General features: G+C 36.4%; 1 protein-coding gene across 2 annotated transcripts; it reads right to left on the reverse strand.

Moving 5' to 3' along the window:
* Positions 1–33,291: 33,291 nt before the first annotated feature.
* Positions 33,292–34,896, reverse strand: LOC143574594 (F-box protein At1g61340-like). 2 transcript variants are annotated; one of them, XM_077059182.1, is made up of 4 exons: positions 34,761–34,896; positions 34,472–34,679; positions 33,823–33,897; positions 33,292–33,721 (listed from the first exon to the last, which is right to left on the reverse strand). In XM_077059182.1, exons 2-4 carry the CDS (start codon positions 34,670–34,672, stop codon positions 33,518–33,520), a joined length of 480 nt encoding a protein of 159 aa, XP_076915297.1. In that variant the 5' UTR covers positions 34,673–34,679; positions 34,761–34,896; the 3' UTR covers positions 33,292–33,517. The 2 variants fall into 2 exon arrangements, with proteins under 2 accessions (XP_076915297.1, XP_076915298.1); XM_077059183.1 differs by lacking the exon at positions 34,761–34,896 and having other exon boundaries at positions 34,472–34,707.
* Between the last annotated feature and the right edge of the window lie 37,193 nt (positions 34,897–72,089).

The following is a 72,089-nucleotide window of genomic DNA, read 5'->3' on the forward strand; positions in this document are numbered from 1 at the left end:
ATTGATACAAAATCAAAGTATTTGGGTAAATGTATATTCATACTAGATGAGGATGAGATACCAACCACCAAACATAAAATAAACAATTTAGCACATAGCGCATTATCATAGAGCATGCAATAGTCACACATAACATATATTGAATTGTGTTTTGAATAGATGTGGGAATAAAAATGAGTAATTTAAATAGGGTATACATGTCACCCCCAAAATATAAAAGATGAAAAAGGTGGATATGTAAACTCACTTGAAATTTATAGGTGCCGTTAACAAGTCAACGAATTTAGCGAGTTGGTCGGTCACGCGGTGAATTCCAGCAGGTTGTCCTAAGTTAAAAGTATAAATGAAGTAAATATCAAATCGAAGGAAACAAACTAGGCATGATAGAATGAGTTTATAAAGGATTGGGATCGATAATGTGTTGAATATATTTTATATTAACTTATAAAGTTGCATTGGAAACACAATAACTTTTTTTATACTTTTACAAGTTTCTTTTAAAATAAATAAATGAAATAAAGATCCAAGTTTTATATGTATCTATTTATATATTAAAACATGCATTTAATAAGCGAAAACTCGTCTTGAAATATTTCGAGTAAGAAGTATTCTTTTATATATATCTTATTTTAAAAAATATATATTAAGCTTTTAAATCGAGAAAATATAGATTTAAATATACATATATATAATATATACATGTACGAAAATGTTAATCGATGATTTATTTTGGAGGTTTAACGGGGTTTGGTTTGTTAACTGAGTGAGAAATGGTATTGATTCACAAAATATTATTAAAGGAATAAAGTTTTAAAACAAAATAAGTTAAATAATATAAAAATAATAAAACCGGGCCTGGGGGACTCAAACCCGCGCCCTAGGCCGGTTCATCGTCTTAACGCAAACACACTGGCCATCCAGGCTAGTGTTTAATCTGATTAAGGGATTGCAAACTATAAAACATATACATAATTTCCAATCATCCCCAAAATCCTCATAAACCCTGGAAAGAACAATAAACAATCGATGGTCTTATACCCTATGTTAATCAAAATTGACAGAGGGGTTTTCAAGGGAGCATGAAAACGAACCAAAAACATGTTTCAATTACCAATTTGGATGTCGGATTAAGGGAGAACGGGATCGAGGGTTCGTGGCTTCCACTTGAACTCGATTTGGGTTTGGACGGGTTTTTATGTTGAAATTGAGTTAGGTTTTAATGTCGTGATGTTGTAAGGTGTCTGTGGTCAAGTTTAATTGAATTATAAATGAGTATTTATAGTGAAATAAGGTTATTTTAGGTGCGGTTTGTTAAGTTTTCAAAACGCGTTGATTTGTTGTCAATTAGTTCTCATTTTCCACAATTAGAGTGTCGGTGGAACGTGCTAATCATCAAAGATTGATTTGGTGAAATCAATTTCGTGATTTAGGCCGAGAATTGAGGGCCAAGAAGGAGGGAGCCGTCGGTGGTGATAGGAGGTAATTAGAAGAAGATGGTTTGTTTGATAGTTTTGCAAAATAGTCCTTACACTTAGGTGGTGGGTGTAAAAGTGGGTAAAATTTAGCTAAGGGGTGGATTTTGCATGTATCTCATATTTGTTATCAATAAACAAAATATATATAAACTTAAACGAAGGTGGGAATTAGTAACGAGCGTTCAAATAATAAATGAGGTAAAATAAAGAAAAAAGGTAAAATAAAATAAACGGGTCGGGTTTCGGATTTGAAAAGTAACGAATGTTACATTCAACTAGGAAGAGGATTAGGAAGAAGGATCATCACACTCACACCCATCACATTCTCATTTTCATCCTTAGATCTTCTAGATCACAAGTAATGTTTATGACTTGATTTCTAGGGTTAAATATGCTAGAATAGATGTTCTTGAGTCGATATTGAGCTTGAAAGTTTGAAATTAGGGATATTGGTGTTTGTGTGTATTTGAGCCGTATGTATGTATGTGTGTGTAAGAGGAAGGATTAAACCCACTTACACATGCATACATTCATCTTGAAGTTCATACATTGATTGCTAAGATTGATTAGAAGCATTGCTGGAATACTTGATAGTTAGGTATAATCATGGATGAAATTGTTGTAAGAGTTTGATGTTAGGATGAATTTTGATTAGTTATTGATCATTAGGATTGATGATATTAACATGAATCATTGAATTGTTAGTATTAAAGATGAATATGGCAAGAACTTGTTCATAGTTGAAATTTGGGGATTTTTGAATTTCTTGGATTAATTGATGATTCTGGTGGATTAATGAAAAATGAAAGTGATATGGATTAATGTTATTTAATATTGAATAGGGTATATGCTAGTAAATTCATAAAACCATTAGTTAATACTTGAAGATTGTTGAAATTGTTAGATTGCCAATTAAGGAAACTTTGTTGAATGAAAAGTTGAATTCTTGATTTGGATATGAATACTTAGCATATATGTGTTTGTTATATAATGAATTACATACTTGAACTAATATAGGGTGCGTAGTTAAAGTATAGATTGGTTTAGCATATTGATCATATTATCACATACTTACTTGAAATAGAAACTTTGTAGCTTGATTAATCAAAACTTGAATAGAACATTAGGGTGCATGAAACTATGTCAAACTAGTTGAATGAAAAAAATCCTATATTCATACTTAATCAAGATTGAAAGATTGAATTAAATATAATTATCAAAAATTAAAAGTTACTATAATAGGAAACTTTGTTAAACAAACACTTACAAAATTCATAAGAATGTTGAAATGCATGAGCTAATGATTTGATGATTTGAATGACTTGATGACTTGATCTTAATAACTTGATGATATGGAATGAATTGATAATGATAGAAATAAACACAAACTTGATAATTGATTCTTGAAAGGACTTACATGACTACACACATGTTAGAACCTTCCAAATAGGAGTAAAAAATATAGTTGTAAAGTGTTACTTTGGCTTGCTGTGGAAATCATAATAATAAGTTGAAATATGGATATTTAAGTTTATTATAATGTTTGTTCTTATAAGAAATGATAAGCTTGATAAGTGATATTATTAATAAACCTAAATATTGAATTAGAAGCTTGAAATTGATTTAAATGTGTTATATGAAACTATGTGATCAAAACTAGAATTAAGGATAAGTTAGGTGTGATAATGAGTATATTTAGTTCATAGGATAATTTGTGTGGATTTACTTTGCTTATTTTATTTGTCGCTAACTTTAATGGTCGAAAAGTCGGCTTTTAAACGTGAACCGGCACGACAATTAGGGACTGTTTTAGAATAGCCCCTGAAGTTGTTAAATACTCATATATAACATAATTTAATGTATAAGAAGAGGACAAGATAACAAAACTTAGTCCTAAACGGTTTGTGCCGCGAAAACCGACACGAAAACGTTAAAAAATGGCTATTTTAAGAAAATATTAACAAAAATGAAAATAAAATATTTTTGTAAAGTAACTTCTAAAACTTGACTAATATATATGTAACAATTATTTTTCAAGAATTAAAAGTTATATTTTGTACGAAAAGTCGAATGGTTCGTTTTTAAACGCGAAACCGACAAAACCGAAAAGATTCATGAAAAATAATAACTTAATATTTTCTTAAAACCATAAAACTTTCCAGCAACTAAAACTTTAATATTTATTATATTTATATATTTTATTTGTTTATTAATTTATTTAGTTATTAAAACAATTGTTAACGAAACCCAAACCACACTTACTTCTTAACTTGTTTAGATAGGAAATTACTTGTTTATATGCTTGTGTGGTCATTATACTAGGACTAATAAATAAAATATTTTTACAAACTAAAACTCAAACCAAATTTTATTAACAAAACGTTTACTAATATAGGAAACACGATTTTTGGAACGAAAAGCTTCAACCGTGAGTTTCTCTATTGACCCCTCGTTTTCGAAATGTTTTTATTATGTTTTGGGGGAAAAGGATATTCTTTCTACTGGTTTTCGTTGAAATTTTTATAAAGAATTTATTTTACAAACTGTCTAAAAAGTGCGATGAGTCAGTAATTGTAACATCCTAAATATTATAATGTTAAATTATAATATTAAATAAAGATTTCGTTAAGTTATCGTGCGTTAAATAAATATTTTAATATTAAATAAAGAAAGTTACGTTTAGTGATTTCGCGTTAATAATTAATTAATATCAAGTAAAGAAATGATCATGGACTTAGATTAATTAATGTGGGTAAAAAGGGGGATGGGCTTAGAGTCCATGGGCTTTAAGGGGATATAAATACCCCCTTAAACCATTTCAAAACACTAACTCTTATTCCATCATTTCCATAATCTCTACACACACTCCAAACACACACACCTTCCTTATTATACATAAATGGCCAAGAGAGAAAGAAAGGGATCCAAGGCCAAATCAAGCTAACTATTACTAGATCTTCTATATACAAGTTAGATCCAAGGTTAAGATTCATAAACAAGCTAGCCGAAACCAAACGAACCCATAAAGGTATGTTCTTGTTCTTAAAGTTTATGTTTTAATAAACGATTATTCTTGAAACTTGAATCTAGAGTAGACGGCCTTAAACGAACGTTAAAGTTGAAAACTTGACATTGTTAATGAAAGAAACGAACCCAAAATGGAAACGACTCGTTAAAAAGGAACCCTAAAAATCAAGTCTTGAACGTTTAAGGTTTAACGATCCAAAATTTAGGATTTTCTGAGTCAAGCCTTACCCGAAAATGGTCACGAAAGCGCTTAAGGGGAAAGATTGATTCGTGTTAAAGGTTAGATAATAATAATAATAATAATAATAATAATAATAATAATAATAATAATATATACGGGTGGTGGGTAAAACCCAACCTGTAACCCGTGGAGCGTCCAAAACCCACCGGTCCAAACCCAAATACAGCAGCAGGTCATCGTCTTCCTTACAGCCAAACAAATCTCCATCGATTACAATCCGAATTCGATTACTCTATGTTCGATTACATTAGTGGTAGCATACATATGACTCGATTACAATTGTAATCGATTCATAGATGAAATCGATTACAAATGTTTATATCGATTACATTGAAATTCGATTACAAATAAAATCGATTACATTAAAATCGCATACAAATCTGACACAAACTAAACTCGCATACATCACAATCGATTACAATTGGATCTAGTTACGAACGGCTCGAATACAAGAATCGATTACACTGAGTTCGTTCATTACCATTCCAACAGTTGAGACTCGATTACAAGTAAAATTCGATTACAATAACCCTAAGTCGATTACATTAGAATTCGCATACAATTGCTTCAAGATCGATTACATTGTAATCGATTAGACCCTAAATCACAAACAGGGATATCGATTACATGAAGGTTCAATCATTTCGAATTCGTTTACCTTATACCCCCAATCACCATGCCTTACTCATACATGTATACGAATGTAACAATGGAGACTGATTTACAAGTATAAACTGCGTACAGATGATAAACCAGTTGCTATGGGTTTGAAAACAATGGCCCAGTTTGTGAGCCCTAAGCCCACATTCGCTGAACTTTGTTGTTGGGCTTGGTCCATGCTTTAACAAACCATAAGAATGATTTCGTGAATCCCGTTAGCTAGGCCCGGCAAATTCGACGAATCAACATGACTTAGTTAGCCACGGTTAACACCTTTAATCAAGCCTAATAGTTGAACCCGAGTGTATAAACAGATACATGTAAAGGCATAATCGCTTACATGTACATATAAGGTTATACGTGGAATCCACGTGCATTAGATAACCCGTGTGTCTTATACATACACACACATACGTCTAGATATGAATATACATATAAACACACGACAGTTTACGAGGAGGGACGTAAACTCGATAAAGAAAAGAATATTAAAATAATATTTAAAAGAATCCAAAAAAGTCGTATATTAATGATAAAATGTTTAAAGAAAGATAAAATAATAGTAATTAAATAATGGGAAACCTTATGCCTTAGGGTTTAACAAATAAAATAAACCAAGTATAAAGTAATCTAACACTATATCGTTAGACTAACCCAGACGTAGCCACTTTTCTAGCTAAAGTACAATAGAACGAGTATTGATGCATGTATCCTATATACAGTTAGCAGAGCGCAATTAAAGAAGAGAATTACGATAACCGGAGAAAGAAACAGGATCCAGGTGAGTTTCTAGCCCCATTTCTGTGTTATGTTTTCGGGGCTGTGTGCATACTCGATGTGATTGTTAATACATTTATCCTAAGTGATAAATGTATGCCTTATGTGATTATGTGAAAGGTAGAAATGATTGCTTGTCGGTACGTGAACGATCTCCATATATTGCACGTACTGTCAAGTTATAATGCTATATATGAGATATAAATGTTACGTATGTATGTTATGTATGTAAGAGGTAGAAAGGTAGAAGAGGGACTGGACCCTAATAATATCCAAGGCAGAAAAGGGACCGAGCCCTTTAATAATCTCGAGGCAGAAATGGGACCGGACCCTGATAACTTCCGAGGCAGAAAAGGGACTGGACCCTAATAATATCTGAGGCAGAAAAAGGGACCGGACTCTTATAATATCCGAGGCAGAATAGAATAAAGTAAAGTTGAATTTAAATTATGAAAGTAAGAATGAAAGTATGTAAGTACGTATGTAATGTATGTTATGTGATTAACTAGAACTCACTCAGCGTAGCTGACTTTTAGTATGCACGCAGGTGAGTAGGATGAGGCAGCTCGCTTGAGGGGGACACATGGCATTGAATAAGAGGCTGGCATCGAAAGACTCAAGACGTGTTATGTTTTAATTATTTAGTTTTTGGAAGATAAGTTTGTTTAAGACAAGTTTTGGATTGTTATGAAATGTTTTATGAAAGTTTTTATATTCCGCGAATGTTTTTATTAACTCTGATGAATAGAACTATGTGAATGAGTAAATTCAACGTCCAAATGTGAGGTACCGGTAACGGGGCCTTACAGCAATTTGTTAAAATAAATGTTAACCGAATTAATAAGGGCATAGAAATATTGGTAGATCTATCGGGGTGACGCCCCCCTCTTTTTCTAATCGCGTTAGGTTAAAAATGGGAATATTTTGAGTATGGTAGGTATCGAGTTATCAATTTTGATATTCATACACTTGTTGTATTCTTTGCTCGTTTACAACAGTACGATTTGTTTAAAAGATAAAATGCTATGTTTTAAAGATATAACTACCATGTTAAAAGAACGGTAAGGAAAGTTTACTACCATTGCTTATGGCAATGGATTACAAAAATAATGGTCGTTGAACCATTGAATGGTGAGAATTTATATGTACTCGTTTATTATATTTCTTGATAAATTGTTATAATATTGTTTACTACGATTTTTGAGTTGACTTGAATTGAAAGTTCGATTGCCATACTTTCATTATAATATATATATATGTGTGTGTGTGAATATATATATATATATATATATTATTTACAATAAAGAGAACTCACCAACATTCGTGTTGACGTTTATTTTAATATGCTTTTAAGGTAAGTGATGGCTTCGAGGGGACATGAAAAGAGAGCTTTGGACGTGTGTTCGAATAATGTAGGAACCAGGATTTTAATAAACCGTGCAATAGCACGTGTAAAACTCTGATCATTTAATAAATATTTTATTAAATAAAAGTTAAACTTTTATTATTAAATATTTTTGCCCTATTTTATTGGCTATCGACATGTGTCACGACCCGAACGACTTAAGTTAAAGTCTTCCGCTGTCTTAATTAAGATTTTCGGGATGTGACAAAAGTTGGTATCAGAGCCAATTGTTATAGAGAATTAGAAAATTTAAGATTTTCTAAACTATAACCGTATATTCAAGCAACGTTCTTTTCCCGTCTCGCGAAGCTAGAAGGTAAAAATATATTATTAAGTATTTATTACTAACTTGGTTTTAAATGCTTTTCAAATGGTGCCACCACATGTTATAGTGACAGATTCAAAGACTAGTGATGACGGGGGACCAGCATCCCCGATTGTATTCTAGCACGTGGTCGCTTTAGGTCATCCTGGTTCGAGCTCAAGGGCTACACCCCTTAGGGTGTACTCTCGAAAACGAACCCGAGCTGACTATGAAACGAACAACTCTACCGTGACCCCACCCTTGAAAAGCATTTTTAGAAGTTTTTGGTAGGTTGTAAGTCCTTGCAACTTTTTGCTAGAGATTTGCTTTGAGTTACAATTATATCACACTAATCTATTGTGTAACCAATATCACCAACGATTAACGCTACAACTTTAGAAGTTTTTGGTAGGTTGTAAGTCCTTGCATTTTTTTGCCTTGTTCCAATAATGCACAACTTTAAATCCATACGAGGATTGCTTTTAAACAATCTCTTACCATACGGCATATTTGAGCCAAAGGATTTTGAGAATCCAACATTGTCTTCAACTAATTCATTATTTCTTTATCTAACATTTCCAAACTTGAATCTAAGTCGTTGTGTAAGAAAATAGTTATGTGTTAAAAATAATTTAATTAAATTACTTATAATTTAGATTGTTCATAAAAATATTAAAAATAATAGATGATTTTTTAAAGATCCACCTTGAGTCGTGACAATTATAATATGTAATAAGTATATTCAGTTATTTCATATAATAATTTTTATTTATGACTTTTTTTAATAAGTTTTTGATATATTTATGCACTACTAATTCTAAGTGGCAAATAAAAATTTGGTGTGATTTATTTTAAAGATAAACATTCATACCGATATTATTATGATACATTTTGTGTGTATAAAGATAATATTTAGAAAAAAAAATGTTGTCACAGATTTAAAATATAAATTTACAAAGACTAAGATTTGGTTGTAAAAAAACAAATTATCTTAAAAATAAAAAAGAGAAATGTTCAACACGGGTTAGTAAATCAAATAACCGTTTGCCACACAAGTGAAAAATATATAATATGTCATATATATGTATATGTTTTACATTATAATGAATTGTAAAAAGTTGTATTTTAAAAAAATATATAATTCTATATGAATTATAAGGTATTTATAAGAGTAAAATTACAAGCTCAATCATCTTTATTACTTAAACCATGAACCAAAAAAATGCATTAAGAAAAACATGCAAAATCTATTTAATTCATATGTTACATGCCCAAAAACTTTGTAACATTAAGAAAAATGTTCGAAAATATATGCTTTAATATGTTATAGGTTAGTGACCCATGTACTGCACGGGAGAAAATTATATAAAAGAAAAAGGTCAATTATAAATATATGTTAATATATTGTAAATTTAGTATTTATATGAACGAATAATTTTATAGAAATGTTATGTTTTTGAAATGTATCCAACAATGGAATGCGTAGAAAGTCATGCCTAATAATTATAATAGTATGAAACTATTTCATTTACTGAATTAGTCATTAAATTTTCTTTGAGAATGATCAAATAAGAATGTAAGCACTGCTATGATCATTAAACTCTTCTTGTCTTATCCTATCACATTGTAAGACCCCGGTCCCGGTGCCCTACTTTAGTGTTGGATTTACTCATAAACACGGTTTTAAATATTAGAGTGAATTAAATTTTTTTCACGGAATATAATAAGTCAACCATATATTACATAACATTTTAAATCTTGTCTTAACATCATTCAAATTTTGTCTTTTAAAATAAAACATAGTCATATATGACAACTTAACATTCTTCTCAAGATGCAAAAATCTTCAGTCCAATGTCATGTGTCTTCATTCAAGCGAGCTGCCTCATCCTATTCACCTGCGTGTATACTAAAAGTCAGCTACGCTGAGTGAGTTCTAGTTGATCAGGCAACATACAATACATTCACATACTTATGCATACATATCTGAATATATATTATATACTTAACCTGCTTACCTTTTTTCTTACGTATATAAATATATACCTTCTTCCTTTCTTTCTTTCGTACTTTTTTATTTATTCATACTTTACATACTTATACGTTTTAAAGAGCATTTAGCCCTATAACCTTCGCAGATATTATTAGGGTTGTTCCTTACATTCACAGATATTATTAGGGTCTGTCCCCTGCATTCGCAGATATTATTAGGGTATATTCCCTTCTTAACCATACAACCATTCCTACATTTCTTCATATATATATATATTTATATGTACTTTCATACATACTCTTAACATTTCTATATCATTCATATAGGTTTATCATTCATAAATCATTCACATATCATACACTTACCATTCAAGGTAAGTCTATTAACTAATCATATTGAGTATGCACACAGCCCCGAAAACATAACAAGGAAATAGGGCTAGAAACTCACCTGGATCCTGTTTCTTTATGAGTTTATAGTAATACTCGTCCTTAGCTGTGCACGACTAACTGTATAATAATTACAAGTATAAATTAACCATTTCTAACTATATCATACATCTAAGTTATTGTAACCTCTAGCTACGGGGGTCCGGGGGCAGCGCCCCTGGCAGTGGGGTCTAGGGGGCGGCGGCCCCTAGCAAGGTCCAAGGGACAGAGCCCCTGGTTGGGGTCGAATGAATCCTTTACTAAAAAGTTCATTAGAAAATTCTAATCGAATGAATCCTAATCAAATCGAATGAACCTTAATCAAATCGAATATGATCATGTAATCGAATCTAACGGACTCCTCAATCGAATCAAATGGTTCAGCTTCTATTCGAATGGGCCCTTCATTCGAATCAAACCCTCTATTCAAATGAACCATTCTTTCGAATCAAACCTCTCATTCGAATGGACCCTCCATTCGAATCGAACCTTCTATTCGAATGAACCATCAGTTCGAATCAAACCTCTCATTCGATTGGACCCTCCATTCGAATCGAACCTTCTATGCGAATGAACCATCAGTTCGAATCAAACCTCTCATTCAAATGGACCCTCCATTCGAATCGAACCTCAATTCGAATGAACCTTTTGTTCGATTCAAACCTCTAATTTGAATGGACCCTCCATTCGAATCGAAACTTCTATTCTAATGAACCATCAGTTCGAATCAAACCTCTCATTCGAATCGAACCTCTATTCGAATGAACCTTTTGTTCGATTCAAACCCCTCATTCGAATGGACCCTCTATTCGAATCAGATGGTATCTGAACCTTTTCCTTCTTTCTTTCCTTTCTTTTTTTCTATTCTAATGCTTTCCATTCGAATACTCTTCATTTGAATACGTCCACTGTAGCGTATTAATATCATTATTACTACATATGATAACATCCATTCTCAAATTTCCATATTATATCATTTTTTAAACGCTTTCATTTCTATCCTTGACCAAGATCTAGCTTACTTAACAATAGAGTTTAAACCTTTATTGTTTTCCACCCGTTTAAGCTAGATCTAGGGCTATTACATGAACCGTACATACTAATGAGTCCATTAAGTCCACTTTTATCATCAAGTTTACATTTTTATGGTATAAAAGTATCGATTTGCCTTAGTACCCAGTCTTAGGGCAAACAGTTCTTAAAAGCTACACCTTTATACATAAAACGTACTCTTGACGTATTTTAAGCTACGGGTTAGCTTCGCATGTAGCTATGGACTTGTTTCTTGCTTGATAATCAAAGGCCTAGTAGGATCTAAGCTTGGTTGGATCTTGGACCTCGGCCATGATACTAGGGAGTGTATGTATGTTCTTTTGAGTGTGTGGGGAGGTTAGATGATAAGAATGAGGGATTTTAGGGTTTTAGGGAGGAATAAGGGGTTTATATACCCTTAAGCCCATTAGCCTAAGGCCCATCACCATCCTTATTCCATTTTTCATTAATCAAGCTCACACTCTATTATTTTATTCAACTTAATTAAATATTAACACACTTTTAAATAAACACAATCCTTCTTATTTATTAATGTCAAAAGCAGGATAATAGCTGGAAATAATTTAAAGAAAGTTAATTGAAAGTTTATAAATCCACTAGGTGATACTGTTACCATAAAAGGAAAAACTCAACCACAAAGTAAAAATGAGATGCGGCGGGGGAAGGAAAAGGCTTTCGGAGATCGAGATTTTCTTTATTTTTCATCGAAAACGAAGAAGGCCGAATCGGGGGAAGGCCTTCCCACCACGCGAAGTTCAAACCTCGCCGGAGAGGAATTGAAAACCGGGAAAAAAGCCCTTCGCAATCGAAGGTGAAAGCGGGAAAAAGACGACGAAAGCCTTTTTTTCTTTGAATTTTCTTGACCTATAGCCCTCTCTTCTCTCTCTTTGTCCACGCGAAGATTCCCCTTGGTCATGTAATAGAAGAAAAATGGGAAGACCTCCCAGTTGGACCCAGACTGCGATGGTAGTGAATTTGGCCTCAGCTCCCACAAATGCAGGCTCCCAAAGCGTTGGGTGCTGCCTTAGTTCGCTAGCTTCGTTGTATGGAATGACCGGACTGACTTCAGGGAAGTTTTTGTGGTAAAAGGAAAAGAGTTGGGTTCTCTACCGAAGCCGTTGTTGGGCTTTCCTTTTCACCAGGGAAACTCCCACGAGCTTTCCAGTCAAGCCAGCCCATAAAAAAATGTTAGACCGGCTGACACAACCGAATTGGTTGAGGAAAAGGAAAGCCCAGCGATCAAGCACTCCCGCCCCCAAAAGCGGAGACCGAAGAACCGCCAGGTTGTCGAGACACGTCTGAAGAGGAGGCCGGCGGCCTCTAAGTTTACCACCCTTTTGTTGTTTGGGAGTTTTCTCGACCTTTCTTTATTTAGTGTACCTGCTTGAGCCGGATGAGGGGAAATTTTCACGTAGGGGAAGAATCGACGAGGAATCTAGACTAGAGAGGAATCTAGAACATCAAATCGTGAATGAAAAAGAAAAAGCGTGAGGAGAATGATCAACTTAATTAGAAATAAAAAATATATATGTATGTCAAAGTTTGAGAAATCTTAAAATGACTTAATAATTTGATTAATTTTAATTTGTCTGAAAGTATTAAAATCATGTAACAATAACATTATATAAGATGTTTATGAACATATTAAAAGACAATTATTCAAATATTGATATTGATATGTAATTAAGGAAAACATTATTATTAGTCAAATCAATTATTAAATGTTTGCCATAATCATATTAATTATACATCCATATACCAATAAATAACTATATAATTATGGTAATACTTTGAATAATTGGCTCAAAGTTTAAAAACTGCAATATAACGTGTTGGCCATCCTAAAAAATAACTACAATACAATAAAAATCTATAAGACCTAAAAACAAAATAAAAATAATAACGCGATAGTAGCCCGGTCACAAACTCCACAGATTGACTCAAGTCACAAATCTTCAGCTTGAGAAATCTTTACGAAATAATTTAGACACAGTTACTATATTTAAAATCAAATCAGTTGTTTAGAATACTTCCATAAATTATGTAAAGGTTTTTTATTTTTGAAACAATAAAATGGAGGGTTTATTTTAGATATTAATTTTGACATTTATGTGTAATTAAAAATGGTCAAATATAAAAAATGGAAACCTTGACGAGATTAAAGATATGGAAACCTTTAAGGGCTTGTCGCAAGATTGGTAAACTTCCTTATTTAAAATGGGTTTAAATTGTTAGAGCATATGTCTAATGCTAGGATCTTGTATTTGTACTGAAAACAGTGTTTGAAATAGGTTTGTATGTATAGTGGGCGTATAAGTTACGTCATAAATGTACATATACGTTGTATATGACATATACAGTGGATATGTCAATGTCTATATATAAAGCCATGTCCGTCTATTCTCATTAGTTGTCTACATTTCTAGATTGTGTACTATGCTGAAAGTTGTCATAATCTTTATACTGATATCTGTTTTCATGGAATATAAAGTATATTAAAAGGTGAATCTATCTTGTGCATCTTATCTCATAATGATTTCCGCTTATTATGTTGAAGAGTAGATTATAAACTCGGTGCATCGATCCTAAACATACACGTTCTTTCAAGTGGTATCAAAGCTTTGGTTCATATCTACTTAAAGATCACAAGACTTGAAGATTTTATCAACAATGTCTTACATATCAACATGATTCCACAATTCAACAAGATTTCAACATCAAAAACCTCTTATTTCTACACATTATGGATGCATATAGTTCGTGAACAACCATACCAAGTTTCAGATCAAAACAAGATCATCTTCATCATCAAAATTGCAAAATTGTGTTTATGTGTTACTGTATCGAATATGACATATCCGGCGTATAAGTTTTTCTTTGTAGCGTTTAAGACTTATACGAACGTATAAGACTTATCTGTTGACTTAAGACTTATCCGTTTGTCTTAAGACTTATACGTTGACTTGAGACTTATCCATTGATTTGTGACTTATACATGGACTTGGATAGATTGGATTATTATGTGAAAAATGGATAACTTGAACGCGTTTGTGTCACAACCGTCAACCCTACTTCAAAGTTTAAACCTTGACAATGAAATGGGAACTGCTAACAAACCACCAAAGCTTCTCCGGATGGAGGATTATACGAAATGGGCGGATAAGTTCGAGACACATATGCAAGCGGGTAGCTATGATACGTGGTTAGCTGTGGAGGAGGAATATGTTATGCCTAAGAATGAAAATGGAACCAACTATTGGCTATCACAAATTGCTAAGGATGAGAAAGAATTGTTCATTAGAGAGAAGAAGATGTTGAATCTCTTTCAACAATCAATCAAGGCTGAAATCTTTTCAGATGCTTCAATACAACGGATCATGCTATACTATTTGGCAAGTATTGATCAACAAAGATAAAAGGAAATTCGGATATGCGGAAATCCAAGATGGCATTGTTAAAGAAGGAATTTGATATCTTTACTATGGTAAAAGGTGAATCGTTTGATCAACTGATCGAAATATATTGTCACCTAGAAAACACTCTTGTAATATTTTTTTTTATGTACTAATTTTTCCTTAAACAAAATATTAATGGTTACTAACATGGCTTATGATTTTTTTATAGCTAACTATAAAAGATTATGCCTATTTCGGGACAAAGTTTGTGAACCTTTTTTTCAAACTAATGGCCAAAAATGATGAATATTGAATGCCCGATTCTATATCAGAAAAATGGTCCGATATGAACACAAAATATCAAGCTTTTCAATTGTTTTACAACGCATTTTTTAACTCATGGAGTAGTGGTGCTGGCGAAGCAGACATCATTGCGGCGGCGTTGGCTGAGTACCAAAGTACTCGGGGAACCTTTATTTACATAAACAGAACACATAACTAGTACTCATAAATTATAAAAGTATTCAAATAGATCAAACTTGATTGTATAACATTACTAATTTTAGTAGGCCAAATAAACGCATATGCAAAAAATTTCACCCAAATTAAGTCGTCTCTTGATCCGTAGACCCCGCTGCCAAGGGTGCTGCCCCCGGACCCCTGTTCGTTGAGGGTTATATTAAACTAGAAATATGATGTTGGTATGAATAGTTAATTGATATGTGTAATTGTTATAAAGTTAGCCATGCCCAGTTAAGGAAAGGAGTTACCATCAACTCTGAAAGGAACCGAGCTCAGGTGAGTTTCTAGCCCATTTACTTTTTATGTTTTCAGGAATGTGTGGATACTCGATGTGATTGGTTAATACACTTATCTTAAGTGGTAAGTGTATGATGTGTGATTGTTTTATGTATGATGTATGAAGGATATATGAATGCTATAGGAAAGATTGAGAGTATGTGATGTATATAAAATTATACATCTTTTAAGCAACAAATAATCTCTAAAAACTGCAACTTCTTTCAAATAATATAGCATAGAAGGCTACTTATCTTATAAATGTAATGTCAGGTAAACCCAAGCCTCAAACGAAGAAGCAAGCGAAAAGACGAAGAAAAATAGAAGAAAACACAAGAAAAACAAGAAACACGCCCCCCGTGCCTCAAGAAGCACCCCCCATGCTTCTAGACACAAGAAAAGACAAAAATATACAAGAATTTAAGCACATGTCAACAAAATCACGGGGCCGTGGTCACCTTCAGATAAAGACAAAAAAGAATTGAAGCACATGTCAATAAAAGCACGAGGGCGTGCCTCCAAAAACACACCCCCGTGGTGAGTCATCATGTACGATCTGACAACATGCAACTGGGACATGTAGACACGGAGCCGTGCTTTGTAAAGCACGGGGCCGTGCTTTTCCTTCCAGACAGTCTATAAATAGTGGCTCTTGTGGCATTTGAGAGGTGGGCTTGAATAATAATTCTAAATGGTTTTCACTTATAAAACACCCACATTACACTCATATTGAAGATCTTGTGAGGAGTTTGAAGGCTTGGAGGTTATCATCATCATCCATCATCATCAACGTCATCATAACCCATCATCAAGAGAGGAGATTCATCCCATTTGGTTAGATTGTTCTAAGTTTAATTATGTGTTTGTTATCATCATCTCTTATGTTCATAAAAATTCTCATTATAAGCTAAACTCCTGTTACCATCTATAATCTATGAAGAAACTTTGTTTTACTTGATTATTACATGAAACATGTGCTTTAGTTTGGTATAGTACATGGCTATTTTGCAATTATCCATTGATGAAGAAATGTTTTATCACTTTAATCCAATACATCAAGGTTGATGATTTAATATCATTCATGGTAATTCATGTTCTTGGAAACTAAAAATGGTAAAAATAATACTTTGATACTTCATTCAAGATAAAACGTGGATCCTTATGTTGTACTTAGAAATGATGAGATATAAGCAATGATCTATTTATCTAGTTTTGATAATTCTAAAATAACATTGTTAACATGATTGCTTAGGTTATCATGCTAGTTATAGAAATCATATGTCAATGGAATGTGTAATTATAATCTAATTAAATCAACCAAGGGGAGGTTGTGTGAGTTAACTACAATCACTCGATGTAAGGCCCCGAACCCGGTGACCCTACTTTAGCGTCGGATTTACTCATAAACACAGTTCTTCAAATCAGAGTTTATTAAAACTTTTCGCGGAATATAAAACATCAATCATTTGTTACAAAACATTAAATCTTTTCTTTGATACCATAACACAAAACTTTATACTTAAAACATCTTTACTTCTTTCTTCAGATGCCAGCCGTTCAATCCATGCCGTGTGTCATCCTCATGCTAACTTTATAATCAGCTCACCTGCGTGCATACTAAAAGTCAGCTACGCTGAGTGAGTTCTAGTTAATCGAACGCCATACAATACATACACATACACAAATATCCGTAGATACATATCCATACTTCACTAGTTACCCTTCTGTTCTACATACATACTTGCTACCATACATACATACATATCTACAATCACTAACCTCCGTCTACCGAGAGTACGTTCATAGTTCACCGTCTATACCTGTACTCAAGGTCGTGAACACGTACAAGGTTCGCAGTCCTTACCTATGTTCACCATTTATGGTACGTACAAGGATCGCGGTCCTTCCCTATACCATAGTACATCCACAACACGTACAAGGTTCGCAGTCCTTCCCTATGTTGCAACCTAATTCATAGCACGTACGAGGTTCGCAGTCCTCCCCTATGCTACAAAATCAGCACGTATAAGGTTCACAGTCCTTTCCTATGCTGAAATACATCCACAACACGTACAAGGTTCGCAGTCCTTCCCTATGTTGCAACCTAATTCATAGCACGTACGAGGTTCGCAGTCCTCCCCTATGCTACAAAATCAGCACGTATAAGGTTCACAGTCCTTTCCTATGCTGAAATACATCCACAACACGTACAAGGTTCGCAGTCCTTCCCTATGTTGCAACCTAATTCATAGCACGTATGAGGTTCGCAGTCCTCCCCTATGCTACAAATACAGCACGTATAAGGTTCACAGTCCTTTCCTATGCTGACGCCTATCTACATTACGTATAAGGTTCGCAGTCCTTATCTACGTTTACATATATCATCTACTTCATGTATAAGGCTCGCAGTCCTTAACTACGCCATCACCAGCCGAGTCTATGTCCGACAGAAGCTAGAGGGATTTGCCATCCTAACTTACTATGTCGAACGTAGAACTCACATGCCATTCGTGTACCTATATACACATACTTACATTATAACATAAGAACACTCTAGGCATTCTTTACCTCATTCATTTAACAACCATACCCCTTGTCGTTACGTGCAATATCCGAAGATCGTTCACGCCCCGACAAGTATTCATTTGAAATATTCATACATCTTCGATATATAATATTCGTACCTTTATTTTTAACCTGACAGTACGCGCAATATCCGAAGATCGTTCGCGTACCGACAAACAATCATTCATATCTATCACACATATCACATATGACATACACTTATCACTTAGGATAAATGTATTAACAACACATCGAGTATGCACACAGCCCCGAAAACATAACAAGGAATGGGGCTAGAAACTCACCTGAACACGGTTACGTCCACCGTTAATCGTAATCCCTTTCTTCAGCTGTGCACGGCTGACTGTATAACAAGTACACGTATCAAACAACTATCACTACTCATATCATCTTTCCAGTCTTAACTACTACCCACAACGAACGGGGGTCCGGGGGCAGCGCCCCTGGCAGTGGGGTCTAGGGGCGGCAGCCCCTAGCAGGGTCCAAGGGGCAGAGCCCCTGGCTGGGGTCGAGCTACCAGGTCAGCTTGGAAAAATTTTATTTACATTAACTGTCTTAACACATTTTCCATTAGGTTTTTAATTTATTTTCTAAGCGAACTTAACTTTAGGCGAAGTTAAACCTTAAGCGAACTTAGCTTTAGGCGAAGTTAAACCTTAGGCGAACTTAGCTTTAGGCGAAGTTAAACCATAGGCGAACTTAGCTTTAGGCGAAGTTAAACCTTAGGCAAACTTAGCTTTAGGCGAAGTTAAACCTTAGGCAAACTTAGCTTTAGGCGAAGTTCATCAGGCGAACTTAGCTTGCAGGCGAAGTTCATCAGGCGAACTTAGCTTGCAGGCGAAGTTGTCGTCTGCAGGTTCTGTTCGCTCTTAAATCCTTCGTTCCTTAACCAAATAACTCGATTTAGGTACCCATGGAATCGTCTGACCATCGCCTACAAACCCCAACTATCAAATCGACCTAACATCGATGTTTAGAGGGTGCGATTTAGGCATATAGGTTACGGGTCCTTTTTATCAATCGATTAACCCATCAAATCATAACCATTTTCAGTAAGTTTAGCTTTGTTGGATTCGTTTTTACCATACAAACTCAGATCTTCCATTTCTCAAATCAAACCGAACCTATACGAACGATTTCTAACCATAAACGTACCTTGAATGAGTCGAACTTACGAACACGAGCTGGTCTTTTTGCTTTGGTTCGTCACGACGATCTAGCACCAACTAACGTTTACTCTCTCTCGGATCCTGCTCGTTTATGGTGTGTGTGTTTTTGAATGTGTAGAGATTAGAATGGAAAGAGATGAGGTTTAGGGTTTTATGGTGGTTTAGGGGATATTTATATCCCTTAAAGCCCATGGACCTAAGGCCCATTCTCATTTAATCTAACACTAGCCCGACTCATACCAACTCCTACTCTATTATTTATTTCCCGAACCCGAGTCAACTTTCCCTCTATTATTAAGTAATATAATTAATATCATTTTGGAAATTTCGGGATGTTACACTCGAAGTTGTTAGGATTGGTATTTGATAAATCGAAATCAATCTTAATCGTTCTACTATACTAAACTGCTTGTCTACTTAAATTGACATTCTTGCGGTAACATGACATTAGGAAAGGATGGACTTTAAAATGCGCATGTTGCTTTATTTTATGTCATAGAATATGTTCACTTAGAAATGAGGGACTATTCTATCATATATTATTAGGATAAGTTTAACACATGTTTATCTATTAATCATCAAGGAATAATGGAGTGGATTCTTGATACTAGATTGTAAACCTTCATATAATTGAATTATTCATTTAGAATTTCTATTCTTGTCACCTATATATTAAATATTTCTGTTTTATAAAAGTTTAAAAATCAACCCCAAAATGATTAAAACTCTCCGATTTAACTAAAACAAAGATTCATTATTAGAAACATTTGTGTCCACGGATAGATACTAGGTTCTTACCAATACTATTCTACATATACGATAGGTATACTTGCCTATTTTGTGTGTGTTTAGTCTTAGTAGAAATCACTTCTATAAATTTAAAACACGTTCATGTGCAAAAGCTAAACATCCAATCAATTATCATTTTACTAACACGCGCAGCACACATCAAGTTTTTGGTGTCATTGCCGGGGACACGGTACATTTCTAAGAACGATCTAAGTTTATAATTTAACCATTATTTATAATTGTACAAAAATTTTAACTTTCATTTCATTATAGTTTTTTTTACTAACTATTAAATTATATATTTTTAAGGCTAGCCTAACCTATATTAATTAGCTTGTATATTAGTTTAGTTTTTAGAATAACCTATACTAACTTTTAGTTTAAACTCAACTAACTTTTAGTTCAATTTAAACAGTTCACTTTGATTTAACCCCATGTATGTCCTCTACGTTCGAGCCTGAGCTTGTTTCTCCAATTTCTGAACCGGAACGACTCTTTCATCGACGAGCACGTAAACGGACTGCAGAAACCGTCGAGACAATCAAAGACGAGTCAGTAGACACCACGACATCAGCAGACAATCAAACTGAATAAATGATGGCAGCCCAAAACAACGAGCCGAACATGAGCCAACATGCCAAGCCAACTCTCGAAAGCTACGGCAATGGAGTGGCTCCACCCGAAATCACCGAAAATTTTGAAATCAAATCAAGCACCATCCATATGGTGGAAAATTCAGTTCAAATTCACGGTCTCCTCGACGAAGACCCTCTTTCTCATATATCTCGATTCTTACGAATATGCGGAACCTTTAAAATTCTAAACTTTTAAGAAGATCAGATCAAACTCAAACTCTTTCCTTTCTCTCTAAGGGGTCAAGCCCTAGAATGGATAGAATCCCTTTCTTCTGGCTCCGTCACCACTTGGGACCAGATGGTTGAACAGTTTTTCCTCAAATACTTTCTGCCTGATAAAACTGCCAAATACCGAGCCAGCATTATCGGATTCCGGTCCGATAATGATGAGTCGTTACACGCAGCATGAGAGAGATACAAAAGTCTTCTGAGAAGATGACCACATCATGGACTGAGTGTATGGGTACAAGTACAAAATTTCTTTGACGCCAGCCAAAACAAACAGGCAATCGACCAATTCGCCGGTGGAGACCTAGGATCCAAATCACCTAATGAAGCCTTTGAAATTCTGGAGAAGGCAGCAAAGAAGAGTTTTGCCTACAACACACCAAGATCTACTCCAACCCATAAAGGAATACACCACGTTGATTCCAACACTCTTGTCACCGCACAACTTGAAGCCCTTTCTAAAAAATTTGAACAACTTCAAGCCGAACTATCAAAAACCAAGATCACCTATGACACCTGTGGAGGATCTCACAAGACAAGTGACTGCGAACAAGTCATTATGGCCATGGAAGAAGTCAATTTCATCGCCCGTCAGAACAACGCTTTTAGCAATAACTACAATCTAGGATGGAGAAACCACCAAAATTTCAGTTGGAAGGACGGAGGTAACATTCAACCCTACCCGGATTAAAAAAAAGACCGATAAATCAACCCTTCCAGCCTAACCCACCATTTCAAGATCAAAGTTCCAGTAGCCACAAAAATCTAAGCTACTCAAAAATCGAAGAAATGTTGATCCAAATCATGACCAAGACAAATGAAGCAGGAAAAAAGGCCGACTTAAGAGCTGCTGATATCAGCGGAGTATTGTTAAAACATGAAGTTGACCTAAAAATTCAACAAGCATCAATACAGAATCTAGAAACTCAGATCGGACAAATTGCTCGACAATTATCTGAAAGACCACCTGGCGCTCTCTCAAGCAACACAATCACCAACCCAAATGCAACAGCTAACGTTGTTACACTCAGAAATGGTACAACTATCGTTGCCTCACCAACTTCAGAACCAGTAATTGAGAAGGAAACCGCTGGCAAAATACGAGAAGTACAGATTCCAACAGGTACCATACAACCTAAGGAACCAGTCAGAACCTATGTTCCACCTATTCCATACCCAGGAAGACTGAAGCAAGAGAGATTGGAAGCGCAGTACGAGAAGTTTTTAGAACTCTTCAAACAACTCCACATCAACATACCTTTTATCGAAGCCATCGCTCAAATGCCAAAATATGCCAAATTTCTCAAAGAAGTGCTGACAAACAAGATGAAACTGGAGGAACTGTCGCATGTCACCCTAAGTGAAGAATGCTCAGTAGTTCTCCAAAACAAGTTGCCAACAAAAGTGACCGATCCAGGGAGCTTTACTATCCCTTGTCTTATAAGAAATTTGTCTATTAGCAATGTCATGGCCGGCCTGGGAGCTAGTATCAACCTAATGCCATATGCGGTTTTTGAAAAACTAAGGATAGGAGAACCAAAACTCACCAGCATGAGCATTCATTTAGCCGACCAATCCGTTAAATATCCTTGGGGCATTGTTGAAAACATGCTTGTCAAAATTGACAAATTTGTTTTCCCAGTAGATTTTGTAATTCTAGATATGGAGGAAGACAAAAGTGTACCTCTGATTTTAGGAAGACTCTTTTTAGCCACTGCAAAGGCTATCATTGATATTTGCACCAGCAAACTCACACTGGGGTTAATGACGAGGCTATCACTTTTGACATAGGAAAATCTATGCAACATCAGCAATATCACGTTGATACATTGTATTGTGTCGACATCATCGATTCTATCGTGAGTTGCTATGTGCGGAAATCTTCCATCAACACACCATTAGAAACACAAATCTTAACTGATATAGACACCAAACTCATTTTAGAAAATGAAAATCTCAATACTAATGACAACAATCAAGAAACATCAGAAGTAGTATATGAGATAATTGAATGTAATGAAAAGTCAAAAACGTCAATTGAAGAACCACCAGCCTTAAAATTAAAAGAACTCCTAAACCATCTCGAGTATGCCTTTCTCAAAAAAGACTCTCAACTTCCAGTAATTATTTCATCTCGCCTTTATAAATAGGAAAAAGACGAACTTCTTAAGGTTCTTAAGAATCATAAGAAGGCCATCGGATGGAAGATCATGGATATCAAGGACATTAGTCCTTCCTTTTGTACTCACAAAATCCTCATGGAAGAAGAATGCAAACCTGTGGTCCAACATCAAAGACGTCTCAATCCCAACATGCAAGATATGGTGAAGAAGGAAGTAATCAAACTCCTTGACGCCGGATTAATCTACCCTATCTTAGATTCACCGTGGGTTAGTTCAGTTCAAGTAGTACCCAAGAAAGAAGGAATGACGGTTGTAATGAACAAGAAGGACGAGCTAATACCAATAAGGACCATCACAGGCTGGCAAGTTTGCATTGACTACTGGAAGCTTAATGACGCCACAAGAAAAGATCATTTTCCGTTTCCTTTCATTGATCAAATGCTTGAACGTTTATCTGGAAAAATGTTCTACTGTTTTCTTAATGGATTTTTCGGATACTTTCAAATTCCCATAGCTCCTGAAGATCAGGAAAAAACCACTTTTACATGCCGGTATGGAACTTTCGCCTACCGAAGAATGCCATTTGGACTATGTAACGCTCCAGCCGCCTTCCAACGATGCATGGTGGCCATTTTTATGAAATGATCAAACACTCTATGGAAGTTTTCATGGACAATTTCTCAGTCTTTGGAGACTCCTTCGATCATTGATTGAAAAACCTAGACAAAATGTAGACTAGGTGTGAAGAAGTTAATTTAGTACTCAACTGGGAAAAGCACCACTTTATGGTCAAATAGGGCCTAGTTCTCGGTCACAAGATATCCCAAGAAGGATTAGATGTTGATAGGGCAAAAATAGAAACCATCTCTAAACTTCCACCACCAACTTCAGTCAAAGCTATTAGAAGTTTTGTAGGTCACGCAGGATTCTATCATCGTTTCATAAAAGACTTCTCCAAAATTGCTAGACCTATGACCAACCTTCTAGGAAAAGACGCACCATTCGTCTTCTCCTAAGAATGTATTGAATCATTCAATGAAATAAAAGACAAGCTTGTCAACGCACCAATCATGACTACACCCAATTAAACCCTTCCATTCGAAATCATGTGCGATGCAAGAGACTTTGCAGTTGGAGCCGTACTCGAACAACGCAAAGAAAAGCATTTCCACCGAATATACTACGCTAGTAAAACTCTTAACGATGCACAGGAAAATTACACTACGACATAAAAGAGTTACTAGCAGTGGTTTTCGCCTTTGAAAAATTTAGATCCTACCTCGTTCTTTCCAAAACCATAGTTTACACCGATTATGCAGCCATACGCTACCTCTTCAACAAACAAGATGCTAAACCAAGACTCATCCGATGGATTTTACTACTCCAAGAATTCGATATATAAGTGAAAGATAAGAAAGGAGCAGAGAATATAGTCGTAGATCATCTCTCTCGCTGAGAATGCCCAGCTTCAAAAGAACATCACGAGGAAATTATCAATGATAATTTTCCACATGAAGTTATCATGCACATCCAAGCAGTCATGCAAGAGGAAGACGAAAGTCCTTGGTTTGCCGATTTCGCAAACTATTTGGCTTGTAGAATCTTAAGAAAATGGCTTACTCATCAAGAGCGGGAGAAATTCTTTTCGGACCTTAAGTTCTATTTCTGGGAAGATCCATACTTGTTTAGAATAGGGGCCGATCAGGTTGTTCGCAGGTGTGTTTCAGGAAAAGAAGCCCTAGACATTCTCAAACACTGCCATGAAGGACCGACTAGCGGACACCACAGTACCGCCACCATGGTCAGAAAAGTGTTTGATGCAGGATTCTTTTGGCCCACCATATATAAAGACACACATGATTTGATCCAAGCATGCGATGCTTGTCAAAGAGCCGGGAACCTCTCAACTGAAAATGAGATGGCTCAAAAAGGCATTCAAATTTGTGAAGTCTTTGATGTATGGGGAATAGATTTCATGGGCCCATTTCCTAACTCCTTTGGAAACAAGTACATCCTTGTAGCAGTCGACTACATGTCTAAATGGGTAGAGGCACAGGCTCTTCCCACTAACGATGCTCGAGTAGTTGTACGATTTCTAAAAAGGTTATTCTCACGATTCGGTACTCCAAAAGCCCTATTCAGCGACAGAGGTACTCACTTCTGAAATGCCTTAATGGAAAAATTCTTAGCACGATATGGGGTTCACCATCGTTTGGCAGCACCATATCACCCTTAGACCAGCAGGCAAGTAGAAGTTTCAAATTGGGGAATAAAAAGGATCCTCGAAAAAACCATAGGAATGAATCAAAAAAATTGGGCGGAAAACTTAGATAACGCTCTTTGGGCCCTTAGGACAGCCTACAAAACCCCTATAGGAACAACACCTTTCAAATCACCTAATGGGCTCTAAGAGAGGTGAACTTTGATCTGAATTCAGCCGGCAAAAATCGAGAAGATCAAATTCACGAACTCGAAGAGCTAAGAAAATTAGCCTATGAAAACTAAACTCCTAGTCTTACAAAGAAAAGACTAAACGTTTACACGATGCCCATTTAAAAAGAAAACAAGAAATTTCAAGTTGGCGATTGTGTACTGTTATATAACACACGTTTACTACTTTCCCGGGACTAAAATATCGTTGGACAGGCCCATACGTAGTTGAATCAGTTTCTGCCTATGGAACAGTCGAGATTTCAAATTCTGAAGGCCACAAGTTCAAGGTTAATGGACATAAATTAAAACCATACATCGGTGGACCATATGAAGATGTTTCGGAGGTAATAATCCTCCAACCAACTAAATAAACATACCATGAACAAGGTCTGGCCAAGACCTTCTTAAACTAGGCCTTGTAAATAATAAAATAATATATATATATATATATGTATATATATATATATATATAAATTGAAAACACGGGGGCGTGCTTTGAAAAGCATGGACCCATGCCACAAAGTGCAGGCCAAAATCTTCGCTGCAAAAATCTCAGTCAGACTAGTTTGTAACAGAATTGTCAGACCAAAAGCACGGGGGCTGTGTCTGGCTTCTGGTTGGCTATAAAAGGCACCCTTTGTCAATGCATTCCTTGCACTAAACCAAACCAAAAACACGATCATGCCTACTGAGATGAGTGAAGCAATTCCCGTTCCTCGATAATCGAGAATCAAAACCCGACACGTATCCAAAACCAAGCTTCTTTTGAAACTTTAAGAACTCGTCAAGGAGCTCACCGAGATTAATCTCCTCGCAGAAATGTGTCTCGTTCAACTCACCAAATCAGTGGAGAACATGAAAATGGAACTTTGAGACATTAACGAACAACTCTGGTTTCAAGTTCTTGGTTTCACATACTTTCCACCACCAGGACCATTCGGCGGAGGAGAACCCTTCAGAGAAATCTAAGAACCTTAATTTTCTGTTTTCATGTGTAAACAATTGCACTAGGCACATCGTGCTAGGATCTTCGGGCTTAACCCGAGTAATTTTATGTTTCTAGGTAAACCGGGCTTATCCCATATTTGTTTTAGGATTTTAATTTTAATGAAAAGTAACTTTTAGGATGATTAAACCCTTGAAATAACATACTAAACATCACTCTAAAAACTCCGGCTCTCGCGTTTGGCTGAAAAATCAAATAACATTTCAGTGACAAAAAGCATGGGGCCGTGCTTTTTGAAGCATGGGGACATGCTTTTAAAGCACGGGGCCGTTGTCACCCTAGAATCTTCAGCATGATACGCGCTGACTCCTTAAAATTCTCTGGATCAGAAACATTTATTCCCCTAGCAGCACAGGCCGTGCTTCCAAAAGCACAGGGCCGTGCCCGACTTTCCAGTCTCTATATAATACATGCAAAAACTCACTATTCTATTCACACCAAACACAAGTTCACTGAAATGAAAAGTAAGAAAGTTGAATGGAGGCCAGTGAGGAAAGGCAAGCAATGTGATTCTTCCTCAAATCTTGAGGAAGAAATCATGAGGCTCCAATGCATTATGAGAGACCAAATCGAAAGTAACATCCAAACTGAGGCTCGCCTAATCAAGCTGATCAACAAAGTCGAACTACTACGGTTTGAGAATTTCCATGTTGTGGATAGCCACAACAAGGATGTGGCCTTCAAGCTCAACTATCTTAACCGGGAGATCGCAAAGCTCCATAAAAAGCTTTCCGAGCTCTTGGAAGTTAAATGAGCCCCACCACACATTCAAGACCTGTTCGGGAATGGTGGTCGTTGAAGTTCCGACTTTGTCTTGTTAAGAAGTTACTCTTTCTAGTGTTATGAATTGTGATTCGGAATTGTTGTTGTACTTTTATTTCTACTATGTTTAACTATGTTTTATGTTTGAATGAAAACTAGGACTTTTAATTACTGTCTTAATTCTAAGCCTCAAAGAAAATCAGTTAAAAACAGACCTGCCCGAAAAATAAACGTCAAAAACAAAACGAAACTGACTGCTACATGCCGCACAGGGCCGTGCTTCATAAAGCACGGTACCGTGATTTTATGTCTAGAGCCGTTACGTATTTTCCAAATAAAATAAACATTTCCCAAAAAATTAACCCTAACACCACTTCGTTCTAACACCAAAAACTGCCAACCTTTCATTAAATTCACGAATCTTTGAACCAATTCTTTGATTTCCAACCAAAGGTATGTTAATTAAACAAATCTATTGTTCAATTTCATCTTTCTAGGTCTAGATTAACCCCGAATTCTCACCAATTGATTGAATCGGGTTTAAACCAGTAAATAAATGGGTTATTCAGTTAGATTTAAGATAATGAATTGTTGGATAAGTTTTAAACTAAGAGTGCTTGGAAGAAATCATTCGGGTTCGAATCTCGGGCAAAGTGTTTAACAAAACCTAATTGATATACAACCGGGTAGAAACGCAAGTTCGAGTCTTGACAAGTTTAACATTAGGATTAAAAACACGGACCGTGCTTTGAATAAACACGAGTCATGGTCAGACAAAAGTCAACAGAAAGTCAAAATTGGAAAAAACTAAAGAACATCAGCAGCACGGGGCCGTGCTTCTGAAAGCACGACACCGTGGTTCTGCTTCTGTTCCAACATTTTGAGAATTTTGTTTTCATTACTTCGACTCGTTGCGATCTGATTCTGCCTGTTCTACTTGGTTCAATTATAGGATTTTGGTTTTCATTACTTCAACTCGTTGTTATGGACTCTGTTAAGGGGTTCAGGTCTGTTCCTTCTTGTTCTGGTAAAAGAGCTACAATAGGATTTATTTCTTCATGATCTAGAGGTTGACCCACATCACTATTATCGTTTGGTCCAGGTCCTTCATGGGTTTCGCAATTATATTTATCATTATAGGATCATTTGAGGATTTTGGGCCTGTTGCTTCACATTCTGTTACATGGCCATATCTTTAACATTATTTTGAATGGAGGATTCACTGGTTGTGGTCGGTACATCTTAGTTGGCATTATTATTATTTATTTCAATGATGGACTTGTTTTCATCACATAAGGTTATGCTTGGTATTTCCAAGGCATCTACCTCTTCATACTCTAAACCAATATCATTGAAAGGAAATTTTTCTTCATGAAACCTAACATCTCTAGAGATCATGATTTTACCCGTTTCCATGTCAAGGATTTTATATCCTTTCGTTCTTGAGGATACCCTAAAAACACACCGGGTTTCCCTCTCATTTCAAATTTGTCTCCATTTGTATTAGTGTTTCTGTAGTATGCTAAGCAACCAAAAACTTTCATAAAATCATAATCGGGTTTTTGGTTAAATAGCAATTCATAGGGAGTTTTGTTGCCAATGACCGTGGAAGGTAATCGGTTAATGATGTATGTTGCTGTTAAGACACATTCACCCCAAAAACTTTTTGGTACATTAGCTTGGAAATGCAAAGCTCGAGCAACTTCTAGCAAGTGCCGGTGTTTTCGTTCCACAACGCCATTTTGTTGAGGGGTATGTTGGCAAGTTGTTTCCAGTAAAATTTCTTGTTCCTTATAAAAGAGTATCATGTCGTTAGATGTGAATTCACCCCCATTGTCACATCTAATTTTCTTAATTGGTTTCCAAATTGTGTCATTACCATTTTGTGAAAATACTTTACACACTTACTAGCTTCATGCTTGAATTTTAGAAGAAATAACCACACAGATCTACTATAATCATCTAAGATGGTTAAGAAATAATTTGCCCCCGAAAACGAAGGTGTGCGGTCTTTCTCCAAACATCACAATGCAATAAATCGAAACATTCTTTTGTCTTGGTAACACTAATTTGGAAAGGAAGTCTGGTGTGCTTTGCCTTAGAACAAGGGTCACACATTTTATTGAAAGAAATACTCTTAAGGAAATCAATACTATTAAGTTTTTCATCGGAAGCATGACCAAACCTTTTATGACATGTGTTTCCCGTTGCCATCATTGCCTTTCTGTCGCTTCCAACCGTTCACATCCAATATAGACCTCCTTTTCGCTTACCCACACCAATCAAGTCCCTTGTGTGTAGCTTTTGCATGATACAAAAATCAGGAAAAAAAGTCACAAAGCATTGAAGATTTTCGGCTAGGCGACCAACTGACAATAGATTACATTTGAATTTCAGAACATAAAGGACTCCCTTTATTTTAGCACCCCCATTTAGAGTGCAATCACCCCTCCCCTTTACGGGTATGGCGTCTCCGTTGGGGATTATAACGGGTTCTTCGTTACCGTCACATGTTTTGTTTTCTAGAAAAGAGACTTCATGGGTAATGTGCTCGGTGGCTCCCTAATCTATTACCCACTCGCCACCTTGATGTGTTTTACCCACCATGTTAGCCAAAGGCTGTTTGTTATCTTCATAGTTTGTCTTTCCAAGATAGTTTAAGAGCATTTGGTATTGGTCTTCAATCAAGCCTTCCATTGGAAATAGAGATGGCTGCCGATTAGGATTTTGCCTTTTGATTAGAACTGCTCTGATGCCATTATAAAAATAATGGTTTGAGCCTTGAATTTTTTATTGAGACTTTTTGTTACATTACAAACTGATATGTCTTATACTTAAATACAAAAGGAATAATCATATATAAAGAAAGGAGCTACAAAGTAGAGCATAATATATGCCAAAATGGACGGACACAATTGAGGGAATGATTGTGGAATATGTTGACTTTTCAATATTTGACCTATAAAATTACCAAATACGTTCTTTATAACAATGTGTTTTTGACATTCTTGATTTATTTGACGTTCTTTGTAACAATGTTTAATTGTTGATTTTTGTATTCAGTTTATTTAACCCATCATAGTTAATCACGTAGGTGAATTGATATAACAGAAATAAACGATCTTGATTTTTGGAATAACTCTCCAATGCTTTTATTAATCCAAGAAAAATAACTCAAAAACTTAGATTACAATCCATACCATAACTCGATATTTATAACCTAACTAATAACTAGGATTGCTAAAAACAATTAATTCAGATAATTAATCCAAACTTGATAATTTTCTCTTATCCTTAACTAACTTTACTTGCACTAAAAGACCTCTTCTTTGTACCGCAATCCACATATAATTAAGGACGGTTCGGTAATTAATTCCAACAGTTAAAACTGTCTTGTTGCTAAAAACAGGGGGATACGTGTCCGCAAAACTGAAACGGTTGATGGATCTCAGGCTAAGGAATAGCTCACAAAGATGGTTTCTGGAAAGCGTTTGAAAATTAAAGTCTTCCGTATGGATGACCGAAAGTGTTGGTTTGGAGATGTTTACTACAATGAGCGGTTACTACAGGTAATGATGTTCGTTGTGTACCAACATATGTAACAGGACTAATTTATAAAACTTGATCGTGCAGGATATGTTGACGACGAAAAGACGAGATGCATCACTCTATGTAAGATTCATTACCTCTTTTAAGTTATGCGACTGCTAACAAAACATGTAACACGTTACCGGTTTGACATCAGTGGGAGAACGTTGACCCGGGCATGGAGGATGAACTGTTGCAGTAATCGTGTCTAAAGTTGGTAAATTCTCAAGATAAGCATAAGCTAAGAAAGAAGATGATAAGATCAAGCGAATCAAGGAAAGTGAACTCACCTTTATCAATGTATATTATATGTTTTAAAATCCCTTTTATTTATATTTTTTGTTTTGGAAGTGACACTTTTTAAGTTTGTTGCTTTCTTATTTAACCTGCATATTGGATTTGTTAACTGAAACTGGCTAGCCATACAAATCTAAAAACCAAAACGATGGTTATATGTTCGGTTCTCATAATCAAACCGAAGCAACCCACTTGTACCCATAGTGTAGCTAGGCTAGCTAGTGTTTATGGCTCGATTCTTTATTTAGTGTTCAAAGCTGATTGCTTGTTCTTCTGACATTGAATTAAACATAATACGATGTTAACATACGAAGCTGTTAGTTTGGCTCTGTGCTGTATGTCAACAAATAAACAAAATAAAAAAGGATTCTTAAAGCCTATGATGATCATAACAGATGTGTGATACAATTGTAAATAGTGACATATAGTAGATTAAGTGGCCATAATCGTGATTGCTAAGCGTTACTATATTGTAGTCTTGATTGTTTTTAAATTTGTGCATGGAGGGATTGAGAACATTGTCACACTACTATAAATTCTATCAAAAGAGAGAACTCTAAATCAAATATTGATTTAACAAACGTTTTAGAAAATTAGTTTACTGCTGTCATAAGGAAGCACAAAATTAAAACTTGTACAAACTCTAGTAAGAAATCAACCAGGCCGATGTCCCATCTAATCATATAGTGCATTAAAAGATAGGTAAGCTTCATGCATAAGCAGCCTTTTCGTCAACCCGGTAGCCGCCCAAATACCAAACGGTAACATACCAAGATTTTTTTGGTTTTATGGTTGTTTGGGTTTCCTTATTTTTTATAACCTTGTAACTTTAATAGCTTATAGTGTTTGGGTAATATGACTTATAAGTTTTTCATAAGTTAGGATGAAGTAACTTATGAAAAACTCCTTATATAAATGAAAATTTTATAATGTAGTGAGTGATTTAAAATGGTGTGACTGAATAAGAGAAATGCAATAATTAGTTTTTACATTTGAAAAAAATGTATAAAAATAATAATCTATACTATATATAAAGCATGAGTACAAGGTATAATGCATAAAATTAATAATCTATACCTCTTAAATTTTAAGAGGTACCAAACTTGTTGCTTTTAGTACAAGGTATAATGCATAAAATTAAGACATTTTAGGGGCAATTTTGAATTTTGACAATTTTGTCTTTTAGCAAAAACAAAATCTTACGGTTTATTTTTAATTTATTCAAAAATAAATACAAGTTTGGTCCTTTAACTTTAATCACATTTTGTTAATTTATATAATAGTTACATATATACCCCTTATTTTAAACCAACTACCCCGACGAGTTTAAACGTTTATAACTTTTTCACACGCTAATATTTTTTTTAAAACATTATACCATTAAAACGAGTATTTTATTCTTTTTAATTTGAGTATGGGATTGCTATACTTTTTTCATTCAAAAACTTAGCGTGTTACGTGATTACTATTAAAGATCGGCAAACGAATCGGGCGGGTTCGGCCGTTCGGGTCATGGGTCTAAAGGGTTAAGGTTGGAATGACTCGATACAAAAAGGTTAATTCGGTTTGGGTCAGGACGGGTTTTGGTTGAAAAGAGTCGAGTAATAACGAATTTCGGTTAGAAAATTATCAAGCGAAACGGGTTGCGGGTCAAGACGGGTTCAATGTAGCTTGTTAAGTGTGCACCAACACCTGACTGAGCGTGCACAGTCGTTACACTGGTTAAGATTCCAATGCCGCAATACGAGTATAATATCATCGGGTTACACGCGTATTATTATGAAGTCGCGCACCTACAGAGACAGTAACACCGATAACGCTTCCGATGTCATGTTTACGTGCATACCTCGCCGCATCTCGCGGACACGCAACTAGTTATTTAATTCAAAGAAAAGATAAAATATAATAATTTTTAATGCATTGAAATCTTTCCATGTGAATGCTTTAGTTAGGGGCAAACAAAGAAACCGTTTCAATCAAAATATTCATAACTTTCACTAATAGCTTCAGTAAGTCCATGATTAGGGCTCACAATTTATATACGAGACACGACCTTAACAGGTTTTGTGTACTAAACAGGTAGACACTAAATTAACTGTTAATTTTTGTTTCTAAACAATGTATAATACCTATCTTTCACTAATTAATTATCAATAACCAATGCTACAAGCAAGTAGCAAATTAATTATATCAAAAGAACTAAATACAGATTCACATCCTCTCTTTCACTAATTCATCTCTATCCAAAATGTAGGCAAGTTGCCTAACCTACCCCCCAACTCTTTACCACATTCTCTACAACATAAACAGAATCTGTACATCCAAATACCGAACTTATTATTCGATTAAGATTTTGTATCCGTAAACAAGGCCACCGAGAGGCCGGCCAGTTTTTTCCTACTCAATCGAGAACGAGCTACTCTCGATTGTCTTGGAGCATTTGGAGCTTCAACTTCATCACCATCAAATGTTTGGTCTATTGAACACCGAAAAGCCGGGACCTTTTTTGGTGTGCTATATTCGAAATGTAGTTTCTTTGCAACAATAACCTGCATCACAAATCATTTAACATGTTAAAAAGAATGCATAAGACTATAAAACAAACCTTAATCTTGAATTTATGAATGTGAAAACTGGAAATCAAACTTACAGCTTCTCGAATCGGTTTCGATACATGAAACAGTCTCTTCAAATCATCATGTTCCACACCACATAAAACCTTTATCTACAAAAAAAACACAAACACCATCACTATGTGTACAGCTAGGATTAACAAGAACTAAAGAAAGGGTGTTAACTGTTAATAGAGCTCTTGAAACCACTCAAATTTAAGCAAGCTGAACGTTTGAGATTAATACGATTCGGTTTTGACAGTTTGACGGTCAGGCCTACTCTCAACAACCCATCGATTTACCCCGCCCAAACACCCAAAAACCTGATTAAACTGAGTGTTATTAGGTATTGGCTATTGGCTGGACCTTTAAGCATCCAAAACCCGATTAACCCGTACCAAGCAATTATCCAAAAACCGATTAAATCAATAGTTATCAAGGTCGGGTATCGGTTAGGCCTTTAAACATCAAAAACCCAATTAACTGCCTGACACAATTAACAAAGCCATTATCCGAAAAACAATCTAAACCAGTTGTTATCAAGGTTAGTTATTGGTTAGACCTTTAAACACCAGAAATTCGAACATAAGCTAAAATCGCTCGGCCGACCCGAACCAAAGCCATCGAAATTAACCGTAACCAGCCATTTCCAATATATTTAAACAATTCATAGAAATTAAAACTTACAAGAACATCTTGAGGAAGAGCTTCCATTAACGATCTTTCAGAGGTAAAACCGCTACGGACCGACCGCTTCTTCATCGGTGAAACATTAACATTAACGTCTACATAATCCAAATCCATCTCGTTCAAAATCAAAATCCTCTTTCTACCAAACGAACTCGTGCGCTTTACTAACCCTAACCCACAATTCTCACCAACCGCCATTGAATTCCTGAAATACCCATCAACTAACTCACAATTAATTCGAACAAAACCAAACCTTAAATCAAACATGGCATTTAAAACCACAAACCTTGTTTTGAAGCTGGTGGAAACCTAATTTGTTGTCGTTAGTTAATTATGATTGGTGTAACTGTTGTGTTCTTCAAAGGAAACAAGCACAGATCTGCAAATCTAGTGGAGGTGTTTAAGGAACATTCTGATATTTTCACGTTTATGTGTTTTATACCAACGAAAAATAAAACTAGCCGTTGTAAATGGAGGGTTGTGATTGGTGGGATGTGAGATGACGTGGCGGATTTGGGCGGTGACGGTAAGGCTATGTGTAGTGGAGGGACTACAATTGGGGGCGAATTGTGACATGTGACGCCCAGTCAGCGGAAATTTGTTTTTTGGGGTGTAATAGTGTAAGGGTTACAAGTTTGGTCCACAGTATGTTATTTTATTATTTTCTTTTTATAACTAAACTAGTTAAATAAAAACCAATTTATTTAAATAATTAAATAAAAATGTATTAAAAATACAAAAAAACATACCTAAAAAAATACATAACTAAAAATATTAAAAAACATAACTAAAGAAAAGAATAAAAAAAAACATATGTTTGACCAAAAAGAGGGAATTGGTAGTTCTGTTGGTTCGGTTAGCTCGATTGCGAACCATACGCTTGACCGAAACCAGGGAGTTGGTAGTTCGGTTGGTTCGGGTTGTTTCTAGGATTCATTTTGTTTATTTTTTTGTAAAAAATTGAGTATGATTTGTGTATAAAATGGAGAATAAGGGGTGTATGTTTATATATATATATATATATATATATATTGTTTAATTATTTTTTTTTTAAATTTGACTGTTTCACAACGGTCCTTTAAATATAATATTATTATTATTCTTCTCCATCGGCGACAAATATAGGGGGCGATGTTCTTCCCAATTATCGTCCCGGTTCGCCCAACATTGCCGCCCACTACACTCGACCTAATTAGCTAGTGGATTCTATAACACGTGTGATGCTTTTAAGTGGAATCCTATGTCATTTGACGAGTAGGAAAGTGACACGTGTGTGGGAAGATGGGTTATGTTTGACGCGTTTGTGGAGTGTTGGACGGTTGGGATTTAGTGGGTTATTATTATTATTATTATTATTATTATTATTATTATGTGTTGATTGTGTCTATTACGGCGAATTCTATTTTGGCGTCCACCTGTTGTTACAACTTGCACGGTTGACGATTTATAATTTTTTTCCCAAGTTGACTCATGTCAAACGCGGTTACAGTTATTATTCAAGTAAATAACTTAAAAGAGATGATTACATAATTTGTGAAGCTAAATATGCTTTAACAAAAAAACCAAACCGAGCTGGTCAAGTAGGCTTCGTTTGGGGGACTAGCCAGAACGATTCGGATTTGATAGTCTTGCCGTTTTTGGGTCGGTCATTTTATTTTGGCATGGAGTTACTGTGGCATATTATCGAAAGCTAAGTAAGACGATATGTTTGATTAATGACCACAAACTTTTGAGTACTAAATTGTTTTTTTTTAATTAATAACAAAAATTAAGTTAAATTAAGAATACATTTTTTTGAACAAATTTCATTAAAATAAAGCCGAAACCCTTTCTACCAAGAAGAAAGCAAGGGCCAACAAACAAGACCACAAAAACTTACACTGCCGATGATTTCTATTTGTCCCAATTCAAATCTAAACAGTTAGCTCTATAAAAATCTATCTATTTAGGTGTAAAAAACATAGCTCTATAAGAATACAGAAGTTATAATTGTTAAAATTCTAGACGTAAGAACATTTCCTTTTATTAAAGTTATATAAAAATCTATCTATATAATTGTTTACTAAAGTTTTTTATGTATTACTTTCTGGTTGTTTTCCACCATTTTAAATCACCAGATTGTTTTATTACTAATTTGAAGTTTCTCATGCGTTTAACCCGGATTCACGGATATGAGTCTCATCAAACCCGGATAATCCTTAAATGGGTTATAACATCCCACTTGTTTGGGAAATCCTTTCATAATCAAACAATAATTTATATGGTTTATGGATCTCACCAAATCTAGATATCTCTTAAACGAGTTATGACATTTCATTTATTTGTGAATAAACTCCTTAATTATCAAATAATGTTTTTCATGAATCATGGGTCTCACCACACCCGAATAGGCCTTTAACAAGTTATAACATCTTATTTATTTGTGAAACTTTTTCATCATCAAACCCTATTTTAATTTCTCTCGTCTATATATTCTCCGTCGCCGGTCTATCCTTTCGATCACCGGTTAACTTTCTTTAAACCTCTCTTTTTTCATAAGACAAATATTTGTGTTTATGTTTGTTTAAAACAAATCAACAAGCTTGTGTTCATTTATGTTCTTTCATTAAAAAACTAAAATACCTACACATCTCAACTCAAGGAGCCCAAAAATTTTAAAAAAATTATAACGAACATAATAAACTAATATATACAGATTAAATCAATACAAAACAACATTAAAAAATACAAGTCATTACAAAAATTCACTAGTCCGCGCTAATCCTAAAGCAAGTACTAGTAGTAGTGTGACCAGTGGCGGACTCACTCTTAAGAGGGGGTGTCCGCCGACCCCTGTGAAAAAAAAATTAGTATTAATATATCGAAAATTCTCGGTCGACCCCTATAAATTTTGACCCCGACCCCTATGAGGTTTTGAAACCAACCCCTGTGAGATTTTGAAACCGTTCCCCGTGAAATTTTGAGACCGACCCTTTGTAAAAATAAAATAAAAATTTTATTACATCATGTTATATAAACAAGTTTTCCTATTAAATTTGAGATTACCAAATTACCAATTAGTCAAAAAGACCAATATCCAACTCAATTTTTTTAATCCCAAAACCCAATTCAAACCTTACCCAATTTTTAGCCCAATACCCAATCCGACTTACTTGTTTCTTTGAGTTGTTTGACTCCTTGTGATAACTTTTCTGGCGCTTTTTATTCCAAATATATTACGATTAGTCGAGATGTACCCATAATATTTTGATGAAAATTATAAAAGATGAATCTCAGTTGAGCTCGCAACATATATCGATAATTTGAAATGAGATAAACGATTTAAACACTTGAATGGTTTAGCAAGTCTTGTTCTATTGATGGTTCAAACAAAGAAACACCATTCCTTTGCATTGGTGTATCGTTTATTAAAGTTAGTTCTAGTATTATCGGTCACAACCATAAGTGTTGGAAATATGTTTTTCGGTAATGAAATACGTGAAGTCTGAATTGCATAATCGGATGAGTGATGAAAATTTAATCGACATTTGTATTTTTTACATTGAGAAAGACTTGCTTATCAATGTTAAAGTAGATTATGCAATGGTTAGATTTCAAAAAGTGAAAACCCATAGAAAACAACATTAAAAATATATTGGTTATCTTATATTTTGTTTGGTTTACTTTTTTTTTCTATGATCCGACCCAATTCGACCCGACCGGAATGGTCAAACTGGATGAATAAAAAGTCATATACCGATTTGACTTGACCCGAACGGTCAAACCAGACCGATTTTTTTTTGTATAACTGAGTACCAACCTAAAAATTTCCGACCCCTGTGAGAAAAATTCCTAGATTCGTGACTCGTAGAAAAACCTTTTATTACATTATAGCACACAAAACTAACAATATGGCCCCTAAGCGCAATATCTATATAAGGACTATAGCGTATGTAAAAGGTTATGCTATATAAATGAGCCCTATCTTATTGTTAGCATCATCAAATATTGCAATAGGACTATCTCAATAAACTCTTAAGTGTAATAAGCCGTTAGGTTATCAAGGTAATGATATATAAGAAGGATGCGAGACAAAAAAAAAAATAATAAGTATAAATCAAGTTAATTCAACCAGATGTATATTTAACATACTTTATTAATTTATTGTCCATATGAATACCTTGTGATTTTGAGCTGCAGCTACCCGCAATAATCTTGCTTCGATCTTATGGCACGACTCCCCTTTAAGAACAAATAGAGAAATAGAGAGGCTATCACATACGTTTATTTATGATGTGCATATCATTTATAACATGTCAACTGGATTTATAAAAAAAGAAAAACAAAAGTCTAGTCGACCAAAGTGGAATTTAAATGTGTAAAGCCGCTTATTCATATCATACTTTACATTTAAATAAATATATACTTCTGAAATAATATAAATTTGTAATTATAGTTGTCACACTAACTATTTATTTAAATTATAAAAGTACAACTATGAGGAAAGAATATTATTCCTATATTTACTTTTAACATTACAATTATAATACTAATAGTAATTATGTAAATATATATGTATATAATTAATAATAGGTTAGTTTAGTCTCCCTAGTCTAGTCAATTTTGTTATATGAAGTTCAGTCTAAAGCTCGTTTAACATATACTTTAATATAAGCTCGTATCATTTACACTCAACAAATAGAATCGCTATCTAAGAATAAGAACACACAAAGTGGTTCTCTATATTAGATGTATTTTTGTTGTGAAACACGAGATATTTAATAAACGTGCTAAAAATACACTTATGCACGCTCATCGCTATGGGTATTGAAATTGTTTATAGGTTTTTAGTAGCTTTTAGACACAACACTCAATTGTGTCACCATTTGTTTAAACGGTATTATATCTCCTCTTGACTTTAATTATTGTAAAAAAATCCAAACTGAATTAAACATAACAATCCCGATAACCCCTAGTAGCAAGGCCTATTACTATGGTTGTCTTATGTAACATCTCATTTTCAAAAATGATTTATAAAAATATTTAAGTTGTGTGATGGGCTCACTACCATTCGTGTTAATCAAATTATCTATACTATATATAATACAATAAACAAGGACAAATTAAGTCACATTGGTTTTAAGGGATTCACAAATCAATTAACATATAGTACAACTTTTAATGCATCTAGGATGAGGGCAAACTTGTCAACAACTAAAAGAGGTTATTAAATAGTTACATCATTGACCCTTTCACTTTAGTTAACTTTTGTAAATTTTAAAAATAGTTACAACTATAATACTTGATCTTTTACTCTTATATGATTTTTATTTTCATTTTTAACTCAACTCCCCTCATTATTTTTAAATATTAATAACTTTTTCATGTGCTAATATTTTTTTAAGGAAATTATACCATAAAAACGAGCATGTTTTTATCTTTAATTTGAGTATCATATTATCATAGTTTTTCATTAAAAAAATATCATTTTACGTAGGGGCGTTTGCTGTCTGGTTTTAATGGATTTTAAATTAAACTGCGGGTCAAAACGTTAGTAACCGGTTTTGTCGTCGAAAGCCGAAACGAACCTTTGAAAATTGAAAACGATTGGCCAAAAGTTAATGAAAAAATCAATTGTGAAATCAAACCAATAACCGGTTTGAACGTTTTTCGGTTTCAAATCGAACAACGAACATCTATAAATTTGTTATATGCATGATTACAAATGTATGTGTTTCCCACTGCATCGCGCGGGCACTTGTCTAGTATTTTATACATTTTGCAAGTTATGATTTGTTCATGATCGAAGATCGCGTAATGATAACTTAAGGATACCTATATGAACTGTTATTGTATGTTTTATATGGTTCTTTTATTATGATGATTTGATTTTAACAAAAAAAAACAAATTATATTGTCACTTTAGTTTGCACTATGATTCTTTGAGCAATTAACGTAACGCTCTGATATATATATCACCGTAGGTCGGGATGTTACATTTAGTGCATTCTACATCTCCTGGATTGTTTCAAATTCAGAAACTTGCAACAGAACATCCTCAGGTATAAATAATAGCACAATAGCCATGTCGTTCTTTTTTTTGTATCTGTTGCACCAGCCACTCTCTTATAAACTTTCATCTACCTTGAAAACTGCACCAGACGTCATTTTCGTTTTTTTATTAAACTGAATGATATGTTATAAAAGATATAAATAACCTAGAGATTCCTGTCTCTGTATAGACACAATTTACTTGACCTCAATGCCACGGAGTGATTCCCAAACTCTCGTGCGGCTCTTAGACACCTTCTAAGATCAACCTAGTACACCCAACGCATCAGCGATTCAATGACTTAGACAAGGGAACAAAAGATTGTTTAAAGGGAACTTAGATTGTTAGAGAACTTTGTAAAGCAAATGCTTGTATTGCTGATTTTCTGGATGGTTACAAATGACTGAATGAGGCAGGTTACAAGTATTTATACTTACACCCTCATGTCCTAGGACTTTCTTTCTAGGTCCGTCTATTAATAAAATATTACAAAAATATCTAAGATATTTACAAGGACTATTCTAGTAACTTTTCACCAGATTTTTCCAAGGAAAAATCTAGGGTTTTCATTAGAAAATACCCAAGATATTTTCTAAGTCTTGAAGTCCTTGATCATGCTGGAATTCTCCAGAAAAACGAGATGCTACGATCTGATTTTAGGCGGGTCGTGACATTCTCCCCCACCTAAACTCGCGATGTCCTCGTGCTTGCCTGCCTCGTGGTACTCCTTGATCTTGTCTCGGAACTCCCACAACGTATCCACGACTTCCCAACTTGCTTCGGTGTCTGGCAAATTCTTCCACCAGACCGAGTACTCTTTATTCTTTGGCACACCCTTCTGGCTTGCTTTGATCGGACACAATCTCAGAAACCTCTCGATCGAATGAAGTTACAACAGCAATTGGTGCCCTTTTGGACACTCCCCGATCCAAGTCTTCCACGTCTGCATGATAAGGCTTAAGAAAACTTACATGAAAGACTGGATGAATCTTCAACTTGGGCAGAAGTTGAAGTTTATAGTAAACTTTGCTAACTCGAGCAATCACCGGAAATGGCCCCTCGTATCTTCGAACAAGTCCTTTGTGCACACTCCTTAGGGACTTGAATTGGTTTGGCACAAGTTTCACCATTACTTGGTCACCAATTTGGAAATCCACGTTCCTTCGTTTATCATCAACCCATTTCTTCATCCCTTTAGCCGCTTTGTCGAGGGATGCTCGTGCTAAGTCCGCTTGCTCGTGCCATTCCTTCAGACTTTTATAAGCAGCTGGACTATTTCCTTTATAGGATGTGGCTAAGGCATTCAGAGTCAGTGGTTGTCGCCCAGTGACCAGTTCAAAGGGACTCCTCCCCGTGGCTTCACTCCTCTTCATATTGTAAGAAAATTAGGCAGCATCAAGGAGCTTAGCCCAATCCCTTTGATTTGCGCTACATAATGTCGAAGGTACAGCTCCAAAAGCGCATTAACCCTTTCCGTTTGGCCATCGGTTTGGGGGTGGAAGGTGGTTGAAAAGTTCAAGTCCATCCCCATGATCTTGAATAACTCTGACCAAAATATCCCAGTGAATCGCGGGTCTCGATCACTGACAATCGCTTGTGGTATGCCACAATACTTAACCACATGTTTGAAAAAGAATCTGGCCGTTTCAGCAGCTGTAACATCGGCAGATGATGGAATAAAGGTTCCATACTTCAAGAACCTATCGACCACCATAATAATGCTTCCAGAGCCTTCATACTTTGGCAAGCAAGTGATGAAGTCCATGGAAATGCTTTCCCATGGCCCTTTTGGAATGGGTAAAAGCTCCAATAATCCCCTAGGTTGACATTGTTCGATCTTGTCTTGTTGACAAACTAGGCAAGTATAAACATATGCCTTTACATCATCTCTTAAACGTGGCCAATAAAATGTACCTTCGATTAGCGATGCCGTCCACTTAACACCCGGGTGACCAGCCCACAACGAATCATGGCACTACTTCATGATCGTGCGCCTAATATAGCCCCATATTGGCACAAAGAGTCGGTTCCCCTTTGTGAATAACAACTCATCATTCACCCAAAATCGAGTTGTTTTAAGTTGTTGAGCCAAAGTGAAAAGATGATTCGCGAATGAGTCCTCCTTAAGACCCTCCCTAATTTGTTATTGGAGATCAAAAGTAGGTCTAGTGATGGCAGCAAATTCAGCTTTTCGACTTATTGCATTGGCCACCACATTAGCTTCCCTCGGAGTATACTCCAAGACGTAATCAAACTCAGCAAGGAAATCATGCCATCGAGCTTTCTTTGGACTTAACTATTAGTGCACAGGAATTTGACAATGTGGATAAGTTATCATGGCATATGTTCTTGGATCAGTTATCCTTAATCGGATCCCGTCAGGATCAAGGATCCTCAGTACTTATTATTTACTAACGATTGTTTCATGTGTATAACAATATATTTGACAGATGTAATGGCTAAGAGACCTGGTCTACCCCCTATTTCGCAGCCTGAGTGATGGAGCACGTGGTCAAAGTGGTTGTTACGTTTATATTAAAGATAATGGCGGATTTTTAGGGATTATTAGTTAATAGTCTTTATTATTTATAACTCCATGGAGTTATTATATTTTATGTATAAATTGAGGCTATGATCAGCTAGGAAAAGGCACCCAATACACAACAACACACTATTCACTACGAATTCAGCAACATACACACACATAGAAAATATTGTATCACTGATCATAATTTCCACCATTGTAACCCAATTTTTTTTATTAATAAAGTGGTGATAGACGATTTGTCATGACCCGGGGTTTTTGTGCCGGTGATCCAACCAAGATCAAGGGCTTTTCCTCGTAATAAATCCTTGTGTTAATCATCATTTCGTTTACATATTCATCATTATCATCATAGCACTAGACCTCACAATAACATATTTGGATACATTATCCTTGAGTGATTTTTGTCCAAAACATTAACTTCTTCTGAGTTTGAAAGTAGCTTGTGGCAACATTATTTTTCTTGATCACAAACTTTGACCCGGGAAGATAATGCCTCTAGGTACGTAAACAGTGCACTATCGCCGTCATCTCCTTTTCTTGCACCGTGTACTTCTTCTCGGTATCATTAAGCTTCCTACTCTCGAACGCGATCGGATGTCCTTCTTGCATAAGGACCCCTCCAATGGAAAAATCCGATGCGCCAGTGTGTAACTCGAATGATTTCGTAATGTCGGGGAGTGCTAAGACAGGTTCCGACATAACCGCTTCCTTTAACGCCTTAAAAAATGCCTTGCACTGCTCGTCCCATACCCATAGCTTATTCTTTTTGAGCAGATCAGTCAAACGTGTAGCTTTTGCCGAGTAACTCATGATGAAATGGCGATAACAGTTGACCAACCCAAGGAACGAATGAAGCTCCAGAACCTTGGTTGGTGCTTCCCACTGCTGAATTGCCTTTACATTGACTTCATCCATCATGTGTTTTCCTTCCTTAATCCAGTGACCCAAGAACTTCACCTCTTCTTGGGCGAACGTGCATTTTTCCAACTTGACATACAACTCGTTCTCTCGTAGAACTTGGAATACTTGCCGCAGGTGCGCCACATGATCCTCTATGGCGCGGGTTTATACTACGATATTGTCCAAGTACACCTGCATAAACTTATCCAAGAATGGATGGAAGAGCTTGTTCATCAAGGTACAAAACGTTGCTAGTGCATTTGTAAGGCCAAATGGCATCACGAGAAATACATACGATCCATACCTTGTGATGCAAATCGTCTTGGCCTCGTCCCTATCGGCAATTCTTACTTGATAGTAGACCGACCACAAATCCAGCTTTGAAAAGTACTTAGCATTGCCAAGTTGATCGAACAAATCAGCAATAAGCGGTACGGTGTACTTTTTTTCACCGCGATTTTGTTGAGCGCCCGATAGTCAATACACATGTGCACCGATCCATCCTTCTTTTTTTTTTGTAACAGAACCGGGGCTCCATATGGGGCTTTAGAGGGATGTATGTACCCGGCATCCAACAACTCCTTAAGTTGTTTACGTAATTCCTCCAACTCAGGTGGTGGCATGCGATTGGGAGCCTTGGACGGGGGCTTAGAACCTGGTTCTAGCTCGATGTCATGATGGACTTCCCTTCGTGGAGGAAGCCTCTTGGGCAACTCAACGGGCATAATGTCCTTGAACTCCTCTAGAACTTCTTTGATCACGGTTGGCACGGAAACCTACTTGTCTCTTTGTTCTTCCACTGTTGCTACAGCCAAGTAGCATGGCTCCTTATTATTGCATCCTTTTCTGAATTGTATAGCTGAAATGGTCTTCGGCCCTTCTTCGACCCACGTTTCATGTTCACCATACAAGTCTTCACCTCGCAAGGAATGAAAATGGAGTTTACGAATGGCAAGAGAAAGGCTCGCACATGATCAAAGAACTCCATGCCAAGCACCACCTTGAAATCATTCATTTCAACGATGGTGAAGTTAATTTGCCCAGCCTAATCTCCAAAATGAACATGAACGTTCTTGGCTTCCCCACGTATTGGCTTAGCGTTGGTGTTAGCGGTCTTGATGGCACCATTCCTTTGATCGATGTTAACACCAAGTCTCTTAGCCTCTTCGACAGCCATGAAATTATGTGTGGCACCCGTGTCAACCATGGCACAAACAAATTGCAACCCTTTGTTCGGTGTGGATAGGCATTCCACTTGTGCCTTGATCGCGTTAAGTACTTGCATCGACCCCATGCAAGCATCATTGTCCTCCTTACAACATTCTTCGCGAGCGATCATGGCATGTAGGCTGGCACTCTTTGGACATTCTCTAGCTTGATGTCCAAGTCCATCACATATAAAGCAATGGTCATCTCTCTTCATGGGCCTTTTATCAAAGGATTTCCATTGCGGCGTAGTCTTACGTTCATTAGGTTGATGTGGTTTAGTTCCCCCACCTTTCTCTTGGCTGGGCTTTCGATCCTTGGGCTTCTTATTCTTCATATCTCTTCGGGGGTAGTCGTTGAGCCCTTCAGCTATGGCAATGGCCGAAGAGAGATCTTGGACACCCCTTCGTTTGATCTCAACTCTAGCCCAAGCTTGTAAGCTAACGAGAAAGTTGAAGAGTAGGTCTTTCTCTGTTAAATCCTGTATCTCAATGATAATTGAAGTGTATTCATTGATGTAGTCCTTGGGAGAACCGGAGTGTCTTATATTTTGGAGACGAAGCCTTGCTTCATCTTCAGCATTTTCCGGATAGAATTGTTTCTTGATTTCTCGAATTAAATCACCCCAAGTATTCATAAGACACGTACCTTCTTCGATCTTCACCGTATTACGTCTCCACCATAACGCTGCGGTATCCTTCAAGTAGATCGAAGCCGTATTGATCTTTCCTTGGCCATCCATGATACCAATCCCTTTGAAGTATTTCTCCATCTCCCAAAAGAGTTCTCCAAGGCCTCTGCTTATCGTTTGCCCATAAATGGAGATGGTTTACAAACATCTACCTTTGGTGCTAAGGTTAAGACGTTTCCACCAGCAGCAGTGTTCACCATGGCGTTGGTGCAATTATTTCCTATCCATGTCTTGACGCACCTGGATGATAGCATCCTTGATCATCAGTTGCATCTTCTCCCTCATGGCATCAAAAGTAGCCTTCATATCCACACGAAGGTCACTTAGATCGGTCTCCAACGCTTCCACTCGTTGGAAAACGTCATAAAGTTTAGCCTCCAGTGCGGATACTGAAATTTCCATCTTAATCATCCATTTGTCCAAGGACTTATCCTTGGATGAACCACGACTTTTCTTGCTTCCATGGTGTGAGGACTCATCTCCACCACGTTCTCCTTCACCGGTAGCAAATCCCAAGCCAACAACCTTTCCCGCATCAGCCATCTCCCAATAGAATCGATGTGCTCTAATACCACTTGTCACGAAGTGATTCCCAAAATCTCGTGTGGCTCTTAGACACCTTCTAAGATCAGCCTAGTACACCCAACGCATCAGCGGTTCAATGACTTAGACAAGGGAATGAAAGATTGTTTAAATGGAACTTAGATTGCTAGAGAACTTTGTAAAGCAAGTGTTATTACTGAATTTCTGGATGGTTACAAATGTGGCAGGTTACAAGTATTTATACTTGCACCCTCATGTACAAGGACTTTCTTTCTAGGTCCTTCTATTAATAAAATATTACAAAAATATCTAAGATATTTACAAGGACTATTCTAGTAACTTTTCACCAGATTTTTCCAAGGACAAATCTAGGGTTTTCCTTAGAAATTTCTAAGATATTTTTTAAGTCTTGAAGTCCTTGATCATGCTGGAATTCTCCGGAAAAACGAGCTGCTGTGATCTGATTTTAGGCGGGTCATGACACCCAGCTAACTTAAAAAACGAAATAACATCTTAAATTATATTTAGTGAAATTTAATAAACTGACGCACGGCATTGACAAAATAAGTCTAAAGCTTTAAATTATCATGAAGAATAGCCTAACAGTATAGAGCTGCATACCTTGCCCGTTAGTTACATGTTGATGTGCGAAAATATATAAAAATAATAAACACGAATTGCAACTAAGCTTTAAAAACTAAACAATATCTCCTAGTTCACACAAACGGCAAGTGTACCGGTCGCGTATAGCAAAGATGAGGAAAGTCTGGATATCGAAATCGAAGACACGTGAGAACGGATCAGATTATAGACCCTAATCCAAGTCCTACCTAATAATATTTAATTGATTTTATTTTATTTTAATTAATTTAAAACTAACTTAACTTAACTTAACGAAACTAATTGGAAAACTTAACGACACTACGGAGCTCTTAACGAATATGGAGAAACGACTACCTAGGCAAGAATCCTATTGACAGTTCGACGGCTAACGAAATTAACTAATCATACGACACCGGGATCTTGAAATAATCAACTAAGGCTCATTAAAGTTCGCTAGATCACCTCACGGTCTCACCAACTAACCCTCACAAATCTAAGAAGATTGAATAAATGCACCGGGATAAAGATTACTAAGGTACCCTAATGACGCATCTCCTCTCAGACTCAACGACACAAAACCCACTAAAAATTGGTACTAGAAATTACAGGGATAAAGGAGTAACAAAATCTAATCCGATCTAAGACACTTATTTGCACGCAAAACTAAACCGGACAAGACCAAACTTGCTCTCGCGCAATTCTAACCTAACCGAAAAATAATATGAGACAAACCGACTACCTATTACCTCTCGGTCGCAAGGAAGATGAACCTATTGAATTTTAATAATTAATCGCACTCAAGATTCCTATGGTAGTACTAACCACCGAGATCAAAAACACCAAGTCTATGACCTAAACGTAGAACACTAACCGAATGACACACAATCAATCAATCAATCAAAGTAATACGCGGAATCTCAAACACTAATTATAAAAACAATATTTTAACACATCAAAGATTAAGTTAAATAAAGTCTTTCAATAATAATACGTCATGTGATCAATTAAAACCAAATAAACCATCAAACAAAATCAATAATCATCACAACGTAGGTAGTTATAATAGTGTTGCTACTCATAATATTGATAAACAAAACAATCTTGGTAGCAAAACTCATGTCTAATAAATATTAAATGAAGAAAATAATGTTCAACATGTAAAACCAAACCACAAACGAACCGATTAATGCTCTGCAGCTTCAAAAATATTTGCCTGCTTCTTTTAATTCCAATCACGTGGACTTTATTGACCGGCCTATGTGTATATATATCTTCTCGTTATTTCTTCTCTGTAGGCGCCAACCACCCTTTGTAATAATAATAATCTTCTTCTGTGTATATTATATTGTGTCCACCAACACCAAAATTGTGGCTCATGTTGTGTCCCAATCCAATTTTTCCACCGTCAGCCAATTATCTCCTTATAATAATATCACAAGAGTGCCCTCCAAGAAAAGCTCTACCGACTCACAACCTGGGTATATTCTTTTGATAGCCCATATCAAATGACAATTAACGTAAAGGGCTATTTTGTTGCAAGCCCAAGAACACTTTTTAGGATCATGATGTATTTTCTTTCCTTACTTCTTTGTACTTAACGTGGCCCCTGCTAACAAAAGACATGAAAGTTAATGTGTAGTAAAACACAATTTTTATTAATAAATGCAAATTCCCACTTCCTCATTTGATCTTTTTCTTATCACATTTATTATTATTCGTTAGTCTAATACATCGTTTAGCTCGTTATCTCTCGAAACCTTTTAAAATCGAAATATGAGTCGCTTGAAATATTATTCAGTAAAAACTAACACAAAACAACTCAAAAATGTAGGAAATATATATTGAATTTATATATAATTTAGACCACTTAAAATATCCTCACAATTAAACATTTTTCGTCCTTGAAAAAGAAATCTACACGGGATCAAAACCAAGTGAGAACAACAAACTCTCTATTTAATTAATATTATTAAAACAATAGAATCATCTCGACATATTGACCGCGATTGACGGTATATTTGTCCACTTTAAACCCAACCACTAACCAATCAAGCCCCCAATTGCATTAAGCGTTTTAAGTTTAAGAGTCATGGCTACACATACCCCATTTGAGACAAAGAGAGCTAGAAGAACTAGAGTCAAAGCAAACTGGTTCGATAAATCACCGTAAGCCAATGACTCATTGATGGTACTAAGTAGATGCACTCGGTGAAATTTGATGGATGAATGGTCATATGGAGGCCGTACGAGCTATTCCAAAATATTATTGGACTTTGTCCTATAAATCCATAATTTGATATTTATTGATTAAGAACCTCGAGCCCCAATAACGATAACCTCAGAGTCGCTATCCTCTTAGCAACACGTAAACTCTCAGCTTCGTCTAGTATATGCATCTTTGGCCTCTTTTACTATTTTTGGATTTTTTTGTATCTTTTATTTGTACCTTTCTTTTCTTTTTTCTTTTTTTTATGCTTTTGCAAAATTTTTTTTTCTTTCCACCTAAATAAAATATAACTATTTTCTAAGCTCGTAAAAAGATGGACATAGTGGTGGTGTGCTGGTTTGAGTGCATCTAAGTCTTACCATCTCAAAGTTTTTAGATTATTGTAATCCTCCCTAAGCATTGAAATTCGGTTTCATCGTTTTTCAAATTATTAGGTATATTAAATATGCTAAAGAGGACTATCAAAGCTAGTTGGGCCTACCGACACATCCCAAATCAGATATGCAAACCATCTCTTCTTTTATTATTATTATATTTTTTAAAATTTCCGAGAGCTTGTTAATCACAACGGTAATAATATCATTTCCTGCTTAACGTAGAAGAAAAACAATTTTCAATGGACACATTTTTTTAAAATAACTTTTTTTTATTCAGTTGCTCTAGTCACTTTCAGTTTTCGGGTAAATGGCTATCTAGTATGTCTACAAGTAGATAACAAGACCAAACATATACAAGTATATGCCGATCAAACTTAAGTAACCGACATATTTTTCAGTGAAAGAGTGCAAAAATGTTATTATATATATATATATATTGTTGAGTCAAAGAATTTGACATGAAATGACTTAAGGAAGATTAAGGGAGATTGGAATCTTCTCAACACTCCTTTGGAAAGGCTAAGTATGGAAATCGAGCATACTTGGACATCCGAGTAGGGCTTTACTTATCCTAGCAAGGTATTTTGCCTATCGGGAAATGTTATCTTCTTGAAGTCTTCTTAAGTGATGATCCGAGCAGGGTTCACTTTGTCTAGAAAAGGTGTTCTTCAAGTCAAGCACAGGTTGCTTACTAGCAAACCCTTGATTAAACCAAGCTTTTGAAGCCAAGTATTTGGAAGATCTAGCAAGGTTTGATTAATAAACAGTAGTCCGAGCATGCTTGTTGAAAGTGATCAAGAAATATTTTAAGTACTTTCTCCAACAATGTTCAACTCCGAGCAAGCTACAGTGCTACCAACACAGTCCAAACAGTGTTACCAGGACACTTTGGTTTGCTTAATAAGTTGTTATTTAACAAAGAGTTGAAGGGATTAATGAAGAACAGTTTGCTTGTAGGACCATAACTGGCAAAGTTTGCTATGGTCAAGAAAATTGAAGTCTGCTAAGTGAGTATTTTCTTTGGAAAATACTCTAAGTAAAGTCTACCCGGAGAACTGTTCACGAGCACACTTCAAGGTTACCAGGTCTGCTCGAAGAAGACAAATGGCATAAAGTGTGTCCGAAGACCTGTTTTTACACTTAGAATGTTTTTGATTATGTAATATGTTTATGTACCAATCATTAGGGTTTCTAGAAGAAATGACAGTTGTCAGGTGGTGGCGGACCTATAAATAGAATATTTTAGGGCACGCCTACCACGGATTTTGCCACTTTACACTTTTCAAACCTAATCGAATATTCCTGATTGAGTGTGACGGCTGTCCTAAGATTAGTACGGATAAACATTCCTTACAAGAAACCCTAATCAATTTACATTTGTATGAAACCTTTCTATAAATGGAAATCTTTTGAGTTGTTGTTTGTGTTTGTTATATTTATTAGTCATTAACACTCATGTTTGTTTCTAATTCCGCCATTAACAAACATTTGTTCTTACCCTAAATAGCACAGTCACCAACCTTCTTGTTGACACGATTATCTGTGTGGGTTGTGACATTTATTGTGAGTTTGAGTGATCGTTAAGGGACCGACAAGTGGTATCAGAGCTTGTTTTTAGCTGTTTTGGGTGAAGAATCGTTGCTTATTGTTGATTGATTGAAGATGAAGAATGACATGAGCTGAGTACTGTTCCATTGATTTCTGACGTCGGCAACTCTGTTTTTCCTTTATTCTTCCAGATCTGCAACTTTCAGTGTTTTCTTTCACTGATTTTTAGTTAAAGTTTATATTTTTATTACTAGATCTTGCTCCAATCGAATCCGAAACATCAGATCTGAAGAGTTATTTCTCAGATCTGATTGATTTTATAATTTGATTTTTCAATCTGTTTAAAGCTTTTCTCTGTTTTTCTTTGAAATCACCTTACAAAATACCAAAATATGTCTGGTTTTGAAGAGCAAGAAGTTTCCACTAACAAAATTCCTAGGCTGTACGGACAGGAAAATTTCACTAAATGGAAGGTATTGTTTGAGGCTGCTGTTTGTTATAATGACATTGATTTGTGAAACTCCATCAAGAATGGTCCTTATGTGACTGAAGGAGCAACTCCTAACCAAGCCGTTGGTGATAGGATGAGAAAGATGGATGACAGGTAAATTTTAAGCTGGGTCTGTCTTGGGAAATTTTAACTAAGGTTGCACATCATACAATAACTAAAGCAATGTATGATGCAATACTTGAGATGTTTGAAATGAATTCTGAGCTAAAAATATCAAGAAACAAAGACTCAAGCAACAACTTGAGAGATTCAAGTATAAGAATGGGGAAAGATTGAAATCAATTCTTGATAGGTTTCTAGCTATTGTGAATAACCTGAGAACTACTGATTATGTAATGACAGACTTTGATTTGAAAACTAAGTTACTGACTTCAATGCCAAAGGAGTGGTATACAGCTAGCAAATTCATCCTTCAGAAACCAAATTTTGAACAACTCAAGTTGGATGATGTAATTTGCTTTCTACAAGCTGCTGAGATAGAGATGATTAAGAATGAAATGATAAAGGAAGAGAAGCCATGTTTCCAGGTGTCCAATTCTCTTATTGCACCTATGGAAAACTTGTCCACCAAAAACCAACAACATATCCTAATCATAGAAGAACCCACTGAACATGGTATTGATACACCTAAAGCATATGTTGGTGGTAGTACAAGTAACCCAGGAAGCCAATCAAGGTTCAATGTCCAACTCATAGATGATAATGACTCTGCCTCCATGGCAAGTGGACATTCACCTTATTCTGGTAGAAACAATGGTCAAGAAAATGAAACTCAAGCATTGTTCTCTATGTTCACTGAGTCCTACAATGCATTTGTATCCAAAAACATGATCCACACAACTGTCATTGTAGATGATTTAGAACAGATTGATGCTGATGATCTTGAAGACATGGACATGAAGTGGCAGGCTGCAATGTTTACACTTAGAAGCAAGAGCCTGTTTAACAGGATTAGAAGATCTCTAGTGTATGGTCCAAATGAGAGGATTGGTTTTGATAAATCCAAGGCAATCTGTTACAATTGCCAACAACCAGGACACTTTGCTAGAGAATGCAACCAGCCTATAAACTTCCAAGTGAATCGGTACCAGAACCAACAGCCAAGAAATCAGTTGCAATATCAACAGAACCAGCCAAGAAACAACAATTATAACAACAAGCCCAACAATTTCAACAACTATCAACAACCACAAATGAATAATCAGCAAGTTGTGCCTCAGAACCAAAACTACCAAAGAAACCAACACCCCCAAACTGCTCCCAATAACCCCAATTGAAACAATTAAAATTAACCCAGAAACCAATGGAATGTAGTACTTGATGCACAATAAGAAGGGAATTTTTATTGGAGTTATCATGCAGATGACATCACAAAGGCTAATGTTGCAATAATGGCAAAGATTGAAAATGAAGCTGAATCTTCTTCTTCTCAGGAATAGTCCACTCCACTGAATGAAGTATGGTATATGAACGGTGGATGTTCTAGTCACATGACTTGTGACAAGAGGTTACTTGTTAACTATGAAGAGAAGTTTGAGGTCCAGTAGCATTTGGTAGTGATGAAAATGGTGGAAAAATAGTTGGAAAAGGGATCTTGACCAATGGAAAGGTCACATTTGATAATGTCTTTTATATGGAGGGACTACAATATAACCTTTTAAACATATCCCAAATGTGTGATAAAGGTTATAAAGTTGGTTTTGATGACTCTCACTATTTCATTTTAAGACCTGAATATGTAATCCCACCAGATATGATTATGATGATGGCCCCAAGGAATGGCAATTTATATGAACTGAACATGAAAGATGCTGTTTCAAGGGGTGGTACATGTTTTGTTTCAAAAGCCACTGAAAATGAGTCAAAATTATGACATAGAAAGTTGTGTCATGTCAATCTCAAGAATATGAACATACTATTCAAGGGTGAGCATGTCATTGGTTTACCCACTAGGGAGTTCAAGTTGGATGAAAAATGTATCTCGTGTCAAAAGGGAAAGCAAGACAAGTCTTTACAGAAGACTAAACTCATCAACACAATTGATCAAGTTCTTGAGATGCTTCACATGGATCTCTTTGGTCCTGTGAGTGTACCAAGCATTGGGAAGAAAAGATACTGTCTTGTGATCATTGATGATTTCTCAAGATACACTTGGGTTTATTTCCTAAGTACAAAAGATGAGACTGCTGAGTTGATTATGAATTGTGTAACCATGATTGAGAATCAACTGGATGCTAGGGTTAAAGTAATGAGAAGTGACAATGGTACTGAGTTCAAGAATGGAGTTATGGAAGAATTCTGCAATACAAAAGGAATACTTCAACAATTCTTAGCTCCTAGAACTCCTGAACAAAATGGCATTGCATTAAAAAGTAACAGAACACTCATTGAAGCTGCAAGAACCTTGCTAGCAGATGCTTATCTGCCTGTTACTTTTTGGGTAGAAGCCATTAACACAGCCTGCTATGTTCAGAACAGGGTACTTCTCAACAAAAGACAAGATAAGACTCCTTATGAAATCTTGTTTAAAAGAAAGCCCTACATCAAGTTTCTCAAGCCATTTGGATGCAAATGTTCACTTTTGAACGCCAAGGATTATTTAAACAAGTTTCAAGAAACATCCTTGGATTGCTTCTTTGTTGGCTACTCCACACACTCAAAGGCCTACATAGTATATGTGAAAGATCATTTGAGTGTGATTGAGTCCTTTGATGTAATCTTCAATGAAAATCAGTTCAACACAGTTGATGGTGCAGCATGGCTGTTTGATCTTGAGAAATTGATTAAGTCTTTCAAGATCTATCCTGAAGACTTTGATTAATCATTTTACAAGACCAGTATGATTGAAGAGACAAATCAGAAAACATGGATTTGGAAAAGTTGTGGAACAGGGTTGCAGATAAAGAAAGTGAATATACATTCATCAAGGATCCCTCAAGTGAAAATATTGAACAAGTTCAAGATAATAATCAAGAACACAATCAGGGTCCTGAACAAGATCAGCCAAATGATAATCAAGATAATGAAGTAGTGCAAAATGATCAAGTTCTGAATGAGGAAGATCCAAGCAGCCAAAGAACTAAAGAAGAAGGTGCAATAAGAGAAAGATTTCAAGATTTATTTGAAAGATTGAATTTGGGAAACAATGGTGCATCAACCTCACATAAGAACAATGAGGAAGCACCTGAAGTTGATAATACAACAACTGATTTGATCATTGATGAACCAAATCTCAATGAATCAAATCTTGACACTACTGTGTCTACAGATATGATAGTTCAAACCTCTTATGTTGAAAAGAATCATCCTTCTAAAAACATCATTGGAGATATAAATGAAAGAATTACAAGAAGTCATTCTAAATCTGAAAACATTTGTTTGTACTCCTACTTTCTATCCCAAATAGAACCCAGGAACATTGTTCAAGAATTGAAGGGCAACAGTTGGGTAGAGGCCATGCAAGAGGAGTTGGCTCAATTCAGAGATCTACATGTATGGGAACTTGTAGACAGGCCAAGAAACAGATATGAAATTGGAACCAAATGAGTTTACAAAAATAAAAGGGATGAAAGAGGTATTATGATTAAGAACAAAGCTAGACTTGTTGTATTGGGATGCCTACAACAAGAAGGGATTGACTTTGAGGAAGTCTTTGCACCAGTTGCAAGACTTGAAGCAATAAGAATTTTCTTAGCTTATGCTGCCTCAAAGAATATAAGGGTATTCCAACTTGATGTCAAATCTGCATTCCTAAATGGAAAAATAGAAGAGGAGGTGTATGTGACTCAACCACCAGGATTTGAGGACCCTGTGTATCATAACAAGGTGTATAAGTTAAACAAAGCCTTGTATGGACTTCATCAAGCTCCTAGAGCTTGGTATGATGAGTTATCAACTCACCTACTTGAAAATGGTTTCCAAAGGGGAGCTATTGACAAGACCCTCTTTTACAAGAAGAAAGGAAGAGATTTGCTCTTATTACAAGTTTATGTGGATGACATTATCTTTGGGTCAACCAACGAACAAATGTGCATGGAGTTTGAAGAAGGTTATGAAATCCAAATGCAGTATGAGCTCAATGGGAGAAATGAACTTCTTCCTTGGGTTACAAGTTCAACAGAAGACTTATAGGATTTTTATATACCAGTCTAAGTATGTGCAGGACATACTAGACATATTCAAGTGTAATGATATGAAAATTGCTTCTACTCCTATGGATCCAAAAGAAAAGATAACATCTGATGAAAAGGGGGAGCTAGCGAATGAACATGAATACAGAGCAAAAATTGGATCTCTGATGTATCTGACTGCTTCAAGACCAGATATCATGTTTGCTGTGCCTAAAGTTTCTCACATGAATGCAGTCAAGAGGATCTTTAGATATTTAAAGGGAAGACCAGGTCTGGGAATTTGGTACCCAAAGAACCAGTCCTTTGATCTAACTGCCTTCATAGATAGTGGCTATGATGGGTGCAATATGAGCAGGAAGTCCACTTCAGGAGGTTGTTAATATTTGGGTGACAGATTGGTGTCATGACAATGCAAGAAGCAAACCACAATGTCAATCTCAACTGCAAAAGCTAAGTATATTGTTGCATCTGCCTGTTGTGCTCAAGTCCTCTGGATTTAGAATAAGATGCTGGATTATGGTCTGAATTTCTTAAACACCCCTATTTACATTGATAATACTACTACATCTTTTATTGTTAAGAATCCTGTGCAACATTCCAAGACTAAGAACATTGAAATCAGACATCATTTTATAAGGGATTGTAGTGAAAAAAGGTTTAATTGAGGTGAAAAGAGTTGATACAAGTAATAATTTGGCTGACCTATTCACAAAACCACTTGACAGAACCAGGTTCAACTTACTTCTGAAAGCCCTGGGGATGATCAACTCTAATGAAGTCTGATTCATGATGTGTGCTTGTTGAGCAAACTGAATATCTTTTCAAAGTCTCAATGGATGTTGTCTCAATGAATATCTTTTGATGTTAACTGATATGTGCTTAATTTATTATCTGTGCAAAATTAGGTATCTTTGATACTTACGCCTTATAGGATGTCTTGATAAGTATGTTAAATTGACATACCTGATTATATGCTTATCTGATGTCATAATTGAGTGTTTGAATATGTGAGTAATCTAATCTGATGATGTTGTTAGGATGTATTAGACTATACTTTATGTGGAGTCTGCTTGTTCTGATTATATCATTTATGGTTAAGATTTGAATATGTTATTTGTCTTTGTGTTAAAATATGTTCTTGTGTTAGAATGTTATGCTTAAAGGAAACCTGTTAAGAAAAGTTTTGATCAAAACATTTTTTGATAAAACAGAGCAAGTTGTTTATGGTGTAGAGATATGATAATACTATTCAGTTCAAAGCATTTTAGAATCTTAAAAGGAAAATTTCAATGAAAAGACTCAAAAGAGTCAGTTTTGCTTAAAATTATGTCATTTGCTCAAGTCAAAGGAACATATACTTGTATATGTTTGGTCCTGTCATCTATTTCTTAGAATTTAAAGGATAGCCATTTATCCAAAGACTGAAAGCATTTGGGGCAATTGTAATTGGTTCTTCACTTAAAACTATGCCAATGACTCTAAGCCAAAAAGACATGTATTTATTTATATGTTTGGCCTGCTGAGTACCTATAGACAGACAGGATAGCCATTAACCTGGAAGCTAAGAGTAATTGGGGTGACTGAAAATTTAAATATGGGAAATGATAGTACATTGACTGCTTAACCAATCATATGGATTTAATAGGCTAAATATACACTTAGTACAGTCATTGACTTGTATGGTTGCTTTCTCATGATGTGTAAAATCTGAGGTGATATAAACATAATGCAAATTCTAATCTTTATGTGGAGATACATAGTTGCCTTTGCATGTCTCATGATACATCTCTTCAAATGATAGGTAGAAAAGTGATTACCCAGTCATACATGAGCCTATTGCTATTTGGTCAACCCAAAAATGAAATATCTTCATACATGACAAAGAACTAGAATGAGAAAATTTGAGAAAATATCAAAAATAAGAATAAATTAACCAAAAGTTGATAAGTGTTTTAAATATTTTATCAAACAAAGAGGGTTTTTAACTAGAACTACAAAGATGATGGCATAATCTGGCTCATCTTGAATGAAAGGCATGTAAGTCCGGATGGTATTTAAGTCCACTGTTCAACCTCTATAAGTTTGAAATCAAAAAATACAAAAATATTCAATAAGTTCTGTCATGCAAAAACAAAATTTTGACTAAATATCAGGAGATTGAAGTCAAATTGGGGTGATCTGGGGAAAGCCAAATAAGCTTTGAGAAGAGTTATGAGGCATCATAGCACAGTGTTGACCATTTCTATATTATGCTACTTAATTGAACCTTAACTATATCACCAAAGAAATGAAATTCATGCTAAGTTTAAACCTGCTATTAACCTGTCTATATTGTCATAATACTACTGAGAATGAAGTATTGAGAAAGCTACTTAGTCAATATGATCCTATTCTTGAGATGTTTTCAAAAAAAGATAGAAAATGTTTTGCAAAGAAACATAACTGAAATTTGATCTCTTAATGCACCATTTGCTCTTAAACAATGATCTTTAATGAAAAATATGTTTGATAATTGGTTTAAGTCAAAAAGAGTTGCATTTTACCTCAAAAGGTCTGAATATGTATTTTCGATGAAGGTTTGATGATTTATAACCTTTTCGAGCATACTTAGACACTTTGTTCTAAGTTTATCCTTATTGAGCATACTTTGAAGTTTTTATACTTTTCGGGTAGAGTTTACTACTTAACTTTAAATTATAACTTCCGAGCAGGCTTGATATTTGATTATGTCTAAATATGATGTTTACTAGCAAGCTTTTATATAGTTAAGACTTTCTAGCATACTTTAGTACTTTGATTAAAAGTATAACTGTTGCTAGCAAGCTATTTGATATGTTTGACTTATACTGTTCACTAGCAAGCTTTGTTGATTACTGAACATTTTAGCAAACTTAACTGTTTTATAGGTTGTTGTAAGTCAGTCTAGCAAGCTTTGTAATTGAACATGTTACTTCCAGCAAGCTTTAATGTTTTTAGACTATCTAGCACACTTATGTGATTGTTTAACTATATGAATTCATTCTAGCAAGCTTTGTGATTTTGAGTGTATTCCTGAATTTGTCTTATTATGTTCAAGTAAACTTAAAATTCTAGCACACTTGATGATTATGTGAATTTGAATATGTTTCTTTCAAATTACTAGTTTTTTCGGGCAAACCTAGATTCCCAGGCACACTTTATGTTTCGAGCACACTTTGTATTTCTTAAGTTTTCTCTCAACATACTTGGTAATTATTCAAATTTTTGCTTTTCGAATACACTTTGTGTCTAGAATTCATCTCTAGCACACTTTCCTAATTCAACAGTGTCTCGAACACACTATGTATAACAGTTTACTGGAATGAATATTTGCTAACTGTTTATACATTTTCGGGTTAGGTTTGAGTTAATCAGACATTCAAGCAAGGTTGAAAATTAGGAATATGACTAAGATATTACTTTGGGATTCTTAATTGATTCCTAGCAAGGTTGCCTATTTGATGATGTATACTTGATTATTAGTCTTGTGATTTATTTCTCGAGCAATCTTGTATTTTGAGTAAGCTTCCTTCATTGAATTTACTTGGATTTATTTCTAAAATACTTGATATTATGAAATAACTCTAAAACGAGCAAGTTTTGTACAAGTGTAATATACCTAGCAAGCTTTGTAACAACTACTATTCCGAGCGAGGTTTGCTAAAAACACTTTAACGACCAAGGTTTTAAATGTGAACATATTTAATGGATAATGTTACTGCGTGACAGCTATTAACTCACTACATGACAAAATGCATTTAAAACCCACTTTCAAAAAGGTATAAAAGAGGGAGTTGGTGAAATTTTCATCACTATCACTTCTCTCTCCTTCCACACTTGATTTCGTTTCAGACACCCGACCGACTTATCGCATTCATAAAAATTCCTAACCCTAGTTTGTCAGCTCACACAATCCGACTCGGTAAGCATCAATTAAGTGTTTTCCGACCACGATTGAGTAATAATGGGATTTGATTATTCATTTTTACTAACTCTCTGTTTCTTGTGTAGGTTATCAATTTGTCGAAGATCAGGTTCAAAAGACATTTCTTTCCTCTTTCTTCAAATTATAACCTAAATCGTTCAAAGTTATGTGCTTTATGACTAATATCTACTTTGAATATGTTGTTTTTGTTTGTGTATTCAGATTTGGCTGATGATGATGAACCGAGATATCCTTTTGAGCACAAGCACAACATGTGTGCTTTGTTGCAAATTACTCCTGATAATGCGGAGGTGGCTCTGATGACAAGGTGGCTGATAAGATCGAACATACGCTTTTCCTTGACAGAGTGCTTGGTGATATACAGAAATCATTCACTAGATTTCTGGCGCTCAGCAAGATTATACAATGATATGAATGGTAGGCGATTAGAAGCTACCGTTGCAGGGCAGGATATACGGGTGACTGAAAGATTGATCAGAAGATGTCTGCAACTACATGATGATGATCATAATCCGATTCACTTTACAACTGATCATCTGCTCAAGATATTTGTGCAAACAATGGGATACCAAGGGAATGTGAAGGAAGGACAATTTCAGAAGGGAATGTTCCCGAACTTGTACAGATTTTTGATTCACCATCTTATTCAGGGGTTTGCCCCTAGAAAAGGACCATGTACTCTGATGAGTCGTGATTTGGCCAACACAATTGTTGCCATAGTCTATGACCTGCCATTTAATTTTTCTAAGATGATTTTCAAAGGCATGGTTAGCATATTGAAGAAATCAAACAAAGACAAGTTTCTAGCTTATCCCAAATTTCTTTAAATCATCTTTAACCAAGAGTTGGAAGGTTTTCCCACAATGGGTACAACACATGTACTGCAGAATCCAAACACATACAAGCGGATGGCAACTCTGGGTAGCACAAGCAGATTCAATCCTGAGGGTGAATTCGAAATATTGTAGTGGTTAGTGAACCACGACTTGGAGATTATGCATGTGCCTGAGTTAACCTCATAGAAGGAGGAGGAGGAGGAGGAGGAAGAGGATGAGAATTTTGAGGAATCTGGTGATGATTATGAGGATGAGGGATATGGTAATGAAGGTGGAGCTGAAGGAGTTTTTGAGGAGAATGTACAAGATGAGGGGGAGAATCAACCCCTTCCAACACCACCAACCACACCTTTAGCCACACCACTAGCCACACCACCTCACTCACCACCACCACATGACCAATCCCCATCTCAAACACCACCTTCACTAACCCAAAGCCCACCTGAAACCTTAAAGCTAAGCCCACCTCACACCATCACCCAACCCTTAGCCCAAACCCATGACCATGAATCTTATATTTCAGAAACCATCCCTATACACTTACAAAACTTCCCACCAACACCAACTCAATCACCAACAACAACTCAATTTTCTACCCATTTCCAAAACCAAGACCCACCCATAGACCAAACCTTAAACCAACCCATAATCCAAACCACATCCCAACCCATCTGTTAGTGCACGTTTTGGTGACTGGTGATTTGCAGTTAAAGTATTCAAGAATAAAATATTCGATGGCTACGGAAAAGGGGGTGTCTGTTAGTACACGAAATTGTTGTCCGTAGCATTCGAATAAGTTAAACATAGTCTAGATTGTTTATTTATTGTAAATGGCCCATTCGCTATGGGTTGTATAGCGAATGAGGTCCATTCTTCAGTAATCTAGGCTAGTTTGTTAATGTATCCGTACATTCGCTATGGAAGATAACGAATGTGGGCTAGTTCGTTAAGTAACACCATTCGTCATGGAATGTTGACGAATGGAGTCTAATTCGTTATGGAAGCATAACAAATTATGCTTAACTTAACGAATGGAGCATGTGGCCTATAAATAGGTGGTTCCATGCTCATAATTAAGTGAGATCACACACATGAGAGATGTAAGGTCCTCCATAAGTTATATTCTCTCTAATTATGTATTTATTCATTATTTATTAATAAACCGTATTTAAAGTATTCATGTTAGTATTGTATAATCGATGTATCATAGCGGCTAGATCCATTGCGGGTTTCTACACCATCCAATCCACCAAACCTATCCAATCCACACCTGACCCGTTACCACAAACACATACCACAGAACCACCCATCAACCATATACCTGAACCTTTCTCTACTTCACCACCACACACCCCTCCATCTAATAACTTTTTGCTACAAAGAAATTTTGATTTGATATGTCAGAACATTGATTTGAGAGGAGAAAATACTGAATTGAAAAAGGAGAATGCTGACTTGAAAGCTCAGTTGGCCCAAGCACTTTCAAAGATTCAAACCCCGGAGAAGGAGGTTGAGAAGACCTCAGCTGCCCCAAAACAGGGGGAGAATATTCCAACTAATGAGGCAACTGGAGCTGATGAGGAAAATGTGATAGTAAATGTGGATGATGAGGAGAATGTTGATGATGGATTGAAAAGAATACTAAATACTTATGGTGATAGTGAAGATGAGGAGAATGGTGAAAGGATGGTTTTTGATAAAGATTATGAAGGTGATAGATCTGAGGATGATGAACAGAACTATGATTTGAACAATGAAGTGTTTAATATTGTTGTTGGAGATGTTAGCTTGATCAATCAAGTTTTCTTGCTCTGCCAGCTCTTCATCCGTCACTATATCAGTTAGTACATCAGTAGCAGTCATAACATCTTCCATAACATCAGTCTGTACTTCAGTAACCACTGTATCAGTTGCCATTGTTTCAGTTGTTACTATGTCTTCAACAGTTCATCATCCTCAGATCTATCACCTTCATAATCTTCATAAAAAATCATCCTTTCACCAGTCTCCTCATCTTCACTATCACCATAAGTATTTAGTATTCTTTTCAATCCATCATCAGCATTCTCCTCATCGTCCACATTTACTATCACATTCTCCTCATCAGATCCAGTTGCCTCATTAGTTGGAATATTCTCCCCCTGTTTTGGGGCAGCTGAGGTCTTCTCAACCTCCTTGTCCAAGGTTTGAATCCTTGAAAGTGCTTGGGCCAACTGAGCTTTCAAGTCAGCATTCTCCTTTTTCAATTCAGTATTTTCTCTTCTTAAATCAATGTTCTGACATATCAAATCAAAATTTCCTTGTAGCAAAAAGTTATTAGATGGAGGGGTGTGTGGTGGTGAAGTAGAGAAAGGTTCAGGTATACGGTTGATGGGTGGTTCTGTGGTATGTTTTTATGGTAAGAGTGATGCTGAACTGAGAAATCAAACTGTTAAACACATAGTAACAACTGAAACACTGGCAACTGATACAGTGGTTACTGAAGTACAGACTGATGTTATGGAAGATGTTATGACTGCTACTAATGTACAGACTGATATAGTGATGGATGGAGGAGCTGCTACTGAGGAACTTGTAATTACCGAACAAGATACAAATGAAGTAAGTTCCAAGAGAGTAGAGCAGGATGAGGAGATGGATGACTTGGTGGAAGACATTGATAACTTTCCCCCGGAAATAGAAGAGGAAAAGAAAAGAAGAATGGAGAAGGGGAAACCTATTGCTAATGAGGATGAGGAGGAAGATCCTGTTAAGGTAAATGTTGATGAAGAAGAAGAGGATGAGAATGCTACTGCTGCCAGAAGGCTTGAACAAGTCATGAAAGAAACAAGGGAGAGAGAATTCATTGCCCAAACCCTAACTGCTGAAGAGCTGGCAGAGCAAGAAAACTTGATTGATCAAGCTAACATAGCAAAAGTTTTTGATGAAGAAGGTGTTGATGAACAAGAGGTGATTGAAACATTGATCAAGATGAAAAAGGGCTGTAGTGGTTGATAATTTCTTAGCCATTGTTGTTAGTATGTTCAGTCAATCCTAAAAACAACCTGACAAGGAACCTGAGAAGGAGACTGAGAAAGTTGAACAGGAAGAACCTTTAAAGAAAGGGGAAACTAGAGAAACAATAGAAACATTGCGGGAAAAAATCTCCAAGTTACATGAGGAGTACACAGCTAAAGTGAATAGATTTGCAAAGATGTATACAAGAAAAATGAAGGCTGATGAACTGGCTGATAAAAACAAGTCAGCTAAAAGGCTAAGTGGGACAATGAAAATGAATGTTTTGTTGAAAGTCCTGAAGAGAAGGAAAGCCCTTTGAGTCTTTTTCCAATCAAGATATTAAGGCCTAAGGATTTACCCAATCTAAAAATAAGCTAGATGGGATGTTAAAAATGAGTATTTTTTTGATAGCCCAGAAGAACAGGCAAGTCCAATAAGGTCAACACCTATTCAGATAGTTAGGCCTGAGGATTTACTAAATCCTGAAGAAGCAAAGATTGATGCTATAAATGAGTCAACTGAAAAGGAACATACGACTGAAGAACATGACTCAAATAATGATAATAACAATGATGAACAAGGTGATAAGCCTGCCGAGGCTGAAAAAGTTGATATTGTGTCCCCTCATGTTGAAATGACAGATGAACAAAAGGAGAATATTCAACAAAGTCTTGATGAAGCTAAAAGGAAGAATCCCTTGGTCATCAAATTGATAAGATTTGGATACGGGTTTGAAAGACTGGCTCCTCTCTCAGATTAGGAGTTGCAAAAGATGATTGACAGAGAGGATTATGAGATAAAGAAAAGCATTGAAAAGAAAAATATTGATTCTCTGAAGTTTAGGGATTATCTAAGAAAACATGGGATGAATGAGAAAGACTTAAGCAGAATGAATTTCCATGATTTGCAAAGACAGTCAAATACAACAAGGGAGACAATTGAAAGATAGGAGAAGGAAAGGTCTGTGAAAGAGGCAAGGTTGAAAGAAAGAGTAGAGGAAGTGAGAAAGAAGTATGCAGGAAAATGTGGTTACTTGATTGATATAGGTATGACACCTAAATTGGTGGATAGTTTGTCAAAGCAAGCAGTTGAATCTTACTACTACAGACTGACAAAGAAAGAGCAATCAAAGAGAGATCAACCTGAACCACCTGCCAAGAAGCGAAGGATAATGACCCTGAGAGAGAAGAAAGGGGCTGAACATGGAAAGTAAGAGCTGAAAAGAGCAAAAGCCCAAGATATTCCTGTGGAAATAAAGCCTAAGCTAATTGAACGAACAGACCCATGGGAAAGTGAGGAGATGATAAAGATCTTGAAAGATGTGATGGTGAAGCAGAAAGGAATGAATGAAAATGCCTTTGATATGTTGGGTAAAGCACAGCTGAAACAGTTGTTTTATGAACAAAAGGCAGAATTGGAGAAATTGTTGTTAGAAGGTGTGAATCCAAGAAGCTTTATAGGTGGAAGATTTGTACCAGTAGGTCAACTCCAAGATAAGAGGATTTAGAGATGATTGGACGATTATTCAGGGAAGGAGAAGAAAATCTCTTTGACATGTTGACTATGCCTGCTAAGCTGATTGTGGAGATGTATAAGAAGAAGTTTGCAGTAATGGGGGCCACAAAACCAATGAAGTCAATTCCCACAAGGCCCTCAGCTTCAAGGAGATATACTTCAACAAACAGGGGTGAGTCAAGTAGAGGTGTAACTCAAAGGGTAGAAAGGCCCCAAACTGACATAGATTTGCCAATGTTGCTCTACTATGACTCTTTCTCCCAAACTTTGAAAGTGATCATGCAAAGCAGACAATTAAGGGAGATCATTTTCAAAGATGATTTTGCCGATTACAAAAGAGAGCAGCTGGAGATAATGACCAATCTTGACTTATATGACTATCATGATAGTAACAAGATGGCCGGGAGACAACAAAATGAGTTGTCAAACTACTTGAAGAATGAAGCTGAAATAGGATTTCCTCTGCTGAATCAAAGAAAGAAATTGGAGCTGGCAAAGCATGAAAAGAATAGATGAGCTAAGCGTTTGAGGAACATAAGGGATGCTAAATATGACTATGTTCAAAAGTCAGAAACAAAAATCCCTTGTCCAACATGAACACTTGTATATGTATGAGAAGGAGAATGACTCGTCCAAATCATGAAGTACAGAAGAATGGAAGAATTATTGAGATCGACTACAAAGAAAATGAAGGCCACTACATTCTTCGTAACTCAGATGGACTTATATTGGGGATTATCAGAAATGATGAAGACCAAAGTTTCATAGAGAAGATTTGAGGGACATAATGGAAATGACAATTCCAGAGAATCACCCTCATAATCAATTTATGTCCATTTTTAAGCAATGGGCAGGAGCAGTGATAGTTGGAAGAAGACAAGCAGCCCACAATGCAAGAAAATGAAGATTTTTAGTGTAGGGTTTGCTTTGTAATGTCCACTGGGAAAATTTTCAACTATGTAATCATTTGATTTTGATATGTAATTTGATTTTTATTTGATGTGTATTTTTCACTAAGTGTAAGTAATCTTGGAGGTGTTTTGGGGCAACTGAGGTGTTCCAATCTAGGGGGAGATTGTTGAGTCAAAGAATTTGACATGAAATGACTTAAGGATGATTAATAGAGATTGGGATCTCCCCAACACTCCTTTGGAAGTATGGAAACCGAGCACACTTGGACATCCGAGCAGGGTTTTACTTGTCCTGGCAAGGTTTTTTACCTATCGGGCAAGGTTATCTTCCTAAAGTCTTCTTAAGTGATGATCCAAGCAGGGTTCACTTTGTCTAGCAAAGGTGTTCTTCAACTCAAGCACGGTTTGCTTACTAGCAAACCCTTGACTGAACCAAGCTTTTGAAGCCAAGTATTTGGAAGATCTAGCAAGGTTTGATTAATAAACAGTAGTCCAAGCATGCTTGTTGAAAGTGATCAAGAAATATTCTAAGTACTTTCTCCAGTAAGGTTCAACTCCGAGCAAGCTATAGTTCTACCAGCACAGTCCAGACAGTGTTACCAGCACACTTTGGTTTGCTTAATAAGTTATTATCTAACAAAGAGTTGAAGGGATTCATGAAGAATAGTTTGCTCATTGGAACATAACGGGCAAAGTTTGCTATAGTCAAGAAGATTGAAGTCTGCTAGGTGAGTATTTTCTTTGGAAAATACTCTAAGTAAAGTCTACACGGAGAACTGTTCACGAGCACACTTCAAGTTTACCAGGTTTGCTCGTAGAAGAAAAATGGCACAAAGTGTGCTCGAATACCTGTTTTTACACAATGTTTTTGAATATGTAATATTTTTATGTACCAATCATTAGGGTTTCTAGAAGGAATGACAGCTGTCAGTTGGTGGCAGGCCTATAAATAAAATATTTTAGGGCACGCCTACCATGGATTTTGCCACTTTACACTTTTTAGACCTAATCGAATATTCCTGATTGAGTTTGAAGGCTGTCCTAAATTTAATGCGGACAAACATTCCTTACAAGAAACCCTAATCGATTTACATTTGTATGAAACCTTTCTATAAATGGAAATCTTTTGAGTTATGTTTGTGTTTGTTACATTTATTAGTCATTAAGCAACACTCCTGTTTGTTTCTGATTCCGCCGTTAACAAACATTTGTTCTTACCCTAAATAGTACAGTCACCAACCTTCTTGTCGACACGGTTATCTGTGTGGGTTGTGACATTTATTGTGAGTTTGAATGATCGTTACGGACCGACATATATATTTTAAATATTATTTTTTTTCTACAACTAAGTAAAATAAACTTCATCCCCACACTTAGATCGAAATCGTTCTCGATGAGAACAAGGAAAAGAAAGAAAAATAAAATAAAAATAGAACTTAAAATTTTCAACAATAAAACAGAGGACGGGTTACTCCGCTGGTTTATATGCAGATTATTCACCAGCTGTGTATCAATCAAACGACCGTATATCATTTCATTCGCAACCACAACCTCGGGAGAATCAGTTTCAAAACTCCATCAAAGCTACAATGCGCATAATAAACCTGCAATAATTCAAACTCGCTCGCATGTAGTGGCGTACAACACAGAAAACAAAACATTAGAAATAAACAAATTTTTGTATTTTTTTATTTTTATAAATTTTTTTATTTTTTTATTGTTTGTTTTTGTTTTTTTTATTATAAATAAATACAAATAGAACACCATCAAAATTAGCTGCTCAAATGGATATTGAGTACGAGCGGCTTCAATCGGGAGGATCCGTAGTAACAAAAATTGAAAACAGATAAACGAAAACCTGGGCTGCCTCCCGAGAGTGCTTGGTTTAACGGGTCCTCAGCCTGACCTCTCTATCACGCCCATTCATCTGTAAAGGCATCCAGGTACAAGACCTCAGCCGTCTGCTCCACCGTCTCACATATATAGTGCTTCAACCTGTGACCGTTCACCTTGAACTTCCCACTTTCGTCTTCTATCTTAATTGTGCCATACGGGAATACCTTCAGTAATGGTGAACGGGCCTGACAATCGGGAATTCAGCTTCCCCGTAAATAACCATAATCGGGAATTATATTGCAAAATCCGATCCCCACACTTGAACTGCTTATTTCCCTTCAAATTACGATCATGCAGTTCCTTCGTTCGCTGCTTATAACTATATGAATGCGCATATGCATGATCCCGCAGCTCCTCTCACTCATGCAACTGATGGAAACGATTCTTACTCGCGGATGAAAGATCGAGGTTAACTGTCTGAAGCGCCCAAGAAGCACGGTGCTCCAAATCAACAGGCAGATGGCAGGCTTTCCCATAAATCATCTGAAACGGTGTGGAACCGGTCGAAGTTTTGTACACTATATGGAAAGCCCACAAAGCATCATCTAATTTGTCAGGCCAATCCTTTCGGTTTAGCCCAACCGTCTTTTCAAGAATATGTTTAATGCCCCGGTTACTCACCTCCACTTATCCACTAGTCTGTGGGTGGTAGCCAGTCGCAAGCCGATGGGTGACCCCATAGAGTTGCAACGCCTTCTCCGTTTGCGTGTTGCAGAAGTGAGTACCTAGATCGCTGATCAAGGATTTCGGTACACCCAAATGAGAGAAAAGATTTTTCAGTAATCTCACTACAACTCGGGCGTCGTTAGTGGGCAAGGCTCTGGCCTCGACCCACCTGGAGACGTATATAACTTCCACAAGTATGTACTTGTTCCCTCTAGACGACGGGAACGGGCCCATAAAATCAATACCCCAAATGTCAAAATCCTCGCAAACCTGAATAGCATTTTGGGGCATCTCATTTCGAGATGAGATATTACTGACACGCTGGCATCAATCACAACTTTTAGCGAACGCATGAGCATCTTTGAAAATCAAAGGCCAATAAAATCCTGAATCGAAGACCTTCTAAGCAGTAAGAACAACACCATGGTGACCTCCTGTCGGTCCCTCGTGATAGTGGCTCAAAATATGCCACCCTTCTTCAACATCCACACATCTCCTCACCAGTTGATCATCACCTATACGAAACAGAAACGGGTCGTCCCAGATATAGAAATTAACGCCAACAAAGAATTTCTTCTTTTGCTGGTGAGACATCCTCTTAGGGAGGGAACCATTGACGAGAAAGTTTGTGATATTGGCAAACCACGGGTAGCCGTCATCCTGGGCTCTGACAATCATGAGATTCTCTATCGGGAAATGGTCATTGATGTTGGCCCCAACATTTCAAATATAGGCTTTCTCAATACGTGACAAGTGATCGGCCGTCACATTCTCGACTCCTTTTTTATCATGGATTTCAATATCAAACTTCTAATGCAGTAGGATCCATCGGATAAGACGAGGCTTTGCGTCCTGCTTGCTGAAAAGATAAAGAATGCCAGCATGATCCATGTAGACGACTGTTTTGGACAAAACAAGATAGGACCTAAACTTATCGAATGCAAACACTACAGCTAACAACTCATTCTCAGTGGTGGTGTAATTCTCCTTAGCACTGTTTAGGGTCCGGCTAGCATAGTAGATCGGGTGGAAGTTCTTCTCCTTCCGCTGTCTAAGCACTGCTCCAACGACATAGTCGCTCGCGTCGCACATCATTTGGAATGGTAAAGTCCAGTCAGGAGTAATCATGACCGGGGCGTTAACGAGTTTGTCATTTAGAAAATCAAATGCCCTCTCGCAATTTTTGAGAAATCCTTGATGAACCGGCGATTGAAACCAACATGACCTAAGAAGCTACGGATGGATCTCACAGAAGTAGGCGTGGGAAGTTTGGAAATGGTTTCAGTTTTAGCTCAATCACTCGATCACCGCACTCGAGATCCTATGTCCTAGAACGATCCCCTCGCGTACCATGAAGTGACACTTCTCCCAGTTGAGGACTAGGTTGGTGTCAACGCAACAAGCCATCATCCTATCAAGGTTGGAAAGGCAATGATCGAAAGAATTTCCGAAGATAGAAAAATCGTCCATGAAGACCTCCATGGAGTCCTCGATCATATCGTGAAAGATCGCCACCATACATCGCTGGAATGTAGCCGGAACGTTACATAGTCCAAAAGGCATACTTTTGTAGGCAAATGTGTCGTAGGGGCAAGTGAATATGGTTTTAATCTGATCATCGAGAGAGATCGGGATTTGGAAATACCCAGAGAAACCATTCAGAAAACAGTAGTACTGCTGACCTGCCAAATGCTCTAGCATCTGATCAATGAAGGGCAAAGGATAGTGATATTTCCTAGTGGCATCGTTCAGTCCGCGGTAGTCGATGCAGACTACCCAACCGGTCACGGTCCTAGTGGGAATAAGCCGTTCCTTTCATTGGTGACGATAGTCATGCCACCCTTCTTAGGAACCACTTGGACCGGACTCACCCAGGCGCTATCAGAGATGGGAAAAGTGATTCCCGCGTCAAGGAGTTTGATTATTTCTTTCTTAACGACCTCTAGCATTTTCGGATTAAGCTAACGTTGAGGCTGAATGGCAGATTTGAAATTATCCTCCATGAGGATTTTATGAGTGCAGAACGAGGGATGAATCCCTTTTATGTCGATAATATTCCATGTTATTGCCTCCTTATGCTCTTTCAGCACCTTCAACAACTTTAACTTCTCGACATTCGTCAAGGCAGACGCGATGATGACGGGTGGCTTCCTCTCTTCCTTTATAAATGCATACTCCAAATGATCGGGTATCCTTAAGTTCTAAGGAAGGAGGAGGGCTCTCAACGGAAGGTCGGTTTCTCGGGTCGTCTCGCACGCTCTCAACAACTGAATCTGAATCTAGGGGTGGTGACACGGTGTCATCCATCAATGGCTGAGCGGTCATGGCAAGCATCTCGACCTTTGAAATCTCCCTATAAAGAATCAGTGGTTCCAAGTTAGGTGCTCCACAAATGTTAGTTAAAAACTCCCGCATATGCGATACGACGGTGTCAACGAAATACAGGGAGTCGTCCGCCGACTTGGGGTGCTTGAGTGACTGTCTTATGTCAAAGGTGATGTTATCATCCTTAACTCTTAGAATCAGTTTGCCCTCACGGACGTCGATCACCGCCTGTGTGGTGGCAAGGAATGGTCAGCCTAAAATAAGCAGTATACTATCATCCTCATTCATATCCAGAATGACAAAGTTCACCGGGAAGATGAACTTGTCGATACGAACGAGCATGTTCTCGACCACCCCTCGCGGGTATTTTACGGAACGATCAGCAAGTTGGATACTCATTCAGGTTGGCCACGGTTCGCAAAGACCCGACTTACTGAACACAGAATATGGCATAAGATTGATGCTGGCTCCAAGGTCGGCCAATGCATGTCGAACCGTATCGTCACCTAAGATGTAGGGAATCGCGAAACTCCCAGGATTGGCCATTTTTCTGGCAAATTGATCTGCAACACCGCAGAGCACCCAGGACTCTGCAGAATAGAAGAGACCTCAACTAGCTTCTCCTTATTGGAAAGAATGTCCTTGAGGAAATTGGCATATTTGGGCATCTGAGTGAGTGCCTCAAGGAAAGGACTGTTCAGGTGAAGCTGCTTGGGAAGTTCAAGGAACTTGGAGTTTTACTCCTCGTCTCTGTCTGATCGGAGTCTCCTAGGATAGGGCAATTTGGGTTTGTAGACTCTGAGAGGTGGGTTCGATGATGATAAAGGTATACCGGCCGGCTTCATACTCGCTGGAATAGTCTGCTGGTGTGCCTCGGCTGGAGGAGGTTCAATCTGAATCTCCTCGTCCACCTGCTCCTCTTCATCGACCGCAGGTGTGACAACTCTCGAAGGATCAGCCATTCTTTATTTTCTTGCACCGCTCCTAGTAGTCACTGCTTTGGTGAACCCCCTCGGATTTTTCTCGGTATTACTCGGTAGTGAACCTGGTGCTCTCTCGGATAACTGGCTGGAAATCTCTCCGATGCGACGCTTAAGATTAGCTAGAGATGTGGGATGGTTCTTCAGCATAACATCGTGTTTCGCAAATTTCGCCTCATTTGTCACTCGGTTCCTCTCATATCGCTTCAG

The sequence above is a fragment of the Bidens hawaiensis genome, unplaced genomic scaffold (assembly GCF_021521415.1).
Source record: "Bidens hawaiensis isolate Kalapana, Puna unplaced genomic scaffold, B.hawaiensis_p1.1 tig00027065_1, whole genome shotgun sequence".
In the NCBI taxonomy this organism is placed as follows: domain Eukaryota; kingdom Viridiplantae; phylum Streptophyta; class Magnoliopsida; order Asterales; family Asteraceae; genus Bidens; species Bidens hawaiensis.

Coding starts and splice junctions, on each gene's coding strand:
- LOC143574594 (XM_077059182.1), bottom strand. CDS start 34,672: ATGGCGGTTGGTGAGAATTGTGGGTTAGGGTTAGTAAAGCGCACGAGT. Junction 33,898..34,471: donor CTCTTCCTCAAGATGTTCTT/GTAAGTTTTAAT, acceptor TTTTTTTTGTAG/ATAAAGGTTTTATGTGGTGT. Junction 33,722..33,822: donor CGAAACCGATTCGAGAAGCT/GTAAGTTTGATT, acceptor TTTGTGATGCAG/GTTATTGTTGCAAAGAAACT.